The 70,097-nt window shown below is 53.3% G+C and overlaps 1 protein-coding gene and 1 non-coding gene across 3 annotated transcripts; both read left to right on the forward strand.

The window, feature by feature from the left end:
- The first annotated feature begins 17,567 nt into the window (after window positions 1–17,567).
- LOC120892641 (U6 spliceosomal RNA) lies at window positions 17,568–17,674 on the forward strand. Its single transcript, XR_005737427.1, has one exon. It is a non-coding gene; the product is annotated as a U6 spliceosomal RNA (small nuclear RNA).
- A 12,742-nt stretch (window positions 17,675–30,416) lies between these two features.
- Tnip3 (TNFAIP3 interacting protein 3) lies at window positions 30,417–52,776 on the forward strand. 2 transcript variants are annotated; one of them, XM_078022172.1, is made up of 11 exons: window positions 30,419–31,109; window positions 33,577–33,657; window positions 35,140–35,205; window positions 36,026–36,139; window positions 37,805–37,930; window positions 41,406–41,525; window positions 44,500–44,625; window positions 46,791–46,841; window positions 48,165–48,263; window positions 50,676–50,736; window positions 52,258–52,435. In XM_078022172.1, the coding sequence occupies exons 1-11, from the start codon at window positions 31,074–31,076 to the stop codon at window positions 52,287–52,289; spliced, it is 912 nt and encodes a 303-aa protein (XP_077878298.1). In that variant the 5' UTR covers window positions 30,419–31,073; the 3' UTR covers window positions 52,290–52,435. The 2 variants fall into 2 exon arrangements, with proteins under 2 accessions (XP_077878297.1, XP_077878298.1); XM_078022171.1 differs by lacking the exon at window positions 50,676–50,736 and having other exon boundaries at window positions 30,417–31,109; window positions 52,258–52,776.
- Window positions 52,777–70,097: the final 17,321 nt, after the last annotated feature.

Genomic DNA, 70,097 nt, shown 5'->3' on the forward strand with positions numbered 1-70,097 from the left:
TCGATGAGCTTTGGTACTTGGGGTGATTCCTCTTCAACTGTGTAAATTTCTCCAAGGAAACAACTCTACTCACCAATCAGATGAGGAGCAGCTGTGCCTGTCCTCCTGTTGGCCTGGTCCTTCACCAGGTAGAGGATGAAGGTTCCTAAGTGCTCATCAAGCACTGCCTTCCTCGGCCACTCTGCTTGTGCGGGCAGTAGGCAAGCTTGCCCTCAAGCCGCGCCCTGTCGCTGGCCTGGAGAGCTGTCCTCTGCACCTCACTTGGCACCTCTGAGGGCCGCAGCTGCTGCCTGTTCAAAGTCCCTAGAAGGTCCTTTTTTTTGCTCATAAATGAAAAAGAAATGTGAGGATATTCATGGGGTGACAGGCAGAGGTTCATGTGGTAAGTGACAGTGACACTGGACTCTTTATAGATATCATGAGCAATTTTACACTTCTTTGGCCCTCTTTATGGTTAATCCCCATCTTACCTGACCAGGAATTAAACTGTCCCCGAAAGGCAGAGTAAGGGGCCTTGTACATAGCTCCTGCCTACATCACAGAGAAAATTATTTTATTGGTGTTTGTTTGGTCAAAAAGAAATCTATTTTAAAGAGCTGAATAAATCTAGTTAATGACACAGAGATCAGCATGATTTTTCATGAAATTTACTGATTTATTTGCTTGCAATTAAAATTTGTCACTTTTTCAGAAAGTATTTCTTCAAATTAGTAAAGTCACATTGGGCTTCTGGAGGTCAGTCTATTAACTCCTTCTCTTTCCACACTAAGAAAGTAGCCTCTCAGCTGGGTGTCCGTGTGCAGCGAGTGAAGGGAAATGGTCTTTCTGTGGGTGACTGATGCAGAGATCCACAACAAGGGGCTTGGGGAACCCTGCTTCCAGGTGGCAGTCACTCTCAGGCAGATGGCACCAGGCACCGTCTGAGGCTCAGCCTCTACACAAGGCCCCAGCAGTTCAGGGCCCTGTGGAGATCCCTGTGTTCCCATCTTTAACAACCCGTGTGTGTCCAGCTCTGGGATGCAGAGCCACATCACTGGTAGAGCTTGTGTCTGGCCCAGGCGGCATTTGGGGGTCACTGTAGAAAAGAGCACCAATCAGAATTTCCCAGGACTTGCCACCTACCTGGAGAGACCCCTGCTGTCCCTGTGGTCACCTGCTGCACCTGCAGGCTGGCCTGTGGGCTTCCTGGGGGGCATGCAGCTGACCCCAGGGGTGGGGTCACTGTGGGTGTGGCTGGCATGAGGCTTCCCTTCTGCAGAAGGCCCTGGGGAGCGCTGATGCTCTCCCCGGCCTGGGTGAGCTTGGCCGTCACCCACCTGCAGCCTTGGGGCTAGGCTCGGCTTCTGTGGCTTGAGCTCGAGAAGGTGCAGAGCCGACTGCCGTGTGGAAGAGGCTGCCTTTGCAGAATTCCAGTCGTCAGGGCGAAATTCCCACCTCCAGGGCACCGTGGAAACACCAGGCTCAGAGCTCCCTCGGCTTCTCTGACAGGAAGTCCCCCGAATACACCAACAGAGCAAAGAGGGGGACGTTCGAGTTTGGGAATCCAATCTGCTGTCGGTGGGGATCTTTTCTCTTTCGCTCCTTCACATAAATCGGAATTCCGATATAATCTCGGTGACCTGGGCTCCTTGTGTCTGCTGGCTTCCCTGGATATGCGGTCTAGCTCGAGCGTGCCTTCAGCAGGTGTGTCTGCACAGATGTGGGCTCTCAGGGAGGAGGCGGGCATATTGGGAATCTGTTTGAAATATATTTTCATTCCTCCTTGTAAGAGTTCACATCACTTTTTAGTTTTTCCTACATGAGCATAAGACTCTACTCATTGCCCCGTATTCTGCTTTGTTAGAAAGGACTGTTATTTCTTAAACCCGCTTCGCCCCATTTTCCAAGCCAGCTGCATGACATCAGCTCTTTCCACGTCGTCACACCTGGGGAACATCTCTGCTGGAGACTCTCCCTCCTCCAGACCCGGTCATGTGCTTGTCCTTACACGAAGGTTCCTTTCTTCCCTTTCTCCACCAGATTGGTATTTTAGATTGTCACAGAGAATGCTAGCAGATTAAAACACAAAATAAAATTCATTTTAAGGTTCAGACCACTCGGTGGTTTCCTTCCTTCATGTCCTTTTCTCTGTGCTGTGTCACGATGTCATTATTTTGTGGCCCAGCAGTTGGCTGAGCCCTGATCACAGACAGGGACGTTAAATATGCACATCAGCAACAACACACCGATGGGTGTCCACCCTGGGTCCCCCCTGTCGTGACCCTGAGTGTGGCCCTCCCCGTGGTGCCCGGTTCCACAGAGCTGGGAAAGCCCTCGCACACTTAGGTCTAGATCTACAGGAGGCTGCAAGCTAAGAAAACAAACCTCAGAAGGCGGCTCGCGCTTGCTCCCATGTCTGACCTGTGGGTCAGGCGGCTGCTCTGGTAGGACCACAGGGAGTGGCAAGTTGGTCAAGATACTGGCTGGGAGGACAGGTGAGTGGCCACTCACCTGTGCTGGGCCCTGAGTTATGCAGAGTGCTGCTCCCACCATCCCAAATTACCCCGGCACCTGCCCTCTTCCTATCTTCTTGCCTTTCTCTCTTGAATGCAGTTTTTATTTTCTAATTATGGATTTAGAAGAGTCTGTTCCTTCTGTTTGTGGCAGCTTTAAGAGCTAGTGCATATATACAGGAGGCTTTGAGGTTTGCAAAGCAGACAAGAAAAAAGAAAATACAACTCCAGTTTAATCCTACCTCCCAATATTACTGAAAGAATTTTTCGGGTCTCTGTTTCTCTGTTGTCTTTAAAAATAATACAGTAGTCCCATTTTTGAACAGTTTTTAGAAGTAGGAGCATTGTGAATATTTTCTTAAGCAAATATTTGTATGGTATTCAGTTGTCTAGCAGTCTCAGTGTTTATCTGAGACCTTCAGGTTGCATTCCCTTACTATTACTATTACTATTCTGATACTAACAAACGTGCTCACATCACATCTTTGGGCCCGTGTACATTTGGTTCCTTAGGGTAAATCCTAAAGCTTCATCTTGGTGGATGTATTGAAAGCTGTCCCTGCCTTTCCCAGCAGAACGGAGCACCAGGTTCCTCCCTCTGGGAGGACTATTGCTCCAACATCGCTCACTGTTGAACGCAGAACTTCCTCTGGCCAACCTCTTCCTAGCAGTGAACGTCTCTCCCTCGGAAGGTGAGAGTCACGACTCCAGTCACTGCTTCCTGGTGCTCTGTCACCACACCAAATGCGCTCTCTGTGGAACTGTCTGGCCCGTCCCCTCTCAACAGTCACTTTTTCCCTAACAGCCTCACTTTCTGGGTCCGGCTCTGCCCTCTCTGGCCTGGCTTCTTACCCTGTGGCCTGCACTGTAGCTTTGTTTGCCTAGAACTTTCTTGACCATCTCAGAATGTCTGATCTTTGGCTCTCTTTGGCTGTTCTGCAGTTTCTGGTCCTGGAGACACAGGACTGACCGTGGGTACTCACAACAAACGGGAGGAGCACAGCTGGCCAGTGCAGCTGACTGCGTCCAGTCTGTGCGGCCCCTGCTCCCAGCCAGTCCTCCCCCGGGGCCCAGGTTTCTGCTTCCCGACAGGCTCAGCGTCTGGCCACACCTGGCTGTGGGTCTGCACCTTGGCTCCTCTTTCCTTCTGCTCCAGAGACCTCAGCTCTCGGAGACCCTCCAGCTCGGTGGGTGGTGCGTGACTGCACTTCCTCTCCCAGACATGGACAGCACTCTGTCTGCGCGGGGCAACGCGCTCCCACCTTTGATTCTGTGTTTTCCTGGGTTTTGTGAGCCGGGGCATGTTGGTGGGCAGGGCAGACCCCAGCCCAGGAGCTCAGCTCCCTCTCAGACTCTCAGGGCAAACTGTCCTTCCTGCCCCGTGGTTCTCTAAGCTCAGTTTAACTTCCTCTGCTTCACCAAGTCAATTCCACTTCTGCTTTTCTTCTTCCAAAAGCTGGTTTTAAAAATCTCCTCCACTGCTGTTTGCTCTCCAACCCTCTTTGCCCTTGTGGGTTAAGAAGGGTCTACAACATTCATTTCTTGGAGTTTTAAAAGAGCATCAAGAAAGACGAGTGAATCCATAGGCTCTGCATTCCTTCCTGATACGTTGCCTGCTGATTACGGAAACAGCGACGCAAGATGAAATCTAAGACTTATTTTGTAAGCGAAACTCAGTGTGTGTCTTCTGACTCAGTGTTTTCTGGGGCCTCGGAGCTCCTGGCCCGGGACATGGTGACTCATCAGGGTGGCGTTTCCAGTTAGCTTCGGGGTTCGCGGATCTCACTGAGTGCGCACCTGGGTTCTGCTGCATCGGCCTTGCCCTGCTTCTTCTTGGCGTTTGTTGGGAGTGCCTCAGCCCAGTCCCATGTTTAGCTTGTCTGAATAGGTTTGTCGGGGTGTCTCTTTCGTTCTTGACAGATCCGGGGTTTGCTTGGAAACCGTGATGAAATCTTGTCGGTCAAGTAGTCGAGTGACACCCGCTCACACTCTTGGCTTAAGCAGGGTTCATCCCTCGTGGCCGAGGTGTGCTCCCTGCTGTGTGGGGGCCCCATGTCCCTTGGCCACACGTCCATGGTGAGCCCGTGGTGGGCTCTATGCTGGGCTGCCGTGTGCTGTGCCAGGACAACACGGGGGCCCGGGAGTCTCTTTGGCGTGCTGATGTGTACCCTGACGTCCCTGCTGTGTAGCTGATCAGGAGACCCCTCCACTTCAGCTTCTGAGGCGGCTCTGGGCTGACTTCTGGCTGTGCTGATTCTCACCTGCTTTGGGTCTTGGGGAGCAGCCATTCTACCCACCATTAAGGAAGGGAGTTTCTCCTGGGGCTTTGATTTGCATTTCCCTGAAGGCTGGTGATGCTGAGCCCCCCTTTTTTCTTAGTTACCTGATGACCATTTATTTGTATGTCTTCTTTTAAGCCCTGTCTGTTCAGGTCTCTGTTTTAATGGGGTTAATTGTTTCCTGCTATTAGTTGTTTGAGTTCTTTATATATTTGGGGTGTTAACTCCTTTCCAGATGTAAGTTTGCAAACATTTCCTTCCTCCTCTTCTGTAGGTTGTCTCTTTCCTGTGCTGTTTGTTTCATTGCTGTACAGTCGAGTTTCAGATTCATATATTCCCACTTGTCTATTTTTTGGTTTTGTTGCTTTTGCATAATTCACCTGCAGTTTGGCTTTTTGCTTTTTGATGATTTGAGAGGCTCCTTCATGCTCAGTGCTTATCTGGAGACCGTGACTGCTCAGGAGTGAGAGTCACTGGAGCTTTCCTTGGCTTCATGACTGATGTCTTAGAGAATATTTTCATTTACTGAAATCTTGATTCTTATAGATCATGTCTTCTCATAGTTGTTTTTTATGTCATTTATATGATTTGAGGTATCACGTTTTCCTGGGTGGAGATGCTGTTTCTGTGTGGCTTTGAAGAGGGTGTCTTGTGAGTTTCTCAGTTTGAGAGCATCTTCCTCTGCAGGCAGAGGTGAATGCTGTTTCTTTAGCAGTGGTTATTTTGAGGTTGATGTTCCTCTGCGTCTGTTTCTGGAAGGCTCCATCTGCAGCTTGCTTTCTTCTGACCTTACCCACCAAAACTCCCTGGGGCTGTCGCCCTCCCATGCCCACTCCTCCATCGGTGCCATGAAGACACTTCTCCCGGTCTCTCCACTTGCTCTCTTCCGAGCACAGGTACTGGCTGTCTTTGCTCGGAACTGTCTTTAAAGGTCTTGATAAACCAACATCTTTAAAGAAGTCCCTGCTTCTGTACTTCAGGGCACAGCGGCTGACACTTGGAAGCCCGGGTCCCTGTGCCCTTGAGTAGACAGGTTCACTCCCCTGGGTGGGAGCTCCTCTCCTGTGGGCCACCCCAGCTTGTCCACACACATGGGTACTCTGAGCAGTGGAGTCCTTGGCCCCGACACAGGAGTCTCATTCACCCCTAGTGTCCCTGTCGTCACCCCCAGAGCAGGGCACGGTCCTGGGCTCTCCACAGTTCTTGGGGACACAGTAGCCTTGTGTCCCCAGACTTTGTTCTTGGAGCCAGTTCCCAGAGGTGTGCTGACCATCTCCCCCTCAGAATGGGGCTTTCCCACTCCCCCCAATATTTAGTTGATTCTTCATAAAAACTTTCGTATCATGGATATTTGCAAATGAACACAAAAGCTGAGAGATGAAGCCCTGCCCACAGCATCTGGGATCAATGCGTGGCTGACCTCAGATCAGCCTGGAGGAAGCCATGCTGTCGCGGGACCCTCCCGCTGGCCTGCCTCCAGGATGCAGAGCCCCCCCTCTGGAGTGGTCTTCCTGCTCCTCACCCGAGGCCACCGTCCGCTCCTCTTAACGACATCCTCAGCAGATGCGGCTGGAGCACACTTGAATCTGGCCCTGTTGGTTCGGGATTACAATGGGAAGTGTTGTGTCCCCTGTTTCTATGACCTGAATGGTGCCACCCTAATTCATATGTGGGACTTCTAGCCCCAGGGGGGCTGCGTGTGGAGCCAGGGAGGCCCAGGGGCCTGCTGCCCTCCCTCCAGCTCGGGGTAGGCTGGCAGATGTCTGCAGACCAAGAGGAAAGGCTTCAGAAAGCTGCCCGCCGGCACCCCACCCTGGGAATCAGCCTCCAGTACTGCAAGGAGCCACCTCCTGGCTTGGACCACCCCATCTCTGTGCTTCCCCATGTGGCCCAGACAGATGGGGACTCCCAAGGCGTCTAGTAAGGACTTCCCTTCTCTTCCTGTTGGTGTGTCAGGACCCGGGAGGTGCTGGCAGAGGCTGGTTTGGTCATCTGTTACTGTCTGAGTCCACACAGTCCGTTGGCAGGTGTCCCCAGAAGAACAAGAGTACTTCCCGTCAGGGACAGGGTCCCCACCAAGTTCCACTCAAGACCATGAAGAAGGGCTCCAGCCAGGACTGATCCCATCTCTCTGTAGCGGAGGTCTCTCCTTTCTTCGTTGTTCAGTGGTTCTTTGGAAGATGGTGAAGTCCCTGTTCTTGGGTGGCTGGCGACACTGACACCCGCCTTTCCACACCTGGCAGCTCAAGTCCTCATTTATTCCAGGGAAGTGGGCCTCCACTCTGCCCAGGACCCCCCTAAGTCATGCAGGGGCTAAGAGGGATTCCTTGAGTGAGACCACCCAGGTCAAAGCACACTTTGTAAGTCACTTAATACTTCTAAAACTTCATTTTTCATCCTTCGGTTAGGGATAAAAATAGTTGTTAGGATTAGATAAGGAGATGCATACAGACCCCCTGACGTGTGGTAAGTGCTCAGCTTCCACGTGGATGTTTAAAATGCTGTGTATGAAATGACTTCTCCTAAATGCCCAAATTTCAATAATTCTCTCTTAGAAGTCATGTAGAAGTAGGTATCACTGTACATGTTACCCCAAATGTGCTCCTGACTTCTTTTTTTTTATAAGAAATATAATATAAAAATCGCCTAGAACAGTCCTTGGTCCATAGTAAACTTCAATAGATATTTGTTGGATAGGTGAATATAAATTATGGAATAAGAGGATATCATTGATATTATCTCCCCCCAGGAGTCGGACAGGAGGCCCTGGAATCTTCTGTGGTCATTTAGGCTGCAGTGTGCGCCTCTGGTCACGGCTTTGCTGGCCTGAGTGGCGCGGCTCACCTGGAGCTCTGTCCTCATGGCTCACCTGGAGCTCTGTCCTCATGGCTCACCTGGAGCTCTGTCCTCATGGCTCACCTGGAGCTCTGTCCTCTTGGCTCACCTGGAGCTCTGACCTCGGGGCTCACCTGGAGCTCTGTCCTCGGGGCTCACCTGGAGCTCTGTCCTCTTGGCTCACCTGGAGCTCTGTCCTCATGGCTCACCTGGAGCTCTGTCCTCTTGGCTCACCTGGAGCTCTGACCTCGGGGCTCACCTGGAGCTCTGACCTCGGGGCTCACCTGGAGCTCTGTCCTTGCGGCTCATGGGCCCTCCCACATGCAGGGCTGCCTGCTGATCACCTCGGGCATCTTCCTCCTGATGACAGACGCGTGGGTTCCCTGATAGCTCTCCACTGTCAGCTGGAAGTCAAAGGTTCAGCTTAGCTCTCGCACTCTCAGGAGTGAATTTAGACCCCACAGAGCAGGCTCAGCCCCACAGGGTGCCCCACTGAGATGCCAGCTGCAGGCCAAGGGACGACCCGGCTCCTGACCAACTGCCTGTGCACCTGGGCTCCCTTGGCTCCCGCTCTGGCCTGGGAATGTGCTAGAACAACCTGCCTAATGCAGGAAACCCTGCCATGCACTGTCTCTTTGTAGAGGACCAGCTCAGACACAGCCAGAGGAAGGGGGTGCACAGGAGGGTGGGGGGACACTGGCACTCTGTGGTCCTCCACGCACTCAGTTCCATGCACCGGGGGCTCTGCTGGCACCCTCCGGGTCTACGAGAATTCCTCCCTCCTCAGAGCTCTGGTCTTTCTGGTCACCCATTACCATGAACTTAGGTGTGGTTGTACAAAGGGACAGCTCTACCCCTTGGGGATCCCAAGGCATGGGGAGCTCTGTGCTAGGAACCAGGGGCCAAGGTCCAGGGTGTCTTCACTGCTGCACACCCAGCGTGGCCTCCTGGCCTAGATTGCCCCTGCTTCCCGCGGCCACTGTGCCTACGCCTGCAGCTGGCTGCCACTGTGCCCTCACTCACAGCACCCTGACTGGGTGTCGGGACACTTACACAGACCACCTTAAATCGCCAGCCGAGGGAACAAGGGAGACTGGAAGACACAGCACCACCAAGGGCCAGGAGCCTCGTCACTGACACAGCGCTAGTGTCAGTCATGTGTTGGTGGCATTGGTGTGCCCACCTGTGACAGAACCCTGGCCGCCCCCACTCCCTGGTGAGTGGCTCTGTGTGATGCGGCCATTCTGCTTTCCCTGCCCACACTCCATGGCTCCCTGCGTCCCTGGTCATGGTTTCCACAGAGCTGGGCCGTCAGATCCCTTCATCTTCCTTCTCCCAAGGCCGGCTGTTAACAACAGCCACCAACAAGCATCCGACAGAGCAGAAGGAGCAAGCCCAGGTCCAGCCACGGCCGAGGTACGGTTGTTCCTCCAGCTGACCAGCACTCTGTCCTCGGCAGACCCGAGTTAGATTTCCCTTTTGGATGCAGAAGGCAAGAGCGACACTTGTACGTACAAAATGAGACAGAACAGACCCTGGGGACCCAGTGCAGGAGAAACCACAGGAAATGTCCAAATGTACATTTCAGCACTTTCAAAGAGAGGCGTGTTTTAGGAAGTCACAACACGACGTTTGGCACCTTGGTCACGTGTCAGACGGCTGTTGGTATACGGGTCTGCTCTGTGCCCTCTGTTCTGTTCTGCTGGTCTTCACGTCTGGTTGAACGCAATTCCACGCTGTCTTGTTACCACGGCTGTTTGACTGTTTGGGGTCTCTTATTCTCCCACATGAATTTCAGGACTGTTTTTTCAGTTCTGTGCACATCTTTGGTACCTTGATGGGTTGCACTGAACCTGTGCGTTGCTCTTGGTAGTGTGACCCTTTTGACTACAGATTGTGTGGAGGAGTAAGTTGACCTGACGTCAGGGTCAGGGTAGGTGGCTTCCTATTGTGTTAAGGTGCTAGACAACAACAATAACACACACACACACACACACACACACACACACACACACACACTGCTCCTGTGGTTGTCCCCACTCCCCCTCCCTGGGCCTCCCTAGCGCTCTCCAGCTGGGAGTCCAGAGGCCCCGGGCTGCTCTTGAGCGGCTTCTCTCTGGCTAACTTCAAAGCACACCAGAACCTGACCTTGCCTCTCACTCCCTCAGGACCACTCTGTCCCCAGCACCACCAGCACCCTGGCCTGAGTCACTTCAGTAGAGCTCCCTGAGTGCCCCTGTGCCTTCTCCCTGGCCCCCAGCAGGCTGCACAGCCCAGAGCAAGGGCCATCTTTCCTGAGTCCCGGAGCCCTCCCTGTCCCCTACCGGCCCTGCAGTGCCTGCAGCTGGCCTGGAGCTGTTCCCTCTCCCCCAGGGCCCCCTGCACTTCCTCCCCAGCTCCCCTTATGATGGGCATGAGGCTGGAGGGATGCTCAGAGAGAGGCAGTGGCCCTGTGACTGCAGGGCTGAGCTCAGGACAGCTGTAGTCACACAGAAAGGAAGACAAGGGAAACCCTGTGTGAGCCACATCCACGTCCACAGACCTGCACGTTCCCAGGAGCAGAGAAAAATATGGCCGTGTGGTGTCAGCTCATTATCACAGCAGAGTGGAACAGAAGGACGAGTAAAAATACTAGCTTTTTCTTTTTCTATCTTTTAATGTTTGCTTATTAAATTGGGTGCACCTTTACAGTGTAAAAATATCCAATAAAGAAAAACTAAAACAGCTACTATTTGAAAGGACATGGCCCCAAACTCAATAAACAAACAGTAATTGTTCAAGTGTCTATCAGAAGACGCAGATTTCTATCACAATGCTCAAAAAATAGAAAAAAAAGCGACATGGTTTCGATCCCGGGTTGATCTAGGGCGGCTGCATCGTTCACACAGGAGGAAAATGAGACCCAGCCCAGGCCCTGGCAGGACCACGGCAGAAACGTGTGTGTGACAACATGCACTCCAGGGGCCAAGCACGTGCCCGAGCACAGCTGGATGGTGGCAGAGGTACATCTCCACCCTGATCCTCTGACCCCAGGCCCAGGGCTCTTTGCAGCAGCACAGGTCGGGAGAACCCACAGGGGCATGAGGTCCTCACATGCACCCTGCTGTGTCCACTCGGGCAGCACCGTGATGGTCACGTCCAGGAGCCGGCCTGTGCTCTTGCTAATTTTGGAGTTTGGGGTCTCTGAGGCCCACACCTAACGCTTAGACACTGATTTCCCACACTTGAGACAAGAGAGCCCACCCCCAGATGTCCACTCTGGAGCCCACTGCTCTGTCTGGTGCTGGCCACGGCCCCTGCTGTCTGTGTGGGAGGGCTGCCTGGTTTCTGCGTTGAGTCCCTGTCACCTCCCAAGCTCTGAATGGAGCCTGGCGAGGCCCCTGCCGCTCCCTCCGTGGAACGTCTGGTGGGCACGTCTCTGGACGCCCCGACACCTCGGCACTTTCCCGCCCCCACTCCCGGCTGGCCACGGGGGTCCATTCATAAATGCAGCCACCAAGTTTCCCCTGACCTTCTCTCCCACACGTGGCCCGCACACAGTTCCACTTTTACTAACACTCACGTCTCTTGCCCAAAGTGACCTTTACTTCCCCCAGAGCGGGTTCCTCTGACTCCTCTGGGCTCACTCCACCCATGACGTTTCCACTCAGCTTCGCTGGCTCTCTTCTCAGAACCCGAGCGGAGGATTCACCTGGCCAGCTGGAAGTTCACGGGTGACCCCCAAGAGCTGTGAGATACTAAGACAATGACGGGTCCTGGAAAGGGGAGCCGGGGGCCTCTCGCTGGCGCCCGCCCCTGATCCATGAGAGTCGGGCAGCTCCCTGCCAGCGGGATGGTGCCATTGTAGCAGAGGGCTTCCTGGTGCCTTCCACCAGCGCCTCGCAGCCTGCTGGCTGGGGCATGGGTGCCCGGCCTGCACCAGGGGCTGCCAGCCAGCCGGCTCTGCCCACTGCAGGCGTGGGAGGAGGAAGCCCGCTAGTGCATCCCGGCAAGTTCCGTTCTGACGGCGGGGCTGCTGCAGTGGCTGAGAAATCTTGGGCTGTCGATGCTCCTCGTCTTGATTCAAGATTAAGCAAAAGGAACTGTGCTGTGTGAGGTGTCTTCCTCCTACAATCCCTCTGCCCTGCTCTGGGGAAGCCGCGGCTCAGCACCAGCGTGGTTGGCTTGGCCCGTCCATGTGGGGACAAAGGCAAACCGACCTTCCTTAGTGTCTGTCCTTTTGGGGGACTAAGGGTACAAGTGAAGTGACGGCACTTTCTTGGCCTACAAAGGGAAGGAATGCCAAAGCCACCCAGCGCTGTCCGCTGACCTCCGACCCTGGTCCTCAGAAGGCACAGTTCCGGGACACTGAGGACAAGTGGCTCTTCCTCGGGCGTGCACAGCCCATGTGAGGCCCCAGCTGGGCCAGGTGCTCTTCTGCGGCACCCCTCGGTTCCCAGGGGCTCCCGAGGGTGCCCCTGCCATTCCCTCCTTCTTAGCCAGGAGCAGAGGCCTGCTGTCCCCCGTGCGCTGTCTGCCCTCTGGGCTCTCTTCTCCAGCCATCGCAGCTGGAGCCCATCAGTCCCAGCTGAACGAGGGGGTCAGTCGGCTCCCTGCTTCATCTCAGGCCTCTGCTGGACTCAGGCTGGACTCCTCCCCCGTGGTCACCCCTGCCACTCCTGTCCCATCCCTTGACCCCTGCTCAGAGCTCTGGTGTCCTGGATCCCCAGCATCCACCCTGGCCAGCAAGTGGTAGAGAAGGGACACCTACCCACCCAAGGGGGCTTCTCTTGTGGGGACCGAAAACCGCTCTTTCTGCCACCCACGGACACGTCCGTCTAAAGGGCTCGCGGGTTAGTGGGTTGGGCACACTCTCTTACTGCCCTCCGCGGTGCGTCATGTTTAGTAGAAAACTTTGATGCCTTGGAGCACTGTGACTGTTTGATGCCAGTGTCCCAGACTCCTGCAGGCTTTGGCTGGGAGTGGCCTTTGGGAGGAGCACGGCTGGCTCTGCCTGCACCTTCCTGGGTCAGCGCTGTCCTTAACCCACTTACAGATGTCCAGCTGATGTGTACTTTATTTTTTATTTATTTATTTTTTAAGAGAGAAGAGAGAGAGAATTTTTTAATATTTATTTTATTTCTTATAGTTTTCTGTGGACACAACATCTTTATTTTTATGTGGTACTGAGGCTCAAACCCAGCGCCCCGCACATGCCAGGAGAGCGCGTTACCGCTTGAGCCACATCCCCAGCCCTGATGTGGTCTTTAAAACTGCCTTAATCAATCTTCTTGATCAGTCCATCGGCCTTCAGTGGATGTTCAAAGCCATGGTTATCAACGAACTTGACTCCAGATGCAGGGTACAGGGGCAGTTTGTGTTGTTTTTAAGAGAAACCTTGGGATGTAAGCTCCATGAGACTTGGGTGGGTTCTGTTTTTTCCTGTTTTGTTCATTAACATGTCAACCACCAAGAAAAGTGTCTGGCCCATAAACAGCACTGAATGATCATTTGCAGAATGAATGAAAAAAATCCAGTCATTTTAAAAAAAGAAAGCCAAAACCGAAGCAGAACAACTTGCTCTGTGGCGCACAAGCCTCCCTCCCCTGAGGTTCGTTCTCCGAGGTCAAGCCCACGTCTTGGTTGCTTTTCTTCCGAATGCGGGTCCTGTGCTCCCTCTACCCGGGCCCCTGTGCTCGTGCGATGCCTGTGTGGTTTATTCTCCTTGCTTTGGCCTTTTGGTTTGTATGGCTCCAACCTGTCACTGCTTCCTTTATCCCCGGGTAACTGACAGAAGCCTGCATGAAACCCTCCTAACCCGGATCCACAGAGACCCTGGACCTTGGCCCCAGAGAGACTCTTCCTTGCACAACGGGGACGACTTTCCTGCTGGTGGGTCCTAGGCACCCGAGAAGGCCCTGGGCCTCTTCCTAGGGCTCTCCTCCTCATTTCTCCCTCATGGCAGCTCACCTGTTTGGGGCAGGATTTCTGCATTTTGCCTGAATTCCTTCAGAGCCTGTGTCCGTCCACGTCTGCCTGTGTTCAGCTCTCCAGTGGCCTTCCACGGGCCTGTGCACACCTGAGCTGGCCCCGCTCTCTCCAGGAGCTCTGGGGTGGGACGCCCCCAATCTTGAGCGTCAAAGCTGAAAACCAAATCCCTCCACAGCTGTGGGTCTCAGGCTGCAGGGACAAGCAGCCAGGTGCTCCCAGGGTGCTTCAGCCCACGTCTGTGCCCTGAGCACACGGTCTTGGCCTCACGCCTCCAGCCGGGGTGGCTCCATTAGGCTAGATGCTTGACTGAGCTGTTTGCTGGTGGACAGGAACCACCTCACTTACAGAAAGACAAGCTTCAGGGACCTGCGTGTGCCAATAAGGAAAAGAAGACGGAGCCTTACATGCCCCCAGCCCGTCTTTGAAGGCACAGGTACATATGGAAAGAAAGTCGGGTGGAATCTACCGTGATTTTCAGCCTTCTACAAGGAGAGCTTATTATTAGGACAATGGTTACAAGATCATCACTATACAATCAATTAAAGTACTTGTTTTCCTATTTACTAATTTAGCTTTTGTGGAGACTTTTTCTGGATATTCATACTTAGGTTAAATATGAATATGTATTTTTTAGGACTTACTAACTTTTTCAACTTCAAAACATGTATTTTGGGTAATTAATAATTCCACTGAAAAGCGAGTGTGACGGGATCTGGGATTTCCAAACCTCACTGGAATTCCAAATGCAGTTGTCACGATCTCTGTTACACAGTTGGCCACGTGACTTCCTGTCCCAGACGCTGACTGTTCTCCCTCCAGGTCCAAATATCCAACATCTCCTTGGCCTTCCTCACTGTTTTTGATCCATGTTTGTTTTGGGAAAGGCGCTATCCATTAAACGACCTGCCTGGGCCAGTTCCACAGTGGATCTGTCCTAATTCTAGGCCTTCAGTGAACTAAAAATGTGAACTTAAAAAGGGTTTTTATCACAGCATTACTTTTAGGTACCAAATCTATCCTCATGGTGTGGGGCCATGTCCAGCTACTTCTGGGAGAGGACGTGGGCAACCATTCCCCTGGGGGGAGTGGGAGGAGCTCACCCGGGCAGGGGTCTCCGACTGCTTCACTGTAACGCAGGGACATTCCTACTGCACAGGGCTTCTGCCGATGGACGGAGGCAGGTAGACTCTCTAGGGCAGAGCCTGGCTCTGTTGTTGGCATCAAGAGTCCTCGGCCATCCAGGGGCTGACTGCCTGCATCTGGAGGAGGGCGGGCCAGGTGAGGTGCAGGCCACTCTGCAGCAGGGCCTGTGTCCCTGTCACCAATGCCTCTTCTCCATCTGCCGGTCCCTGCCTTAACCCAAGTGCTGTCCCGCCCCACAGAAGCTCTCTGAGATGCCAGGTGCCTCAGTGGTCACCCCTGGGTTGACCCAAGGGTCCCAACAGGCCCAGGTTTGGGAATTGACCTTTTCCCTGTAGCTGCATTTCTACAAATGGTAGAGTTGCTTTCATGCCAAACCTGTGAAGAAGAGATATGAAGAGCAAGAGGCAATTTCCTCCCAATGACTGTTTTACTTTGCTGGTTTCTGGTACAGTTATGACCTCGGGTAATTCCCATATGAAGTCAATGGTCGCATGTGACATAATAAAGCCAAGTCATTGTTTTTGACCTTCACTTAGGAGTAAATGATCACTGTATCCTCAGAACAAGGTGGAGAAGGCCCCTAGTTCCTTTGACAGCTTTAACACCCAAAGATAAAGCTGTGGTAAAAGTCCACTTAGGCCATGTGACGTAATCTGACAGCCAAGGCCTGCAGCATTACAGTTAAACATAAAGTGCATATTTAAGGAAAAAACATTTATGAGCATTTTATGCATATTCCCTTCATTTGGAATCTCATTTGAAATCAAGATGGTGTGGTAGTTGATTTTGAAGGCTAATGCTCCTTATTAAAAAGAGGGCTGAAAGAAATATTTGTTCAATTAAATGAGAACAGCAATGTTTCCCCTGCTGTGTGGCCATCTTCTCTAGTCGGGGGTTCTGCTGAGCCTCTGGCTTGTGATGCACAGCCCTGGGGGTGCAGTGCCCGCTGACCAGGGCAGAGGGAAAGACAGGCAGGCTCTGGGTTGTTTGTTTTGTATCTGTTACAGTCAGACTTTAAACATTGAGGAGGGAATATTTCATCTCACTTTATGGTCTGGAAAACACCACTGAAGTAATCTGGTTCACACATGTTTTAAGGGGGAAACACTGAATCATCATGGTGGCTTTGCTTGCAGTGATCCCACAATCCAAGGGAGACCATGGGCTGCATCCCAGGTCCTCTGCATGATCATAGTGCAATGCTGATTTCACTCTGTAAGATGATTCCTCCGTGGAGCACAGATGATTTGAGTACCAACTCACACCTTACTTTTAAAGTTTAGTATTCTTTAAGACAATAATGTCAATTTCACTTTTAAAATGACTTCCTACTTATCAGAAAATTTTAAGAAATCTACAAGAAGACCATTCCTTGGTCATTTGGAAGTAGGATACTACAGGGTGATTTTGTGTGTGTTTTTTTTCTACAAACAAGATCATCTTCTAGCCACAAAATAATCGTGGACATCAGAGGATGAACGTGGACATGTTTCTACCACCTAAGTCCCAAGCCCCATTCAAGTTCTGCCAGTTATCCTGTGAACAGTCTTCCCTTCCAACGGGACTGGGAAAGGGACCCTGTCCAGGGTCATCCATCCGCAGTCTGTTTGACATCCGTGGGCTGACCCTGTGGAAGGTCTCAGGCCTGACACTCTGAGATGTCCCTCAGCTCGCTCTGGGCTGGCTGGCAGTTCTGCAGTGTTAGAGTCAGGTCTTGCTTTGAGCAGAAAAACTACTGACGTGAGCTTCAGGGTTTGCTGTGTCTCACCACACGGTTACAGTCTGGATTCTTCTCATGGCAGGTGGTTTTGACCTTGGTCACTTGTTAAGGTGGTGTCTGCCCATGTAAAGTGATTCTTTAGTCCTTCTTTAGTATTTCCTTTGCTATTCATGGAGGATTTGGGGGTAATACTATAAAGTCATGTAAATATCCCAAAGCTCATTAAAATTTCAGTCACTAGATTTACCATCCATTTCTTATTTGAATTATTATAAAGATGGTTGCTGAGTATTGATTTTTCTAGTATTGTAATTTTCTCTACATTCACTGTAGGCATTCCAACATAGAGAAACACATTTCTTATCTCCCTTTATGTTTAACTTTTTATGAGTATAGCTTAAAGATTAATATGTTATTTAATGATTTACAATGCATTCTTATCACTGTTTATCTGGTTGTTGAAACTATCTCATATTTGATCAGTTTGTTGACTCTGTCCTAATTCTGGCACAAAAATACTCCAGGCTCGATTATTTCACATCCATGTGAACACAGCAAGAGAGAGGAGTGGATGCAGACTGCTCCAGCCTTTGATTTAGTCAATTGGCAACTTGGTGCCTTGTCTGGTCCCTGACTGTGTGTTCCAAGTCCACCAGAACTCACTCCTCCCATCCACTGAGAGAGCAGGAGCCACTTTTACCTGACCATGTTAATGTTGCTGCAGGGGTTACAAAACATGCTGAACTGGTCATGACCAGTTCATCTTCTGTGCAGGCTGCTCTGTATTTGCTGAGAACTGCTCTGAGCATTTCTACAGTGGCTAGGGGAGGGAAGCTATTAGTTGTAGGTCTATTATGAAAGTGTCCAACAATTGTTGCTTTTTTTTTTTTTTTTTTGTACAAGGGATTGAATCCAGGATCACATTACCACTGAGCTACATCCCCAGCCCTTTTTATTTTTAGACAGGGTCTCACTAAGTTGCATAGGTCTTTGCTAAGTTACTGAGGCTTGTCTTGAACTTGTGATCCTTCTACCTCAGCCTTCCAAGTCGCTGGGATTACAGACATGTGCCAACTATGCTCAACAACGATTGCAAAATTTTAAGAATTTATTAAAGAATAAATAATTGTGCTCTCCTTGGTAGCACATTTGTTAAAATTAGAGCAACACAGAGAAGCTTAGCATAGTCTCTGCACAAGGAGAAAATGGGAATTTGTGAAGCAGTCTATATTATTAAAGAAGAAAAAAACTATTTATTATTTAAAGTTTTTAAATAATTAAATTATCTATGATTATTCTCTCCCTGCCTTCCTCTAGCCTCCTGCACCTCTACCCTTCTGAACTCAGAACTAAAATGAAAACCTTAGGATCAGACCCTTTCCACCTGCACTGAACACAGAGCGCCCTCTAGAGGCGACACTGAGTCAGCATAGTATTTCCAACCTCACAAGGAAGGACCTGAGAGCTGGCACAGCCTGGCAGTCACCTGCAGCACCTGCAGCACCTGCAGCACCTGCAGCACTTGCAACACACTGCCTCCCTGTGCCAGCCTGGTTCCTCTGTCCCCATTGTCCTCCTGGGGCTTCGGCTTGTGCATGGGGCATCAGTACAGGGACCCGGCGTGTCACAGACACAGAGGAAATAGGCAGGAATCCGGCCAAGAAGGTGGACAGAGGGCAGCAGGGTCCATGCTTACACGGACTCTCTGTCCAGCCTCTGGGCTTCCCATCAGATGTGCAAATACAAGTCCCAGACACTTGTTTAAATCATTAAACCACATAAAACTAAAGAAATGTTCCTTGCCTGAGGACAGTGCCAGTTTAAAACTTCTCTGAGCCACCCCTCTTTCTTCTCTCCCTTCCAAGACCTCCCTGTTAATGTTTCCTGTTACTTAAGTGAGGAAATGCCAGAACTCACTCCTCTAAGACACACACACACACACACACACACCCCATCTCCTCATCGAGCAGCTTGTTTCTGAACTAGCTGGAGACATTCTTAAGAGTACAAATCATAGCAACAACAAACTAAAGACAGGAACTAGCTACTTCCCCTAGGCTTTTAGACAGCCCTTTTAGCTCTGGGTCATGAGAGTTGGTTGTGATCCCGGGTCTTTGAGCGTCTGGAAATATCTCCCTTAGAGAAGATCCTACTATCAATTGTTCTTGTTTCATATTCGACGATATGCTTTGTTCTGCCTCTTTAAAAACAAAACAAAACATGGCTTAGGACACAGGATCAAAGCATCCCTGTGGCTCTGGCAGTGGGCGGAGGAAGTGTGGCCGTGGGGGTGGAGGACGTGGGGGAGGAGCTCTGGCCACTGAAGCCCTGCCAGCTTGGCCTGTCCTTGGCCAAGAGGAGCCCTCCCTCCTCTCTGGACTCGGCTCCGACTGGGTGTCTGCAAGTAGCTCCAAGATGTGGCAACCTGTTGTGTCTGTGGAGGGTGATGATTTTCTTCAGGATGTGATCATCTTTTCTGCCAGATGGGATTCTACAGGTTAACCGCGTCTGGGTGAAATTTAAGTAAGCAGATAATCCCTGGAGGACCCGCTAAACCATGGCATTCACAGGCGTGCAGCCTTGGACAACCTCTGGAGACTTCTCTAGTGTTGACCTTTGAACTAATCGCGAAGTTCAAGGGCTACACGATAACCTGAAGACCTCTCGGCCACTTCCCGGTCCTCCCTGGCTGCCCCTTGGGTTCACCAGGCAGGTTGTCTCTTCTGATGTGAGTCAAGAGAAGCGCAGTCGGTAGTCCCGTGTGAGCTAGGGAAACCACTGGTTTTACGTTTCGTCCTGTGGTTGACGTAACCCTCTACACAGCCTGCAGTATGCTGGACGTGTGGACCCTGACTCCCCGAGTCTCTGGGAGAAGGTTGGGTGCCAGGCAGAGCCTTAGCCAGGAGCCACCGTTGCCGTCACCAGGCCTGGCACCTGGCTGGCGCTGGGGCTCCCAGCCTTCCTGACTCCTGGCTGGCGCTCGTTGGGTGACCAGGCCAGCAGGGCTCACAGAAGCCAAGGGAGCGACTCCAGGTCCCACGTCTGACTCTCAGGGAGAACTGGCCGCCTGTGGCATCTCCATGCTGTCTCAGGGGCTGTGGCACAGCTCCTCAGTGACAATGACGCTGGCCATGGCAGTGCCACAAGGCAGGAGAGCAGTGCAAGTCTGGGCAGGGTGGCCCTGGGCTGTGCCCTCCCTCTTCCCACCCTTCCGCTTGGTTTCCAGAGGGGTTTCTGAGCCCACAGACCCTGCCCCTGCCACAGGGTCCACTGTGAGACCACTCTCCAAACCCCGACTACCACCATGTGTGGGGCTCTGCCTCCTCGCTGTCCCTGTTCCTCCCTGTGGTGGCCAAGTTCAGGACATGGTGGTCACCACCCTGAGCCTTACACTGTGCCAAGTCCAGGATCCCGCCTCTCCCTTGAGGGCCCCCCTGCTGGGGGGGGGCTGAATCATGAACAGGTGCTGACCCATGCTGGAAACAGAGGGGCCAGGGCAGCTCTGAGATAGACCCTTCCCTCCTGTCCCAAAGGAGCCCGCAGGGTGACTGCTGGCCTGCCTGCTCACTGCCACAACAAAGCAATTAGGAACATCCCACAGTGGGGAGCAGGGGAAGGCTGTTCTTGCAAAAGCAGCACTCGGTGGCTCTGCTGAATACTGAGGAGCACAGGTGGTTGGGACAAGGGCGAGCCGCCACCAGGCAGCACGTGCTGAGCCCCAGTGTCCACTCCGAAGCTGTGCTCAGGCTCGGGGCCTGCTGGTCTGCGCTCCAGCTGGTCACTCCCACGCTCCAGGCTATTGGCCACCTTTCTACTGACACCACTGATGGTCAGACTGGATTTGGCATCTGGGTGTTCTGAGTTAACCTCACCTGAGGTCTCTCTGCTCAATGACAGGTGCTGTGGCAGCCCTACTGGGTGCCAGGGGACAGAGCAATGAATAAAGACCTATATGGGGTTGGGGAAGGGGACAGTAAATAGGAAGTGAGAATCATAACAACGTCTAAGAAGAAAGCAAATGGAGCCGTGGGGCAGTCGTGGTGGACTGAGGACCACACTCCAGGTGCTCGGTAGCCTTTCCAGAGAGCGACGTCGGGGCCAGGACCTGCAGGATGTGGGAGCAGTCCCACAGAAGCAGCAGCAAAGGCTGAGGTGCTGGGGGCAGTGGGGGCCTTCCCTGAGCCAGGATGGGCCACCTGGCTGGGAGCAGGAAGAGAGGAATTGGAGAGAGCAGGGGCCAGGCCGCTGTCCAGGCCACATTTCAGACCCTGGCTAAAACTGCTGGGCAACACGTTCCCCACAGAGGGGGAGGGACCAGGAGCATGGGGACCCCTCGGCAGGTGAGTCCAGGTCAGGAGCCACCAGGAGCTGCCTCGAGGCCTAACATCCACTCTAGCCCAGTTCTGCGGACTGGAGAATTCGTGAATCTGGAGGATGTGGGGAGCCTACTAAAGGGAGGTCACAATGTTCCCTGGAGGGTCCTGGGAAAGCTCCAGTGTCCACTCAAGCCCCACACTGTGCAGACACAACGTTTGGGCCACAGAAGATTGATGGCAGAACCAGAAGTCAGTAATTGATGGTGGGATTGATGCGGGACACGGGCACAGGAATCTCACAGCCTGCAGGAACAAGGAGCACAAATATGAGGTTGAGCTTCGTTATTTAGAGTCGTGGGGATTTTTTTTTTATTACAAAAAGCCAAGCAAAACTAGCTCTATGACAAAAGAGGGAAAGAGAACCCATTACAAAGATCTGAGGAGGTCCACAGAGCCCCAGGCAGGGAGCAGACCCCTAGAGGGGGTCATGAACTGGCCATTGTGGAGGCACCTTGTACCTCCCAGCTCTGCCCCTTCCCTCCTGCTTCATTCTGGTGTCTTCTGTCCACAGGAGAGGACCTTGCTGGCCAGGCTGGGGCCAGCTGTTTAGCATGCCCAGCGGCTCAAGGAAGGGAGGTGGGTAGCACTGACAGCCTGGCTGTGGAGCTCCCCTAACCAAGCGGCCGCTGCTGCACCACCAGCTTCCCTCTGCGGGGTGTTTTGAGAGATTGGGAAATACTCCAGCAGGTGCTCTCTGCCACGGGTCAGAGAAATAGCAGGCAGCAGAAGCAGAGGAGCCAAACCACACGACTGACGCGTTGCTCTGGAATTGTGCTTTTAGTGAGAAACCTCTCCTTCCCACCCACCTGGTACAAAGGGAAGGCAAATGGACCTGGGTCCAAGGGCTGGGGGTTCCCTCTGTTCTCACCAGGATGAGGCAGTGGGACGAGGTCCTCCTCCAGGTAGCTCCCAGGTGCTCCTGGGCTATGCGAAGCCTTTCCATTTGGCAGCTGGAAATTGCTTAGGAATTTGTCCTCAGGTTAGTCGCAGGTATTCAGACATGGTAAGGAGACAGGCTGTGCTTCAGATCCTCTGATCCCGGCCCTGCCAGGCTCACGCCCTTGAATGCACCTAAGTTCATGAATTTCCTAAGCCCAAGTTTGCTTCCCCTAAACTCTGGAGAGGAACCAGGCACCGGTGCCACCTCCACCACGTTCACAAACTCACAGCCCTACAGAGTTCTTCATGACCTTGTCACATGTGACCTTCCCTTGTCCCCGGGGCAGGTGCGAGAGCGTGGAGCTGGACAAGAAAATCCAGGATCTGATAGAGAGAAATGCTTCTCTTGACCCAAAAGGGGTCCCCCCAGAGGCCACGCTGAGTCACAGGAATGCATGTCCTCCAAAGGTAAGAACGCTTCCTCCACAAGTCTCCATGCCGACTGCTTGCTCCAGGAGGAGTGTGCGGGACAGTCCCACACACTCACTGCAGGCAGCCCTTCCTGGAGGGCCAGGTGCTGAGCACCACGGGGCTTCCCTTTAGTCACTTCCTGCTGCTGAGAGTCCTGGGCAGAGGCCCCTCCAGGCAGGAGCAGGACCCGAGGGGGGGTCCCCACGGGCAGGCGTTCCTGGAGGCAGGGCCGGCTCTGCAGCCCTGCCTTGGGCTTTTTTTTTGTTGTTGTTGTTGTTGTTTCCTTGTTCTTTGCTTGAAAGTCAAAGGCGTTTGAATTTCCTCTTTGAAGATGTTCATCTGTGGTACTTTGTTTAAGCAAATAAAATTCAAGATTCAGCTTGAGCTAAGAATTTTGTGGACCACATCTCGGGCCCCGTGGCTGTCACCCTCCAAGTCCCACGTGCCCCGACCTCTCTGCATGCTCTTTGCCAGCCTCGCCCTCATACATCACGCCTGCTTCTGGGGCTTCATGGAGAGGCGTCTCCCTCCCAGACCTGGCGTCTCCACACCTCATAGAGGGCGGGCTGTTCCCACCATCAGCTGGTGTTTCCCGTCCTCCTCATGAAGCAGAGGGAAGGTCCCCAAGGGTGAGCGCTGAGCTGGCTAAGGAGACTCAGAGAGCTGGAAGGGGCCTGGAGAGGCGGGGAGGGGGGTGGACCACGGGAGCCTGAGGTGGCAGGGGCCCTGGGCTGAGGTAGGACACACCCCTTACAGCCAGTCGCCAGCCACACCGGGGCCTCGGCCTTAGCTTCTCCATCACCTGCCAGTCAATGTTGTGCTTGACGGTCCACTGAGCCCCAGAGAGACCACGTCACCTCCGGGACAGTGTGGGGCTCTCCCTGCCATCACAGGGCTGTAACCCCGACCCGAGGCGCTGTGGCCTGGCACCTCCGTCTCACTCGTCTCCTCGTGTGCACGTGCCACCATCTACTGACTCAACCTGCTCCAAAACCCCGCTCACCGGCACTGGCCGTGCAGATCCCCAAACACCCTGTCCCCTCTGGCCTCTCCTGCCCACTCGCCCCTCTGGCTTCCCTCAGTCACCCGCCTGCTCCCTTGGAGGGCTCAGGCCCTGTCCACGTCATGGGACGCAGGCTGAGGCCCGACGTGTGCTGGGTGAACCTGTCTTCCCCACCAGCCCTGGGCCCTGGAGGAGGATCTGTCTGCTCCCTGAAGGCACTGAGTTCCACGGCAGATCTTTCTGGAAGACAACAATAGTAAACCACTAGCTTGACTTCGAGAGCCACGGTCAAGCTGGACATGCCATCAATTTGCCCCTAGAATTCCCCTAGAGTGCTCGGAGTCTGCCGGGGAAGTGGCAGGAACAGGGACTCAGAGACCCACCGCTCACTCTCAGCTGGAGGCCACTGTGTGGTCTTTCCTGTTGAAGCTGAAGTCACTGACTGCCAGGGGTTCGAATGCTCACTGGTCATTGCTGCCTGCAGATGAGATTTGTGCCAAGCTCCGGAGCACTGGTGGGTGCCCCGGCTGTGCCAACCCTGCCTGGGTGAGATATGTCCTCCTGAGCCCCCAGGTCACCACACACGGGTGCTCCCTGCCCTGGAATAGATACTCATTCCCTGCGTGCACCTTGGAGGCCCAGTGTCTGCTGAAGGACGCGTCACCTCCTCTTGGTCTCCCATCACAGGGGCTTTAGCTGCTGCTGTTCGGTGCCCACTCTGGGCCAGCATCCTGCAGAACATTCCTCTACGTCCAGCTGTTCAACCCTGATCCCCTGCAGATGGGAAGCTCAGGTTCCAGGAGGTTGAGATACTTCCTCATGGGCTGATAGGATGGAGATTCTGGACCTCAAATGGGACCAAGGGGAAGCATTGCCCTGCACTTCCTGCTTCCCTCACATCAGGGCCATCTGGGAGCTGGGCCAGAGCTCAAGCAGATGCAGAGGATGCTGTCATCAGAGTGGACCCCACCCAGGCCTAACACACCACACTCGATCCAGCCACCGTGGCCTGCCTGTCTTCCTGGAGTCTGCAACCTCCCTCCCACCATCCCTCCAGCACCTTCCTCAATCTTCCTCCCAGGATGTCTCCACGTGTTTGATTCCAGAGCAAACCCTGCTCTGCCTGCTGGAATCTGCTGTGCTGCCAGTTGCACAACAACCCTCTGTGCAGGGGAGTGCTGTGCTCAGGACAGAGCAAACCTTCACACTCTCAATGAGATCCTGATAGAACCGAAACAGGTGCAAGAAGATTCCTGTTAGGGTGAAACAAGAGAGAGCCGATGGCGGGTTAGGGACGGTGGAGGGCTCCTCCGCTTTCCCACTGAATGGAGTCAGAGAAGGAGTGTGAGGCAGACTCCTTTTCAGGAGCTGGGAATCGGTTTCTTCATGGCTCCACGAGATGGCAAGGGGGGAGCGGAATGGAGAAATGATTTGATGAAGGGGCCTGGAGTTCCCTTTTCACTAACCAGCGTTGCCAAGAAGGAGTGGAGAGGGATCAGAACCGAGAAGGAAGCCGGGTGACTCATGGCTTCGAGGAAATGAGCAGTGTTACTGATGATCGGGAGAAAGTCCACCGGCACCAAAGCGCATGGGGTGTGTAGCCAGCAGCCGCAGGAGGTCAGTGCACAGAGGTCACCCGCGTCTCGGTGGCTGAGGGAAAGCAGCTGCCTCAGTGCATTGGTGTCGAGATTGCCAAATGTATTAAAAATAGGCCTGGTGACAAAGAGGAAGAGGGACAAAAGAAAAGAAAAGTGGGTGGTTCTCCTTGACGGAAGGCTCTAATCCGTTCCTGAGGGTGTGGCATGAATCTGGAGGATGGTGGGTCTCTGATAGAGTTCAGAGGGACGGTCGGCTCTGCAGCCTGGGTGCAGGAGCTACTGCTCCTCAAGTCCACTACCTGCAGAGTCGTAGGTGTGACTTCATGGTGTCCTTGGCAGACGTGGACAGTGAGGATCCAGAATGCACTTCAGTGGGGGAATCACGAGAACACAGGTGGATGAAGCCCTCCTTAGAGAGCGATGGCGGTCGTGAACAGGGGTCCCGGGCGGAGAGCAGGAAGACCCCAAGTGGCGCTTGGTGGTGAGGGCTAGGATCCCTGGGCTGGAGCCTGCTCGTGGAATTCTGTCCTGACGACATTTGTTTTTTGTTTTGGGTACCAGGGATTGAACTCGGGGGCACTCAGCCCCTGAGCCGCATCTGCAACCCTATTTTGCATTTTATTTAGAGACGGGGTCTGTGAGCACCTTGCTTTTGCCAAGCCTGGCTTTGAACTGGTGATCTTCCTGAGCTGCTGGATTAGGGGTGCACCACCACATCCGGCCTGATGTTATTTTAAAGATACGATTTTATTGCCCAAATAGTATATTTTATGCATCCTATTCTCAGTCACACCCATCCCCAAGACACATCCGTTTGTATAATTAAAGAACAATCGAGAGTGACAAATGCCCCAAGTTGGGGCCACTCGTTTACAAATAAATGCCCTAAATGTGCTTTCTGACGGATCTCGGGAACAGACAGCGTGGTCTCTGTGTCGAAGCCCATCTCCACCTTCTCCTGGCCACCCTCAAGTCCACTACTCGCAGCCGTGCAGAGGCCAAATGCACGGCCAGCCACCGCCCTGGATCAGCTGCCCTCGGTGAGGTAAAAGGGGGAAAAAGGTCGCGGAGTGCACGACGGGTGGACACCACACCCAGCGAGACGCATCCTGATGCCGTGGCAAACTGACACCGACCTGCAGGTGCCCTCCGTGAGAAAGCCAGGACAGCGTCTTGAAGCCTTCTCCTGACAGCCGTTTCCGTCAGTGCCGGGAAACCGCCAACCTGGGGCGGGCGTGAGGTGCCCCGGGTTTAAGGAGGACCAACAGAGTGGAGTTGTCTGAGAATCTGGTCTGCCTTTGGACTCTTTCTCCCTTTCTTTCCTTTTCTCCTTTCTCCCTCCCTCCCCCATTCTTCCTCTCCCTCCCTCCCACATTCTTCCTCTCCCTCCCTCCCTCCCCCATTCTTCCTCTCCCTCCCTCCCTCCCTCCTCCATTCTTCCTCTCCCTCCCTCCCTCCCCCATTCTTCCTCTCCCTCCCTCCCTCCCCCATTCTTCCTCTCCCTCCCTTTCTCCCCCATTCTTCCTCTCCCTCCCTCCCTCCCCCATTCTTCCTCTCCCTCCCTCCCTCCCCCATTCTTCCTCTCCCTCCCTCCCTCCCCCATTCTTCCTCTCCCTCCCTCCCTCCCTCCCTCCCTATCTTCTTTGGGGTTTTGACTTGGAGGCAGATATCAGCTTTGAGTTCGTTTGGATTGGGCTGGGGGAATGTTGGGTGGATGCGAACCTCCGTCTGGACAGCCCCCATCTCCTGGGGCCTAGAGGAAGTGCTTCAGTAGTTCAGAGTGCCCGGCCCGGCGTGCCCAGAGGGTACCAGGGAAACTGCAAACTATGAGATGGCAACACAAGCTTTTCTGTAACCACATTGTTGGAAAAATGTACCTAGTTTCTCTTTTCTTTTCCCCTGGTTTTAAACCTAAATCAACCATTTTTCATCAAAATAAGAACTTGATAATCCATCCCATCTCCCTAATCCAAGACCAGTTTCCAGGAGCAAAGAAAGGTGATTTGTTCATCGAAAGCAGGGAGGCGTGAAGTCTCTGACCCTAGGTCTCCCGCAGTCTCCTGCTTACTCCATGGTCTGTTCCCGAGGGAGGGAGGTCTGCAGTGTCCAGCCCTGTCACCTGAGGCAGCACAAAGGCAGCAGGGGCACAGAGCTGTGGGTGGCGTCTACTCCGTAGAGGTGGGGAACATGTGCTCTGTCGTATGCAGCGCTGGGGGAACGACCAGGGGAGGTGGCTGCAGCGCTGGGCAGGGAGTGGCGTCCAACAGGACGACAGCGAGGTCCACACTGTGGCCCCCTGTGGGGGATGAGCTGTGTGGACACTGGGCAGGAGAGGGGCTCAAGGGCCTGCAGCGCAGCCGGAGGCGAAGCAGTGTGAGCAAAAAGGAGGAGGCGGGAGAGGTCAGAGAGGCTCGGCCGGCCGCAGGGCCCCTTGACCACTGGGAAGAGTCTGCCTCGGCTCTGGGTGAGATGGGCAGCCACCGGCCGGTCTCAGCAGAGGAGGGACAGGAAAGGACATTTGAAAGCCTCACCCTGTACTGATCATGGCTGGGGCAGGAGAGCCCTTGGGGTACCTGAGTGTCTGGCTAGCAGAAAAGGCTTGTTGGCCTTCCAGAGAGGCCAGCCAGGCACAACCAGACATCAGTCACCGCTGGACATGCTCCTAAGAAAGCCCCTGCTGGATAAGACCCGGAAGCCAACAGGAGAGCCCTCATGCTGAACCAGTGACAGGAGGCCTGTCATCTCACCTGCCCCGCGTGGCAGGAGGCCCGGAGTCTCTGGTTCCTGAGGCCGTGGTGGACAGGTCTGCATGGAGCCTGCAGAGTGTGCAGATAAACTGGGCACAGACTTTGATGTAAAAGGAGGCTGAAAGATAACTCCAGGCTTTGTGTTCTGGGAAGTGAGACGTGTTCCTTCCCATGGGGAAGAAGGTTGTGTGGGGAGATCAGGAAACAGGCTTCCTGCAGCTGGAGGGGCGGGCCTCTGAGGTCCCCCCAGAGAGGACGAGCCAGCAACTAAAGGGGCTCTGGGGCCGCCCTGCCCACCCGGGCCTGGTGGACGTGGCGACAGGTGTGTTCCTCACCCAGGGTACTAGTCCGTTCACTGGCTCGCTCTTGCCAGCCTTCCCATGTCACAGGCGCCATGCATCTCAGGCCGGCTGGTCCTGAAAACCCACTCGTCAGAAGTCTGCCCCAGGGTCCTCAGTGTCCCCTAAGGAGACCCGTCGTGACCTCCTTCCCGTCCTCCTCGGATGCCCCGTGAACCTGCTCCAGGTAAATGGGCGCGTGGTCACCCGGGGCCTCAGCCTTGCCCCCTCTGCTCTGGGGAGGTGGCCTGCAGTGGCGCCTCCCACGACCCCATCAGAGCCCTGTCCACCCCTCGAGGCCCAGCAGATGCCTGCTCTCGGGCTGGGAAAGCCTCCTCAAGCCCCCAGGGGCTTGGGTTTCCTCACCATTATTCTCCGCTTCTCTTTGCATCCCAGCTTTTCATAGATGCCTGTGTGTACACACACTGCACACCTGCGTGGACATATGAAACTGTGTTTAAGAGTGTGCATGTGTACGTGTGGATGTGTGTACATTTAACGAGTGTACGTGTATATGTGAACGTGTGTGTGTGTTTGTGTGTGTATGCTCACACCCCTGTACACATCACTGGAAGTGGGTCTCTGCTTGGTTTGAGGTGTGCTCCGTGCCGAGCGGTGACTGACGTGTCGGTTTGGGCAGGTCTCTTCCCTCTGTCGTGTGACTCAGGAGTGTTCCTAGGTCAGGTCAAGCTGCTGGTCCTAGTGCTGACCTGGGTGGTCAGGGAGGGCAGCCAAGGGAGGAGGGCTGGGCGGAGGCTGAGCTCCAGGCCCTCGTGTCACCGGTGGCAGAGTGCACTCAGGTGACAGCTGCAGAGGGTGGCAGTAGCTCCTTCTTGTGTCCCTCTTCATGTTTCTGCTGGTTGGGTTTGTCCCTCTAGTCACACAGGAGATGAGGGGTCATCAGAGCAGCCCTGTAAGCGGGGACCCAGTTCTCCCACTGAGACTTCTCCTGAAGCTGAGCAGGCTCCCCAGAGCAGGGCGCCTGTGTGGGCGGGGGTGAGCCGGGCAGGGTGAGCCGGGCGGGGGCCACAGGTGCCCGTCGCTCCTGGCAGGTCTGCGGGAGCCCCACTGTGCCCAGCTGAGCTGCAGCTTCTCCAGAGCATGGCGGGAACCTGCAGGGCTCTAGGGGCCGTTGGCGTTACCCCCAGCAGACGGTGACCCAGATGCAAAAGTGCTTCACAGAGGCCACCGCCTAGTGGAGGGCCATCAGGTGACCCTGAGACGCTGGTGCAAGGGATGGTGCCGCAAGAAACCGCCCTGTAAACCCCTGGCTTACTGTGACCGATAGAGAAGAGGAGGGAGGACTCTGTGCCTTCGTCCTGTGTGCTCTTGTGTGTCCATGTGTGTCTGTGTGTGTGTGTCTGTGTATGTATCTACCTCTGTGTGTTTTCCTGTGTGTGTTGGGTCTATGTGTGTGTGTTTATGTGTCTGTTTATCTGTGTCAATGCATTTGTGCCTATGTATTTATATCTGTGTTTATCTGTGTATCTCTGTGTTGGGTCTCTGTGTGTGTGTGTGTGTGTGTGTGTGTGTGTGTGTGTGTCTATGTCTGTTTATCTATGTATCTGCATGTGTCTGTGTGTTGGGTCTATGTATGTGTGTGGATGTCTGTGTTTATCTGTGTCTGTGTGTCGGGTCTGCATGTGTCTCTGTGTCTGTGTGTTGGGTCTATGTATGTGTGTGTGTGTGTCTGTTAGTGTTTTGGAGGAAACTTGCTTTACCACAGCATTTCCCCTCCTGGAGAAAGAACCTCTGTTGGCCCTGAGGTCAGTGTGTAGGTGGTCAATGGGCTTTCAGAGCTCTGAGTGGACAGTGAGTCCCACCTGCATCTGTGGACACTGCTTCAGGCCAGCCCACTCCCTCTCACTCCTGCCCATCTTCTAAACAGACCAAAGACCAGCAGTGAGTCCCTGAACGTGGAGCCAGGCACAGCTGGGTCCCGAGGCCCCTCATTCAGCACAGTGCTGAAGGTGGCCCTGTGCAGTGCTGGGACAGGTGGCCGGGGGGACAGGGAATAAACATTGCAATACTGGCGGTGCACTCCCTCGGGTGGAGGAACCCAAGCCGAGGTCCAGGTGGGAGGGTGGCCTGGCAAAGGGCTGGGGGCCGAGCCGCACGTGCCAGGGCCCAGGGAGGATGTGTGTGTGTGTGTGTCTGTGTTTATCTGTGGCTGGGCAGGAGCACAGGGGAGCGCAGGACAGTGGGAGGGAGGCCAGGCCTGCAGCCCCTCGCCTCCTGGGGAGTTCCTTGTCCTCTGTGAACCTGAAGACCTCACGGCAGCCCGTCAGGCTGGGAGCCGGCTGGTCACTCCTGGGTCCCTTCAGAGCCCCTTATTCCCTTGTTTGTACACCTGGCCTCCTGTGCCACCCACCAGCAAGCCCTGGAGCCTTGGTCCACTGGTGTGGCACCTCCCACCCCAGGTTTTCCTGCGGTACCCATCTCGAGCTCCGCTGCAAGGTGGCAGGAGTCCCCTAACTAAAGCAGAACATCAGAGCAAAAAGATGCCATTTCAGGTGCCTGGTGACAGTCCCCCCGACCTGTGGAAAGGACGGCCAGTCTGAGAACCAAGGTTGACCTTTCTGCCAAATGTAGATTCGATTTGCAAACAAGGCCCATTTTTCTTTGAAATGAAGTATTTTCTTTTAGTTCTATAAGAATCAGTGGCCCTTGGAGCGTCATGTGACGCCTGGGTTCCACAGCTACACCCCGTTGCCAGAGACCACGCCTGCAGGGAACATGGAGTGGTCCCTCCCTGCTCTGGGAGACACTCGGAGTCCATGGCGCTTGGACCACTGAGGAAGGGCTCCCGGGCCCAGGCTTTCTGCAGTGGGAACTTCCTCCTCCAGTGGGAGAAACTGCCAGTAAAGGAAGAAGGACGATTTACATACCGTGGCAAGGCTGCTCTGCGGGCTTAGTCACAGCCTGCCGCTTGAGACATCCTGGGAAATCCCTCTCTGGAAGAGGAGAGTTAAAGTCCGGGTTTCTGCACTTATAAGCCGTATTCCGAGTCATTCACAGGCAGAGTCACCTCCCTTTGTTTTTAATGGCAAACGATCATTGTGATTTTTCCATCATGAGTTAGTGGTGGGGTGTGCTTTGCCAATTCTGCATTTTGGTCTCACCCTGAACACACCATAGGAGACTCCCCCGCTCTTCTTTCTGCTTCCCAAGACTCCCAGGAAAACAGCTTCCGTGGCACATTCTGCCCAGGGTACAGCTGGAATGAGCACTGTGGACAGTTCCGCGGACCAAGCAGAGGTAAGAACACGCTTCTGGGAGTGGCTCGGCCTCGAGGATAATGGACAGTGAATGAATGGAGGTGCTTTCTTAATTTTTTAATAAAAGATAACCAAGGTATAATGAGAAACTGACCACATATTTCATTTAGATATCTAAGTGGTATTGCTGAAATTTTAATACCTAGAGGTTGGCATGGGTATTATGGTAGAGAAAGAAATGCCCAGACTCTGTGAATATAGATCGTGCTCTGTAGAAAATACCTTCAGGGAATTATTGCGTATGGGGGACATTTTTTCTGTACTAGAACTCAGTCATTAGAAATCTTTGCACTTATTGCAATATCAGATGCCTTTTTAGCAACTGAAAAGCAAAGCAAATCCAAGTGAAATTTCCCCCAAATTTTAGTATTTGGTTGATTTTGCCATATTTTAATACACACTTGAGTCATATAAGCCATGGCAAAACTTAGACTGATCTTCAGAGAAAGCCCTGGAGATACAGCTGTGGCTGACAAGCCCAGGGTCCTCTCCTCCCCCCTCCCTATTTCCCCAATTACAAAGACCACTGCTGAGTCTCAGAAATCAGCGCTCCTCCAGCTCCAGATAGACCCCTTTGAAAATCCAGTATCTGTATCTTATTTATAAAATAAGAATCAAGGTCAGAGTGTTTTATAATTTTTTCCAGAAAAAAATTATTTACGGAAACAAATCAGCCCACTGCTGAGTTGTCCACATCTGCACTCCCAGAAGGCAAGAGCCTACAGATGTTTTATGGTCACAGAGTTTTTTCCACCTCACAAGTGCAAGGAGGGCTTTTTGAGGACCCCAGATTGACATTTCCGAGTGTGAGCGGGATGGCAGGATATTGACTTCCTAGGAGCCATGATGACTGAGGACGTTGGTGAGGCACAGAGACTCCATTTCAGAAGTCTCAACCCAGTGTCCGGGGCACTCTGTGTCGGGGGGACCTGGACTTGCTCCTGTGGTCAGAGTCCCTGTTGCTGCACCACTGGGTGCTCAGCTCAGCCCACACCAAGTAGGGCTGGCTCCCAGCACATGCCAGATCCAAGATGCTTAGTGGGTCAGTCAGTTCTAATCTCGTTTCTTAAAAGTCTTCTCCCCAAGGAGAAGGTCACTCACTCCCAGGAACCAACATGCTGGTTACCTGGATTTCCACGTCCCTCTTGGCGATCAGCCAAACCAGTTTCTTGTGGTTAACAGCAAGTTTACACAGAAGCTCACTGTTAAAATGTGGCCTTAGTCACAACACAGGTCTAAATAGAAAGAAGGCGGCAAAGCAAAGAGCAGCAGCTACACAGGTGTACTCCCTCAAACCTTAAAGTACAAGTCAGAAGTAAGAAATACAGGGAAATGCAGCTTTATAAATGGTTTCTCATGAAAGAGCCCTCAAAATCCCATGATGATGGCAAAAGAACTGTTTCCTCTGATCTTTCTGGCAAAGATCAACATGTTTTGAAAATATTCTTAACTGTTCATGCAGAGCCTCGAGGAGCAATTCCGTGGTCCACAGTCCCTGATGGTAAGGGGCTGAACGCAGATCTTCATCACCCTCCGGCTTCTATGACCTAAAGGACTCTTTGGTTACAGCACAGAAACCAGTCCTTTATGCAAGTGACAATTTAGCCCAATGACAGGCAGCTGCAGGGACTTCTGTGCTTTCTTTAAATGAATATTCCCATTCTTGACAAACATAGCCACCCCCCCAAAAAAAACCCAAAATATGATTAACGTTTCCATTAAGCCATTAAGCTAATAATTTATTGTCAGTTCAAACTTATACTCTAAGACTTTTATTCCAAGAGCTGGGTAGTGTTTCACAGTGCCGGACAATCTCTGTGCCCCCGACTCTGACGTGCTGGTATCCACAGTCCTGGGGTTGAGTCCTGGGGTCTGGGCTTCAGCCGCTGTGCTCCAAGGACCACTGTGGTCTTCATTCTTGGTGGTCCTATGCCCCCTCTGACTTTTGACAGAGACACTCTTTAGAATTTGCTGGTGATATGCTCATGGGCAGGACTGAAAATGACTCTCAAGAAATGTTTACTATGTAAATGTCTAAAACGTATCCTGAAACTGACCCAATTTCTGTAAGTCGTTCTACTCTTATTTTTTTGGAAAGGGATTCAAATTCGAATTTAAGAAGTTCTAACTTCCGGTTTGCCATTATATGGATACATTTATGATTTGTTGGGATATTTTGGTTACCAATTCCTGTGACGGGATCTTGTTCATAATGGGAAGCTGTGCCGCGCCCGACAAGTCCTTATGAAGGAACCATGGGAGAGGGTTTCTGTTTTTGTCTGTGGTGCTGAAGCATTCTGCCACTGAGCTGCCTCTCAGCTCCAGAATCCAGTGTTTTTATAAGTCACAGTATAAGAGTTGGTTAAACGCAGGTGTTTGTGAAGGACAGTATTTCTCCTATTTACTTTGCAAATGGTTTTACCTCAATCCTTTTTTTTTCCCCCAAGAGTGCTCAATCATCAAGAAGAAAGAATTTGACAGATCCTCTTGAACAAAAGATAAGGTGCTTAGAGAAACAGAGGAAAGAGGTAACTTGTATTAGTTAAAGACGTCGGGATGGGTCAGTGCTGAGAACAAGCATCGTGTCTTTTATCTTTGCTAAGTGAAGGTTTTCATCTCTCTGATATTGCATTGCATTATACTGAAAGAAAACAGTTTTATCAATATTTACGTAATGCCTAATAAAAAATGACAGGGTCATAAACTCATTTGGCATTTAGAATCCTAATTTTCCCCTACTTCAGCTGCTTCCCCCATGTGCCCCGTGTGAACTCATCACCTGTGTCACACAAGAGGCACACCTTGAAACTCCAAATGTGAAGGATTTCAGTGCAGTTGATTGAGAAGGTGTGACTTTGTGAATTGGGCATCTCGATGCTAGAGGTCTGGGAGCACTGACATTAGAAAATTCATTCCTTAAATGTTAATCATCTGAATTTTATTTCCTGAGTTCAGTGAGCATTGAACCTCTTTACTCTTCTTGACGGAGGAGGAGGTGAACGGTGTCACAATCGCAGTGCTCCCTCTGTGGCTGACCTGGCGGTGCCTCTGCTAATCCACTGTCTCCTCTATGGCACCATCTACTCCTCTTTGACACCACATAGAAAATTCCTGACCTATTAATGCAGTTACAGCACAGGAACGCCGATCCATAAAAAGTTAACAAAGCAGGCATCTTTAGTCAACATGACATAGAACTGAACTAAATAGCATATCTATCTCCACCAAAAGAGTTATCTAAGAACTGCCGTTCTGGGTTCGGTATTTTGTTTTGTCCTAGGTGACAGATTTGCTATTTCCGTTTGTCATTTGTGACTATCTTCTTATATTGATAAGTGCTGCAGATTGCAAATTTCCCTACAAGGAAACTAAAACACACGTCACACTGTTGTCTTCTAATTAGCACAGAGGTTTAAAACCTTTAAAGAGTTTTCTAAAATTGTCTTACAGCAAAACTTATTCCTTGAAAAATCTATACTTTTGAAAATGTGATAGTATCCATTCAATGATTATGTATCACAAATGATGTTATTCTTTTAAAGAATACTATTGCAAACAAATGATTATTATTTAATGGTACAGACTTCAACATAAACTTTTTTAAAGCAAGAAAAATAATTCACTGTAATAATCAGTGTATATACATAAAAAGACCCTTCACACATTAGTAGATCTTATAGAAAACCACCAACATCACATTTTTTATTAGATTCTGATAGAATTAAACAAAGAAGATGAAAGTTCATATGAGACAGTTAAAGCTGGCTGGTGTGCTGTTTAGCGGGCTGGATGGGATACACCCAGACTTAATGGTCTCCCTGTGTGAACCAGTTAGGAACAGGTGAGAGTGAGCAGCAGGGCCTCCAACCCACAGAGAACTCGCTGGAAGGAGTTATTCTGTTCACTTTTGCTTTCCACTCTCTGTAACCTCAAAAAGTGATTCTACGGTTGCCCAAATTTGCAAAGGGGTAGAAATCCTTTGTTGACTCACTAGGTTTTAATAATTTCAGCTCCTGCAAGTCAATCAGCAGTGGGACCAGCAGTTTAGAAACATGAAGGAGTTGTATGAAAGAAAGGTAAGCACCCTGTCTGGCTCTCTGCATCTCCTTAACCTGGTCGGGGTCAGCCATGTGGAGGCTGAGGATTGCGGCTGTGAAGGCTTCTGTGGAAGGCAGTAGTGGAAGCTGGAGGGGAGAGGGTGCTGGGTGCACCTCTGGCCTCTTGGTACTGAAGAGGAATGAGCACTGCGGTGGAGCGCCTTGGGCAGCGGGGAAAAATGGGCTACAAACCACCTCTAGTGCTGTCCCCAGAGTGTGCTTATGTGTCCTGCTTCCCAGCAGGGTCACTAGCAGCCATCAGTGCCTCTGCAGGCCGTGGTGTCTGTTAGGGACGTCTAAAATCCATGCTGTGCTCTGCAAGACCAGCCTCTAATTCTTTCCCCTTCCCTGTAAGCCACTGTGCTGTTGAGAAGCTTTGGCTTTGGTGAGAAAGCAACTTTCTGGAGAAAATCTCCTTTAAATCAATTTGTAATTTGAAAGCCACTCAATCTTCAGAAAGAGAAAGTAAATCCCCTAAATAATTCGGAATTAAGAAACTGGACCACAACCACCTTGCTACTCTCTCCCTCCTTTTATACCCAGAGCTGTTAAATTCATAAGGTGCAAGGTCATGCTCCCACCGCGTCCGCAGCGGTGGGACTGGAGGAAGGAGGGAACAGCTGGAGGCCGCGGGGCCAGGCCTGTGCTGGCTTTCGGTTGGACGAGCCCTTTCTAAAATGCAGACACCCTGCTGCCCGGGAGGGACGCGCTGAGGAGGGCGCTCGCGTCTCGGAGCGCACAGTCGGGTGCCGGGCTTGGGCGCTGGAGACGGGTCTGAAACTGCCGGTTCCTTCCGCAGGTGGCGGAGCTGAGGACCCGGCTGCGCGCGGCCGAGGGCGCCCTGGGCGAGCTGGAGTGCCAGCGGCGGAGCCAGAGCGCGGGTGGCGCCCCCCGGGGCCCGCGCCGGGAAGAGGTGGGCGCCCGCGGGGTCTGCGTCGGGTGGACCCTGGGCTCCCGCACCGCGGCGCGGGGCCGGTTGCGCGTCTCCAAGGCCGTGGACAGGAACGTCGTGCCCTGGTCCCTGGGCTCTGCTTGTTATGGCCGGAGGGGAGCGCCAAGGCCACACGCTGCGCTTGCCGAGTCGCTTCTCGGTGTCGCAAGTGGGCATCCTCTTGTCGCCAAGCAGAGTGCAGGGCGTTTCCAGCGCGCTTCGCCCTCCTATCGCCAGCACCCAGCCTGCGGCGGCAGGTTCCCTTCCCAGGAGCCGCCTCAGGGCTGAGGCCGGGCCTGCAGAAATGGCCCCAGGCTGGGATCTGGCTCCCTGGGTCCCTGGGTCCTGCTGAGGGTGCGAGGCCTCAGGCCAGAGGCGGTGCCTCCTAAAGCGGACTCTGTTTCTTCCTGCTTTTTCTTCAGTTACTGGACTTGGTGGGTACTAAGAGGATGAGAGGAGGATCTTAAATTCTGAGCTTCTCCTTTTAGGTCTACTAAGAAAAAAACCAGCAGGGCAGATATTGCAGGGAAGTCACCGTCACAGCCCGGCCCTGGCCTCTTTCCTGGCCTTGCCCACCTGGCTGAGACCCCTGCCGCATGCCCCGGGCAGTGGGCGCGCAGCTCCTCTCCGGCCTGAGGGTGGCTTCCTTTGCCAATGACACCTCACCAGGAATCTTAGCAGTTTTTGCCTCTGGAGTGTCGACCATTTTCTAGTTAAAATAATTTTCTCTTGATTGGTTCATTTTCCAAGTGTATTGGCTCTTTCTATTTAAATAAAATCAAGTAGAAATACTTTCACTTTTAAAGAAAATGAACTTCCTAAAGTATATTTCTTAAATTTAAGAATTGCATTGGGAAACACCGATGACTAAAATCACACATTTTGGCACATATATTTCCTATTTTCTCTTCCTGAGATACCTATATTGTGCAATATTTATTTATTCTCAGCCAGTTTCCTTCACACCAGGCTTACTATAGAGTTAAGAAGTAGGTGACATTGTTTAATTCCAGAGCCCATTAATGCCTTGAAAGTGAATCTTCAGTTATTTCTAACAATATGCTTCCAGGTGATGGTCTAAAACGTGGTTTGTGACCACACTCGGATGCTATGATCTCTGCCTTTTAAACCAACAATGGCACAGGTGCTCTGAGCAAAGGGTCCTATTTGCCTGAATCCCTGGCTTTTCCTGCTCTCTGCTGCAGCCTGGTTCAGGACTGGGCTTTGAGATACTTGATATTGTTTTGTTGCATGATTTTTTTTTTTTTTTTTTTTAGAATTGTGAATGTTTTTACTGAGTCCCTTATCCATCACTTAGTAATGGGAACTAGATGATTTTTCAGACTCATTTATCTGACCAAGAAGAGTGAAGATTGGGGATTTTGATGTCTTTTTCTGGGGTCACCAAACTTCTAAGAAGTAGCACTAAGTTTTGATAAAGAAAAATTATCTTCAGTCCTAATGCTGCCGTCCTCAATCCAAGAGCACTGCTTGAAGGAGATGCTGAAAGGCAATATCACAGTCTCTCTGCACTTCTCCAGGAGGGAAGCCCTCTGTCTGCCACGGGCAGCTGAGGCACAGGGCCCTGCACTATCCTCCCTGCTGACTTTGACTGTGTTCTGAAGTCCTTGTTCTTTCTTTTCTAAGGAAAGGGAAACTCTAAACGAAGAATTACAGGAACTGAAGAAAGAGAATAAGCTTTTGAAGGAAAAAAATGCTCTTGCGATGAAGAAGAAAGAGCATTATGAATGTGAAATACAACGCCTTAACAAGGTACCGAGCAGGTCCCAAGGTGGAGGCCAGAGCTCCCTGGGGGGCGGGCACAGTCCTGCTACTGACACTGACAGTATCCAGTACTGGTCGTATCCAAGACAGCTGCCACATGGCCTCCGCCTCGGTTGGGTACAGGGCACACCGTAGCTTTACCAGCACAACTGTGGCTCAGCCCCATCTGGTCAGGAGGCTTTGGGATTCTGTGTCTCTGCAGAGGGCATGGCAAGAGAATGAGAAACTGCAGAGGCAGTGAGAACACACACACATCTTTCTTTCCTCCTCCTCCTCCTCCTCCTCCTCCTCCAGTCTGCAGAGCCATGTAAAGCAGGTGCATGCTTGTGAACACTCACCTCTCAGCAACCACAGGAGCTTCCTGAGGAAGTGGGAGGGTCTTTAAGACAGATGCTGTGGCGTTCAGCGTGGTGCATGCGTGGAAGTAAGCTGAATGCCAAGCCCAAGGTCAATAGCAAGGTTAAGGCCCAGCTCACCTCTCACAGAGGAAGGGCAGAAGTCAGAGCTGCCTGGAAAATGCCAGGGATCCAGTACCCGAGCTCCATCTTAGTCTTCAAAGGAGCAGTTGTGCATTGCTCAAAGGATGAGGAGGAGAGAGTGAGTGTGTGTGTGTGTGTGTGTGTGTGTGTGTTCCATGCACCAATTCTTAATTTCCTGGGGGAAGAGAAATATATAAATTTCAGGGAAATTTTCATTTGAAGGTGAACATAAACTGGCACAGGGGAATAAACACCTTAGATCCTGAACCACTGAGAACCCTGCTCTCTTGCTCATGTGCATGTGTTGCACTTCATTTTTTAATCTGTATTTATAGCTAGCAGAACTTTTTTTAAAAATTAGAAAATTAGTGGTTTGGTAATTTTGGTGGTTATAATCATAGGTTCTCAACAAGAAAATTTAATCTGAGTAAGACTCATGTCTTTGTACAAGTGTCGCCTCCACGGGGACCTTTCGGCTGTGCTAGGAGTTTCCCTGGGGGGCACATGGACTTGTCCTGGAGCCTGCTGCTGCCTGGCACAGCTCGAGCTGCCTCTGTGTCCCCGCGTCTGCTCCGCCTGGCGCTCTGGAGCATGAGCTCAGCGGGGGTAGAATTCCTGCAGGCTGGACATCCATCCGTTGGCACAGCAGGCACAGGCAGAGCCACACACTCCTAGAGGCCCACGTGTACATCTCATTTCACCTAAAATCACAAGAAAAAGTCAACTTTCAGGTGAAAACTTGCCTCAGACAGTAATACACCCATCTCTCCCACAGTGCAGTTGTGAGTACTGTCTCAGAGTGCATTTCTGAGGAGGGGGCTCGCCAAGGCAGCAGTGAGGCGGGACCCTTTGGTCTCTGCCACGACCCGAGTGCCAAGGACAGGCCTTGCCCCCAGAAACTTCTTAGAGTACGTGCCGAGTGGCGAATGCGTGAATGGATGGATCAACAAATTTAACTCACTAGAACATGACGTATTCAGTAGCCAGTTTTGGACCTGAGATTTACCATTTCGTAAGCATAATACAGCAATGTGATGTACAATACCTTACTCGTGGGCAGTGAGGAAAAGTGAAGGGTCCTTAAAGCCAGAAAAGATGTCCTTGCGCACATCTGTGCCTGGAGCACCACTTGCACAAAGCGATGGTCTTGGGGAGATTTCTGCTCACTTAGCACGAGTGTTGGGGGAAATGAAATGTCGGACTTTGTTATTCCATTTTACAATGGGTCTTTTTTTTTTTTCCCACTACGGGAAGTAGGGGAAGTAGAAGCCACTGGACATGTTGATTGGGGGGACCAAGGACCGTCTCAGTGGAGCCGGGGTCTCCCTGTTTCATGTCACTCGGCAGATGCTGGTGACAGGTCACCTGAGCCACTCACAGGGCTGTCAGAAGTTCTGTCACTGTGGGTACTCAATTCAGGTGACTCGCTTTGAATACCCCAGGGCTTTGTCCTCACCAAGTTCCTACGGGGGGTCAGGGACAACCAGAGGGAGTGAGAAGCCCTGCTGAAGCTGGTCGTCCAGGGCCACCCGCGGGCTCATTGACCCATCCCTGGTCTCGCCATTGGGGTGGGCAGGTTCCCGACACCTCAGTACTGAGAGTAAGCACCTGTCCCAGAATAGGTGGTGGGGTTTATTCGAGGAAGCCGGAAAACCCAAGATGGCATATATGTCTCCTGGACTCACCTTTCATTTATGACTCATTTCAAAATTTCTAAAATCCCAAGTAGCATGAAAGGTAGGAAAACCTGGGAATTCAAACAACGAGGTCTGCCAGGCACCCTGTCGGGTGGACGGTGAGTGGTCCTGTTGGCTGCCGCTGTCACAGGGCATCCAGCACTCCAGAGTTTGTGTGCTACCTTCCATGTCACTTAGCAGGTCTACTTATTCTGGAATCCCCCAGAACTTCATGTTTTATACAGACCCTGACGGGGCTGGGGGTGAGGCTTGGGATAGAGTCTGATGCCCAGCACACACACAAAAATCTGACAAAACATAAATTACTGGAGAACTTGTTGTTTCTGCCATTTCTTCCCTGAGAAGAAGAGCAGTTCTTGTTTCTCTTAGAACTTCCTGAAAAGCCAGGTTCGCGTCAGGCTGGATGGCGTCTCGGCTTCGGAGACATTCTGTTAGGGAACTCGGGCTGGACAGGGGACGCGAGGCCACAGGCTTGCCCTTCCTTTGCTGGTGTTGCGACCCTGTGGGTAGGAGCGCCCTTGCGTGGAGGACAGTGACCAGTGGTGTGTCCTGAGGGCCTCGAGGCGAGGCCTGTTCTGTCCTGGGAACTCATCTCCATGTGAACCTCGGGCCTTCAAGCTTGGAGGGGACACCTCCCTGTGACCCGAGAGAGGCGCACCACCCGGGTGGGACACAGCGTGGCCACCTCAGCCGTTCTCACCCCCTCCCCAGGGCGCCTCAGCAGTTCTGACAGTGAACCCGCCTGTGGCCAGGCTGGGCCGGGGGCTGCAGGGGCTGCAAGTCCACAGGGGCTGCCTTCCCTGGGGGTTCCTTCTCTTGTTGGGGACATGAGACGGTTACACAGAAGAATGTCCCCCCAAATGTCACCTGGGATGAGCCACACCAGCTTTTGAGAAGTGCAGATTCTGGGCTCTGGGCTCCCGATTCAGAACCTCTAGGCAGGGCTCGGGGCTGGGCCTGTCGGGCCGCCTCTGGCTCCCGAGCTTCGAGCACCAGGGACGGGTACACGGTGACTGAGGCCGAGAGTTGGCAGAAAGGCTGTAGACAAGTCTTCTATTCGTGGTTGGCCAGGGCGAGGGGCCCATCACTGAGGACCCCCAAGCAGCAAGGGGCGGACGGCCAGCAGCGGCTTTCCTGGGGAGCAGGCAGGCTCTGACCACGGACCCGTGGGCAGAAGTCAGAAGGGGAAGCCGCAGGGGGAGGAGGGCTGCTGGGGGCGTGGAGGGACGCGGACCTCGGGATACCCAGGCTGCCAGGCTCGCCAGCTGTGTGCTTGCCTCGCCACAGGCTCTTCAGGACGCCTTGAAAATCGAGGGCGCGTCGTCTCCTGGGGACCGGCGGGGGATGTGCCCTGTGGAGTGCAGCCACGTGGCCACGAGAACGGAAGTGGAAGTTCTCAAGCAGCAGGTGAGAGGTCGGAGCGGACAGTCCTGGGGCCAGGCAGGGCCTGTGGCCAGTGCACTCCTGCTGTTCACAGTGGCCACCCGTACTCACACTCGCTTTAATTAGAATTACTGGTTTCAAAGTTTCCAGGCAGAATGGAGTTCAGCTGGGTCACACCGTGGTTCATAAAGTGGGAACCAAGTCTCTGTGGGTTACGGGTCACCCAAGGTCACACCGTGAAGAGACGATGGAGATTCTGTGAGCCCCGGGTCCACGGAGTTCCCCGCAGGCGTGGTTGATTCTGGAAACACTGCTCACCCAAGATCTCACCTTTTCAGAAAATGGGAGCCACCAGGCTGTGATCCTGCAGCTCCTGGCCTCCTGCCCTTGAACATCACGGGCAGTTTTCAAAGAATCTGTGGTTCTGGTTGTAGTCACAGAAGAGTCAGGTCTGCTTCCCTACACAGGGCTGGTGCCCCAGCCACTCCTCTCCCTCACTGCGGCCACGTGGACGGCGAGAGCAAGGATGCCCTCGAGGGCGGTGGCAGCCCAGCCTGGGGGAGGCAGCACTGCCCAAGCTGCGTGTGTCTGAGCTCAGTCCAGCAGGCTAGTGTCCGCCTGGCTGAAGGGCCAGCCATGCCTGTCAAGTTTCTCCTCCTGTGAGAGGCTAAGTAGCAGTGAGTAAGGGGACTCGCCGGAATCCCAGCTCGTGCCCTCAAGAACCTATTAGCAGGGGGAGACCGAGCATGGGGTGAAGGGCTGGAAATCAGTTCTATCTTTTCGAGGCCCCTGGACATGTTCATTGACCAGTTTGCTCTGAGTATGTGCCAATTACAAGGATCTCAGTGTGCCCACGTGGGAAAGCTGAGCCATGGGGTTACTGATATTCACTTACCGTCATTACCTGAAAGGAGTAGCTGGGTGTAAAATCCAGAGCTCTTGGTGGAAAGATGGGTCTTCTCTTTCCATTTTATCTCATAGGATAATCTGCCTGTTACACTCGGGATCATGCATATGGCTTAAAAATCGATCCATAGAAAGCGAGGGTGACCTTCAGTTTGTTGAAGTCCTGTCCAGGTGGCAGCCCAGGCAGGATTCCGGGGCAGGTATTGCCTGTGTTTAGGCCTGGACCATCCTGGAGCTCACCCACTAAGCACACTGCAGGCCAGAGGGCACCTGGCACGTGGGTTGCAGTGGGGTCAGCCAGTGTGGGATGCAGGCCTGACAGGCGTTCTTTTCATGTGCGCTGAACAGTGGAGCGACGCCCATCCCTTCCTTGGCACTAGGGAGAGTGTGTGATGTTCTGCACATACATTTTGACCAAACCCACTTCCCAGCCAGCACCTATGACTGCAATCCCACCAAGCGCCACACGGGGCAGTGGAGGTTTCAGATCCACAGAGGATCTGAGTTAGGACTGAAGTGACGGCACGGCTAGCTAGAATGTTCAGTTCTCTGTACACGGGCTTCTCCCGTTCAAAACACCCCAGTAACTGCTCTGTCTGCCTGGAACTGAGCCTCAGCTCTTGACCAAAAAAATAAATAAAAATGTCGCTTGGCTGGATGTAGTTTCCTTGCAATGGGGCTGATGAATAAGGATTTGAAAATGAAATCTATGTGTAAATATTTGTGTGTGCATGTATGTACACATGTGCATGTGTGTGTGCATGCTCTATATGTGTGTGTGCATATATGTATGTGTACATGTGTGTGCAGTTTTTTCTGTGCATACATGCTTGTGCCTGTGTGTATATGCTTGCATGTGTGTACATGCATATTGTTTGTGTCTGCATTTTGCATGTGTGCACGTGTACATGTAAGCACATGTGTGTTATGTGTGTTGTGTGCACTTACGTACACATATATGTGTTTGCCTGTATATATGTACATGCATGTACACACATGTAATCTTTGTGCATGTTTGTGTGTATGCATGGCATATGTGAGTGCATGTATACATGTGTGTGTGTTATATATTTGCATGTGTATGCATACATGTATGTGTGTGTGCATGCTGTATGTGCATGTATATATTGTGTGCTGTGTATATTTGCATGTATACATATGTGCGTGTGTGTGCATATGTACACACGTGTATGTGCATGTGTGTGCACGTGTGTGTGTGTCTGCATATGCATATGCATCTCCTCCAGAATCTACGTGCAGTGCTGGATCTCCCCTCCTGCCTGCTGGCTTTCATCTGACTGCTTTAGATGGCTGCACCTCTGGTTGGAATCTGAAGGTGCCGTGTCCAGCTCAGAGGTTTCCATGTAGAAGTGATTTAAACCTCAGTCTTAGAAGACTTCTTTTGCTTCATTCTCTGCCTTTCATTTATTTTTATAGCCTCACATGTTTGTCTCCAAACTACCAGACAACATCCTTTTTAAAAAAAAGGATTAATTCATTTGCTTGATTACTTTTCTGGAATATTTGGAATATGAAGTGTTGCGATAAAACCTTACATATTTCTTTTTTATCATCTACCTCTAAAACTGCTTACCAGGACGAACCGAGAGGCTGCCTCTCAACAGTCACACTCTCCACATTTGTCCGCCTTTGCTTCTGTGCTCACTGTTGGCACGTCAGTCCTTAGTGGCTTCACTCAACAGCCCTTGTCAGCAAACTGACTTTGAGAACCTCAGGCTGAGCCCTGTGCGGGCGTTGGCTTGCTCCAGTGGTGACACTTAGGGCCAGCCAGGCCTCCAGCACAGCAGGGCACCCGGCAGAAGTGTGGGCACAGGAGTTTTAAGGAATTTACACTTTGTCCCTCTGAATTCTTGATGCACACCCAAGAAGGAAAAATCCGAGGACTTCCACTCTAGGTGGAGGATGAATTGCGGCCCTGTGCCTTTCCCCACCCCACCCTGAAGAGGGCTCAGGAGCAGAGGGTGGGCGGGCCCCACTGCAGAAGCCCAGGAGGCACCTGGGAGGAGATGGCTTGAATGTCCCAAGAGCACAGAAGAAAGACCGTCACAGCACCCACGTGTCTGTCTTTCAGGTACAAATCTATGAAGAAGACTTCAGAAGGGAGCGATCCGATCGGGAAAGGCTCAGTCGAGAGAAAGAAGAGCTGCAGCGCGCTCATCAGGCTTCCCGCGCCCAGCTGGCCCGGCTGGGTTCCCAGGTACACACCCAGCGGGCCGTGCCAAGCACACGTGCTCCATTTTTGTTTTCTCATTTAAAAAGTATCCAGGCCTTTTGAATTCTGCCGGTTGACATGGGGCTCTTGAGAGGCCACACCTGGGGTGAAGGCACTCTTCCCGACCTTGCAGGCAGATGAAAATGCCTGAGATTTCTTTTAACTTGAGTGTGTTGAGGAATGACCCCAGGAACGGGATTCCAGAGTCTTTTGTAAAGTACAGTTCTTGTGATCTTTTCCCCGTAACATTTACCTCGGGAGAATGGGAGTTGAACTACCTTCTACTCAAATAGAGTGAAGTGGTTTCTGAATTCCTGTCGCTTTCTTGGAAGGGCGTGTTGGAATGCCCCTGCCCTCTGAAACCGTGCCGTGCACATGTCTGCTGAGGCCCAGGGCCCTGGTCACTGGGGCCAGAGGGAGTGTGACTAGAGCCCTTTCCGGGAAGCCGTTTATGGACTAGACTGTATTGACTGTAAGTGCACTAAAATCACACGTAACAGGAGAAAAAGTGGACTCAGACATTGCCGTGAGGGTGAGCATGATGTGAAGGAGGGAGAGTGTAGCCTACGCGATTTTGAAATGACCACATGCTTTGGTTTGCAAAACCCTGCCGGGGTTTCAGGAAAGGGGAAACGGGGCAGGCCTGCTAGCTGCCGGACTGCCCGACTCTGAAGGACTCCCAGCCCTCAGTGGTCCTCTTCTGCCCAATGCCACGTGGACAGTGAACGACATCTGATTTCTTCTCTCATATTTTTTCAAGGATTAACTTGAAATTCTTAATTTCATGTGGTAAATTATTTGGTAGAACCATTTCCTAAAAAAATTAAAAGGAATAAAATAAAAGAATTATAAAGGAAATTAGTAGGATTAAAAGTATAATTCTTTAATTTTCTGAAAGTAATCCATGAAACCTAACAAATAATTTATACAACAGTGGGTGAAGAAGTCCTGATTATACTGCGTGAAGAATTCCTCTTTCAATCTTTATTTCTTACAAAGCCCCCTTGATTTCTTTGTTAGTGCACAAATTGCTTTATTCCTGGTAAATTTCGATTTTATTTATTCTACTTTATTAAGTTCAGAGTGATTCCTCTGCACCAGACCCAAAAAAGTTCAGACTGGCAATAAATTGGTGCCTAAGATGGGCAATGTGCTTTCCATTTTAGAACTTTCAGTTCAACCAGGAACATAGTCCACCTACTTAACATTTTAGAACATAGTCCACACGCAGTTCTGGTGCCTGTGCATCTATAAAAAGCGATTTTGACCAGCATCAGCAAAATAAATGTATCGTCCAAGTAGTATGGTATAATTGTGTTTATAAGCTAAGGAACAATCTTGAAACTGATACATGAAAACTATCAAATTTTTCTTTTAAAATAATGATAGCCCAATCTTTTTTTTTTTTAAGTCTCATTCATCCAGGTGTGGTGGTGAGGCTGAGGCAGGAGGATTCCAAGTTTGCAGCCAGTCTCAGCAATTTAGTGAGACCCTGTCTCAAATAAAAAATAAAAAGGGTTGGGGATGTAGCTCAGTGGTAACCTCACTCCTGGGTCACATCCCCGGTACAAGAAATAAAAAGTCTCGTTCACTGTGGTTCAACAATGATAGAACTCAGTAAGGCACAGGGAAGGATTTGAGGACGATGTTAAGTGGCTCGGCTGCAGGTTAAATGCCGCAGTGCAATGAAGGGAAACCTTGGCTGAGTAGGATGTGATCTGAGGAGGACTTTAACAGAGACCTCAGATCAAATCCTTCAGGCCCTGGCCACATACCAGAGTGCCCCCCGGCTGCCACCGAGGGGTCTGGAGCCAGCCACCGTGGTGCAGAGGCTGTGTGGGGCAGGAGTCAGGCCCTGAATGCCGCTGAACAGTGCCAGTTTCATTCAGAGAGACAGACGCTGCTACATCTAGGTCTGCACAGGTCGGCCGAGACTGGGAACAAGGTGGCCTCAACCAACTTGAAAACACTTAAGAACTCCCCGCTTCCCCGCTTTCCCGGGGGACTTCAGGACAGAAGAGACGCACGCCCGAAACCCAAGCACAGCTCTCTGCTGCTCAGCCGCTCCCTGGGCCCTGCACTGGCCGGTCCCAGGTTCCCCCAAGGCCCGAGCTCCTGCTGATAATCAACTGCCTGTGTTTTCTCTGTAGATCAAAGTTTGTCAGATGGAGAAAGAAAAACTAGAAAAACAACTGAAACAGGTATGTGGCTGCTGCCCTGCCCTGGGAGCAGGGAAATGGCAACTTTAAGTTCCACTCAGTTACTCCTGGGTACAGCCGGGCTTGCCCATGGGTGGACAGTGCGCAGGGACCACCAGCCTTTCAGCCCAGCATTCCTGAAAAAGATGCTTCTCAGAGCACATCACCAGTAGGGCCAGCCTCGGTCACCCGTAGTGCCAGTCTCCATTACCAATAGTGCCAGCCTCTGTCACCAGTAGGGCTAGCCTCTGTCACCAGTAGGGCCAGCCTCTGTCACCCGTAGTGCCAGTCTCCATTACCAATAATGCCAGCCTCTGTCACCAGTAGGGCTAGCCTCTGTCACCAGCAGTGCCAGCTCCATCACCAGTAGACCCAGCCTCCATCACCAGTAGACCCAGCCTCCATCACTAGTAGACCCAGCCTCCATCACCAGTAGACCCAGCCTCCATCACCAGCAGTGCCAGCTCCATCACCAGCAGTGCCAGCCTCCATCACCAGCAGTGCCAGCCTCCATCACCAGTAGTGCCAGCCTCCGTCACCAGCAGGGCCAGCCTCCATTACCCATAGTGCCAGCCTCCGTCACCAGTAGTGCCAGCCTCCGTCACCAGCAGTGCCAGCCTCCATCACCAGTAGTGCCAGCCTCCATCACCAGTAGTGCCAGCCTCCGTCACCAGCAGGGCCAGCCTCCATTACCCATAGTGCCAGCCTCCGTCACCAGTAGTGCCAGCCTCCGTCACCAGCAGGGCCAGCCTCCATCACCAGCAGTGCCAGCCTCCTTGTGTTTCTGTTAGAATGAGGATTCCTCCCCAGACCCACCGCACTGGGAAACCGTGCTGGGGGCCTCTCCTGCAGTTGCTCACGGCTCTTGTGGTGGGAAACCTGAAATACAGAGGCTTTTGTTCTCTCTAGACAGGGAAGGTGTCCTGGGCCTGAGTCCTTCTGTGCCCACGCTCTAGGGGCCTTCCACACGGACGCTTTTCCGCTCAGTTCCTGACGCTGCCTGCAGTTGAGGGACCTCCCCCGGGTCAGGGCAGGCTGGGCTTCACCGAGGTCTCTGTGAAGACCACCCAGAAGCAGCGTCCCCTGTGTGCGCTTCCCCAGGGCTTCTGATTTCTCCGAGATGGGGGAGTAATTGTAGTGTCACCTCGGGGAAGACTTAGCCAGCGAGGAGCCTCGTCCTGTGAGCCCCAAGTCCTACCTACCTCCTGCTCTGGGTCTTAATGATGCCAGACGGGCTGCACCTTAAGACTGACCACCCTGTTGTAGAGAGCACGTGTCCACATCCCGTTCCACCCTCCCAGTGGGCCAACGGCTTTGTCTCCCCAGATGCAGTTCCCGGCCTGCACCTGTGGCTTGGCTGTCCACCTGCGGGACCCGGGGGTGCCAGCAGGCCCAGGCGCCACGCAGGACCAGTGGGAGCACCCAGTAAGTAAGAGGTCCCACGTCAACAGATCGCGACGGCGTCCTCTGCTGGTAGAGACCAGGTGTCTCTGGAATTGGGGCACAGCGTGTCTCCTGCACCTCAGCCTCCACTGGCCAAGGTCCAGAGGGGCATGGACACAGGAGTGACTCTTTGGGCTCTGAATCCTCAGGACACATAGATATGAAAAAGTAATCACGAGATTCCCAACTGAGCCACAATTCCTTGAGCAAACAGCCTGTTATAGGGGCCACTTTCAACCACCTACCCAAGGCCGCAGGGGACTTCTACGTATAAAGAATCGCAAAGTGAAAACTGGAGCAAAAACTGAAGAAAGAAAACAGAGGGGCAGCTTCCAACTCGTGTTGAGCTACGGTGGCTGTCGCCACCTACGTGCAGAATGGTTTGGACGTTTTCCTGTGGGGGGGATTTTCTTGAAGATCCAGGAAGAGATGACCCACGTCAGTTGTCCCCCGTGGCCCTGTGTGCCCAGCAAGATGAAGTGGACCTGGGTGGAGTTGACTGGCACGGTCCACCTGAGGGAGCCAGACTGCAGTGGCCCCTGGTTCTTGGAGCGGTGCCCACTGCCCTGAAGGGAGGCCAGCCTCTGCTCTCCTCACAGAGCCTCCTTCCAGGAAGGCGGCCTCCTGCTCTGCTCTCTGTGTGCCCAGACGCTCTCCCACCCCTTGGCTCCGATCAACTCTGTCTCTGATTATGCCAAAGTCTGAGGCTTCTTATTGACATTTTCTAAGCACAGCCCTTACCAAAAGCATGCTCCCCGCCTTCCTGAAAGAGTCCTGCCTGTCCTCTCCCAGGGGGTGAGACTGTGACCCCTGGGGGCGGGCAGACGTCGGGGCTCAGAGCACCTCTCCCTCAGTGGCCTGGCGTGGTGCAGCCTGAGGGGAACCTGGTGCTTTGCCCATGGAGGCCGCGGCTGCTTCTGTCCACTGCCTGTCCCCGTCCTGTTCTCTCCATTACTCGGGTTCTTGGTCTTCAGCGCTCGTTCCTGATCACGTCCTGTCAGGGATGTAGAAGTGAACCGCGGCTGTGGGACCAGAGGGAGACGGAACCTGTAGGGGTCGGGGAATGTCCTCGTGACAGACGGACTAACTGTAGCACCCAGGGTCCTGACGTTGACCTGGGGGCAGAGACGGGCTTCTGTCCCACCCTCCTTAATGGAAAGAAAGTTGAGGCTCCCAGGCAGAGCAGCAGGCCGAGCTCTTGTGGGGACAGGGTCCTGTGTGACGCCTTCCCGTCAAGCAGTGTTCCACGGAACAGCTCTCCGCACGAGGGAACCTGTTGATTGTAAAGGAGCACCCCTGTCCGCTCACTGTGAGCTGCGCTGAGCACGTGCCTGGCTGTGGTGGGGTTGTGCGCTACCTTCTTGGGGCACCTTGCCGGGCGTGTAAAACGGGGAACACGTCACTAACCCTGACCCTGTTCTGAGACTCTAAGAGTAAGCGAGGGATCAAAGACAGAGGTGATCTCCTTCCTGGGCCAGAGGACCGGGGCCAGGTGGGGAGCAGGAGAAGTAGGCCAGGCCCGGCAGTGGGGTCCCTTAGCTGAAGTCTCAGGCCACCTTCAGTGGACTGGCAGCCTGTGAATGGCCCCCACTGGGGACCGTTAAAAAGTTCCCATTTAGTTATTTTTAGCAGATAACTAAACAACTGGAGCTCAGCCGTGGTCTCTTGTGCCACGGGTGTCGGAGGTGGGAGAGTGTTGGCAGCAGGAACACAGGCTGGGCAGGTGAAGTCCAGCCTTCCGTTCCCAGGGCTGGGAACGAGTTGGTGGCCTTGGAACTACCACGGTCCACCAGGTCCACGGCTTTTTGTTCCTTCAGTTGATTTGTTTGATGCGTCCCTGATACTCGATATCTAGCCGCTCTCCCTGGTGAGAACCTAGGCGAGAATTCCAAGAGAAACATCTTTGGTCTAAACCCTGAGGACGTAGAGAACGATCCTGGGGGCACCGGTGCAGAGGGAGAGGCCTGCGCACTCCACCGCCCTGGGCTCTTGGGCTCTGCCCTCCATAGCACCTGGGAGCTCTGCCTTGAGCCACTGACAACTTTAAACTTGTGTTTTTATTCCTGGCCCTCTCATTGCTCCCAGTGTGCGGGTTTTAAAAAGAGCATTTGTTGATGGTGAATCACGTTGTTTGTGTATGGGCTCCGGTGAGTTCTACCAAAGTGTTCACTTCTGCAGAGATCCAAGACTCAGCTGTTCCCCAGCAAAGGAGGAAAACCCCAGAGTCAGAGAAATTCTGGCCAAATGCAGAGCGGAATCAGGAGGGGCAGAGCCAGTGGGCAGGGGAGGGGGGGCCGGGTGCGGCACGAGGGCCACGGGTCTGGGGGGACCCCGCGGGTGGGCCTGCTGGACAGGCACAGCATCGCTGTAACGATGTTCTGTCGCTCCTCGCAGCCGGGCCCTCCAAGGTGCGCTCTGGACCTGCTTCCGCCAGACGGGCAGCACAAGGACAACGGTGAGCCGGCCCCGGGCGGGCACCTGCAGTTCACACCCCAGGCCTCTGGCTGTCCCGCAGCCCGCAGCGCTCCTTCTTAACGAGTGTGCTGTGCTTAAAGGACGCCTGCTTCTGTTTCCTTTCACTATCTGACCACTGGCGAGTTTACTTTCTCATCTCTAGGAAATGCTTCCCGTTATATTTTTATCCTAGTGTCTTCCATTATTATTTCTCTTATGACCACCTAAAACAGTGGCTGTTTTCTTTACGTGGAATGGGACCGAGGAAGCTCTGTGCGTTTTTAAAGGGACAGTGGGTGTCCATGCTGGTTTCTGCAGTACCACTGGGACCTCTCCTAGCCTTCCTGGGCCTGGTGCGGGGACAGATGGAGAGGCCTGATCATGAATGAAGCTCAGAAACTGTGGCGCACAGTCCTTCCTCCTGCCTTGAGAGTGCCTGGAGTGGCCCAGAGACCGTTCACAGTGCTTGGTTTCAGCTCTGCCGGAACCTGGTGGCCCAGGACACCTGAGCTTGGCCTCCTGCCTGGGCCCGCTGCTCTGTCCCTCCTTCCCACCACGCGGGCTCTTGAGCGTGGACTTGAGGACAGCCCAGCTGCACAGCCCAGCCTCCTCTCTGTGCCCCTCACCAGCTACAAGGAGCTCCCCTGGCACCTAGGGCCCCTTGGGCAGGTGCTTCAGGGTCCGCAGGGATGCCAGAGCTCCTTCTAGAGACAGGACGCAGGCATGTGCAGACCCTGTGGCTGGAAGAGGGCAGGGCAGGGTCCTTGAGGGGGCAGAGTCCACTGAGGGTCCCTGGCCAGGCTGAGGGAGGAGTGTGGAGTACCACGTGGCATGGTCCTCTGGCCACAGTTCCCAGCTGAGCTCCGTTACTGCGTGTGGGTTTTACAACACTGTAGAGACACGTCCACAGTCAACTCTGTTTCTGCTCCTGGTGGCCCAGGTGTCCCACGGTTGTGGCAGCAGAGCTCCAACCTCTGCCCTTGTCCTCACATGTCCACTGGCCCTGGGTATCTGTCGGGTCCTCTGCAGGGTCCCGACTGTCTTCCTGACCCTGACCAGGTCTCCGTGTCTCTTCCTGAAGCCCAGTGCCTCTTCAGCACCGCCTGCGTCTCCGGGGCTTTCCCGGGGAGCCAGGGCCCCACTCTCCCAGGCCACTTCACCCACCCACATACCTTCCCTGTCGAGAGTGATCTTTCTCTGGGGCATGACCTGACTCGAGCAGCAATAGAAATGACTCGCTTTCCTAGGGAAGTGCCCAAGCCACCGCCGGAGGACGTCAGAACATTCCTCCGTAGGCATGAGCTGGGCCACCCAATGTCACAACCTGGTGAACATGTGCCAGTGCCAACGAAGGCAGCTGGCACCTGCCTGGAATCCCAGTGTGCACAGGAGCTCAGGAATGGAATCTCCGTCCCTCTCGCTCTCTCTCTGGCCATCCTGGAAATGCATGCTGGCCCGAAGCCAGAGGGGTCCATGTGATTTTAATGTTTAACCTGAAACGTTTGCCTGCTGTTTTTTGTAGGTCTCTTCTCAGAAAAGAAGCCCCCCCAGTAGGAGCAGTCCCCTGCAGAACACTGGAGCAGGGGGACCTGGCCAGGGTGCTGGTGTGTCTTCTCCACTCCTGCACCCCATCAGCTCCACTGCTCAGCTGGGCCCTGATCCCACGGGCTCAGACAGAGGAAAAGTTTCTGGCCACCGAGATCCTGATGTGCCGGAGGGGCCAGTTTCTCAACAGCCCGATCCAGTTCCTCCACAGGACAGCTGGAGCCGCTGAGTGCTGCTCCTGGAAGTGTCCGTCTGCACATGGCTGGGGCTGACAAAGACGACCGGTGTGTGGATACCTTCGCTCCAGGGAGGGGCTGGTGGCTGTGCCTTGACACTGTCCGTGTTTACCCAGGACCTTAGTTCTTCAGCCACGTGGTCAGATACTGTGCTCTCCAGGGCTGGCCTGAGAGACCTGGCAATTGGGTGGAGGAGGTGCACATACTTCTTTCAGTTGGGCCAGCGTTTCAGGCTGAATAAAATGGCAATCTTAAAACTATGTTTAAACTCATTTTTTATGATTAAAAGTTGTTGGGCTACATCATTGTTAGTTGAAAGAGATCATGAAACACAAAGTCCTGAAGAGGAGGCGTTGACTTCACTGTGTTCATACACAGTTACGCAGGAAGTCAGAAATACGCATTTGGGCTGTCTGTTTTTCCTTCCCATGGATTTGAGAGTTATTAATGAAAAATAGAACTCTGGTTTTGTGAACCAATTAAAATGAAAATGGAATGTCTCTAAATTTTATTCGATTAAATTATAGAGTGAGAAGACATATCTACAGAGGAAGCAGATTTAAAACTATTAAATCTGTCCATTTAGTCGGGATTCTGCTGGGACCAGCCCGAGTTGCCCTCTGAGAGGACCAATGTGTACAGGAGTGTGAGAGCCACGGATTGCCACGCTTCTGGAAGCGCCGGAATCATACGGGGCCCCTGATGTGTTCACGGAGCCACTGGCTCTGCCGCTCCCCGTGAGTGTCCTCAGTCTCTGTGTGTGCTGGGAGCTGTGCAAACGGAGAAGCACAAGAACCCAGAAGACCAGCGTTTTCTGCTCTAGTCGTGTCTGGAGCGTCCCTCAGTTGATTTCCAGACCTGTGCTTCCAGGGTGTTTACCATCATTCCAGACCTTTCTTCCTGCAAGTGAAGAGCAAGAGGCAGAAGAGCAAGAGGCAGCAGGTCTGCTGTGGGAGACTTCCAGCGAAGGGTTAAAGGGTTATGTGCTCAGATTAGTGTGAAAGTCACTATAATGACAGCTTCTAGTGGTGGACCAAAGCTGGCCCCTGGGGTAGCCCCAGAATTCAAACTGAACGGACTAGAAGATTGGGGGTGGGCTACCTGCCGCAAATAGCAGTCAGCCAGCCAGCCCTGAGCCGTGCTGCTGGCTCCCCTCGCCAGGTGTGCACTGAGTGCAGGACACCTGGCTTCATGTGGCCGCTGACCACAGGCTGTGGATGTGAGGAGCAGAGCCTGTATTCAGGGCTCAGCCTGCAGCTGGGTCACCAGTGCTGTCTGCACCCCTTTGTACAGAGATTTCAGGGCCTCTCTGCCTCCGGTCACCTCCTGCACCCTCCTGGGGGATGTCCAGGGCCTCTCTGCCTCAGGTCACCTCCTGCACCCTCCCGGAGGATGTCCAGGGCCTCTCTGCCTCAGGTCACCTCCTGCACCCTCCCGGAGGATGTCCAGGCCTCTCTGCCTCAGGTCACCTCCTGCACCCTCCCGGAGGATGTCCAGGGCCTCTCTGCCTCCAGTCACCTCCTGCACCCTCCCGGAGGATGTCCAGGGCGTCTCTGCCTCAGGTCACCTCCTGAACCTCCCACAGTGTGTCCAGGCCTCTCTGCCTCAGGTCACCTCCTGTACCTCCCACAGTGTGTCCGGGCCTCTCTGCCTCAGGTCACCTCCTGAACCTCCCACAGTGTGTCCGGGCCTCTCTGCCTCAGGTCACCTCCTGTACCTCCCACAGTGTGTCCGGGCCTCTCTGCCTCAGGTCACCTCCTGAACCTCCCACAGTGTGTCCGGGCCTCTCTGCCTCAGGTCACCTCCTGTACCTCCCACAGTGTGTCCGGGCCTCTCTGCCTCAGGTCACCTCCTGTACCTCCCACAGTGTGTCCGGGCCTCTCTGCCTCAGGTCACCTCCTGAACCTCCCACAGTGTGTCCGGGCCTCTCTGCCTCAGGTCACCTCCTGTACCTCCCACAGTGTGTCCGGGCCTCTCTGCCTCAGGTCACCTCCTGTACCTCCCACAGTGTGTCCGGGCCTCTCTGCCTCAGGTCACCTCCTGAACCTCCCACAGTGTGTCCGGGCCTCTCTGCCTCAGGTCACCTCCTGAACCTCCCACAGTGTGTCCGGGCCTCTCTGCCTCAGGTCACCTCCTGTACCTCCCACAGAGTATCCGGGCCTCTCTGCCTCCAGTCACCTCCTGAACCTCCCACAGTGTGTCCAGGCCTCTCTGCCTCAGGTCACCTCCTGTACCTCCCACAGTGTGTCCAGGCCTCTCTGCCTCAGGTCACCTCCTGCCCCCTCACAGTGTGTCCAGGCTCTCTGCCTCCGGTCACCTCCTGTACCTCCCACAGTGTGTCCATGCCTCTCTGCCTCAGGTCACCTCCTGAACCTCCCACAGAGTGTCCAGGCCTCTCTGCCTCAGGTCACCTCCTGTACCTCCCACAGTGTGTCCGGGCCTCTCTGCCTCAGGTCACCTCCTGAACCTCCCACAGTGTGTCCAGGCCTCTCTGCCTCAGGTCACCTCCTGTACCTCCCACAGTGTGTCCAGGCCTCTCTGCCTCAGGTCACCTCCTGTACTTCCCAGGGGATGTCCAGGGCCTCTCTGCCTCCGGTCACCCACCTCCTGCACCCTCCGGGAGGATGTCCAGGCCTCTCTGCCTCCGGTCACCTCCTGCACCCTCCGGGAGGATGTCCAGGGCCTCTCTGCCTCCGGTCACCTCCTGCACCCTCACAGTGTGTCCAGGCCTCTCTGCCTCAGGTCACCTCCTGTACCTCCCACAGTGTGTCCAGGCCTCTCTGTCTCCGGTCACCTCCTATACCTCCCACAGTGTGTCCAGGCCTCTCTGCCTCCGGTCACCTCCTGCCCCCTCACAGTGTGTCCAGGCTCTCTGCCTCCGGTCACCTCCTGTACCTCCCACAGTGTGTCCAGGCCTCTCTGCCTCAGGTCACCTCCTGTACCTCCCACAGTGTGTCCAGGCCTCTCTGCCTCAGGTCACCTCCTGAACCTCCCACAGTGTGTCCAGGCCTCTCTGCCTCAGGTCACCTCCTGAACCTCCCACAGTGTGTCCAGGCCTCTCTGCCTCAGGTCACCTCCTGTACCTCCCACAGAGTATCTGGGCCTCTCTGCCTCCAGTCACCTCCTGAACCTCCCACAGTGTGTCCAGGCCTCTCTGCCTCAGGTCACCTCCTGTACCTCCAACAGTGTGTCCAGGCCTCTCTGCCTCAGGTCACCTCCTGCCCCCTCACAGTGTGTCCAGGCTCTCTGCCTCCGGTCACCTCCTGTACCTCCCACAGTGTGTCCATGCCTCTCTGCCTCAGGTCACCTCCTGAACCTCCCACAGAGTGTCCGGGCCTCTCTGCCTCAGGTCACCTCCTGTACCTCCCACAGAGTGTCCAGGCCTCTCTGCCTCAGGTCACCTCCTGTACTTCCCAGGGGATGTCCAGGGCCTCTCTGCCTCCGGTCACCCACCTCCTGCACCCTCCGGGAGGATGTCCAGGCCTCTCTGCCTCCGGTCACCTCCTGCACCCTCCGGGAGGATGTCCAGGGCCTCTCTGCCTCCGGTCACCTCCTGCACCCTCACAGTGTGTCCAGGCCTCTCTGCCTCAGGTCACCTCCTGTACCTCCCACAGTGTGTCCAGGCCTCTCTGTCTCCGGTCACCTCCTGAACCTCCCACAGTGTGTCCAGGCCTCTCTGCCTCCGGTCACCTCCTGCCCCCTCACAGTGTGTCCAGGCTCTCTGCCTCCGGTCACCTCCTGTACCTCCCACAGTGTGTCCATGCCTCTCTGCCTCAGGTCACCTCCTGAACCTCCCACAGAGTGTCCAGGCCTCTCTGCCTCAGGTCACCTCCTGAACCTCCCACAGTGTGTCCAGGCCTCTCTGCCTCAGGTCACCTCCTGTACCTCCCACAGTGTGTCCAGGCCTCTCTGCCTCAGGTCACCTCCTGTACCTCCCACAGTGTGTCCAGGCCTCTCTGCCTCAGGTCACCTCCTGTACCTCCCACAGTGTGTCCAGGCCTCTCTGCCTCAGGTCACCTCCTGAACCTCCCACAGAGTGTCCAGGCCTCTCTGCCTCAGGTCACCTCCTGTACCTCCCACAGTGTGTCCAGGCCTCTCTGCCTCAGGTCACCTCCTGAACCTCCCACAGTGTGTCCAGGCCTCTCTGCCTCAGGTCACCTCCTGTACCTCCCACAGAGTGTCCAGGCCTCTCTGCCTCAGGTCACCTCCTGAACCTCCCACAGTGTGTCCAGGCCTCTCTGCCTCAGGTCACCTCCTGTACTTCCCACAGAGTGTCCAGGCCTCTTTGCCTCAGGTCACCTCCTGAACCTCCCACAGTGTGTCCAGGCCTCTCTGCTTCAGGTCACCTCCTGTACCTCCCACAGTGTGTCCAGGCCTCTCTGCTTCAGGTCACCTCCTGTACCTCCCACAGTGTTCCAGGCCTCTCTGCCTCAGGTCACCTCCTGTACCTCCCACAGAGTGTCAGGGCCTCTCTGCCTCAGGTCACCTCCTGTACTTCCCAGGGGATGTCCAGGGCCTCTCTGCCTCCGGTCACCCACCTCCTGCACCCTCCGGGAGGAAGTCCAGGCCTCTCTGCCTCCGGTCACCTCCTGCACCCTCACAGTGTGTCCAGGCCTCTCTGCCTCTGGTCACCCTCAGGGCCGCAGCTTGAGCTCTGACCTCCTCCTCCTGCAGTGTGGGAACCAGGTTGCAGGGCAGCTGTGTCCCTTTGAGCCAAGGCCGGGGTAGGGGAGTGAGTCTGAACTTGTGTTCCTCGTGGTGGTCATGAGAACCTGACCTTTGACTGCAGAGGGCCCGTCATGGGAAGCGTGAGTGACTTTTTCTGGGTGTGCCTTCCTTGGGGCGCTCTTGGGGGGAGACACAGATGGCTCTCTCCTAGTCCAGGTGGCCTCATTTGTTTTGGTTGGGGTCCCACTTTCCTTTCTGACAAGAGCGATGACCTTGGACCCGTGGCTGGGGTGATGAGCCTCCAGTGGCTTCTGGGTGGTCTCTGGTGGGTTCACTGAGGTCCCCATCAGTGGGAGTTCCGCCCCCGTCATGGATGACTCGTGTGGCGCACAGAGAGGCCAGTGACGTCCACCGGGGCTCACAGCAGGTAAACGGCAGAGCCAGGAATCAGAGCTGTCTGCACGGGCCGCAGGTTTGGGCACCACAGGGCTCCTTGCTCCCATGGGTCTGGGGCTTTTCCTTAAATTGTATTACAGGAGAATATCCTTAGGAAAAAAGTTTTGGTCAGAGAAAATCCTCAATATCATGTGGAACTTAAGTTCCCTCCTGAGCAGGAGAGAGATCATCTGGTTTGGGAGAAGAGAAAGGTGGACGCTGCTGTCATGGTGCCAGGGCCAGGCCGGCCTGAGCAGCTGCGGTCCGCTCTGGACACTATCGTGGCTCTGTCTCCCAGAGATCGCATCTGAGAGGCCGGGACCATCCCTCCCACAGTTCTTACCTAACTCCCTCTTATTCTGGAAAACACGCAGGCAGCTCCCAGCATCCCAAGCCACCTCCGCCGCCACTATCCTTAGTGCTGTCCTTGGAGGTGCCACACTCAGGGTTGGAGCAAGCTCTGGCTGGGTCCCCACGGGGACCCTGCTGCTTCTGCAGTTCTCTCCCACCTCCTTGGAGACCCAGCGACACTAAAACCCAGAGAGGTGGTCTGCGGCCCAGTCCTGCAGCCACAGCAGGATGCTCTCCCAGCTCAGAATGCTGAAGGCCCACCCCACAGCTCAGCAGAAAGGAGGAGCCTGTCCTCTGAGCTCTCCACAGCCTGAGCGGCTCCAGCCCTTGCTGGCGTCCTCTCCTGCATCCTGTATGCCTGCTTTCATCTGTGCCCTGGGACTCCTGGGGGGGGGGGAAGGAGGGCTGGGGGCTACCCAGAATGCAATGGAAAGAGGATGGGAGACCAGGAGGCCTTCTGTCATGAGCAAGCTGCCACTATCAGGGAGCCACCACGCAGTGTCTTCCACTGTGAGAGGCTTACTGAGGGACACTGAACCCACAGGCTATACCATCTCCACTAGTGGAGGCTCACTGAGTACCTGGTGTCACCCAATGTCATGAGACAGGCTACCACAGGTCTGTAATTCCAATCCTAACCTCTCCGTCGGGAACATTCCAGCAACACACACTTCACACAGTGATACATGACTAGGTCACAGACTAAGAAAGTGTTAAAAGGGGACACAGGGCTGCGGTGCAGAGCCGAGAGCGTGAGCAGAGAGGGGAAGGCAGAGCCTAAAGCCACTAAAGGTGATCAGACACACCCTGAGGACTGCAGTCCTACACATCATAAAGTCACCAGGGCAGGCACAGCCTGAGGACTGCTGTTCTACACACCATGGAGTCACTAGGGCAGGCACAGCCTGAGGACTGCTGTCCTGCACACCATGGAGTCACTAGGGCAGGCACAGCCTGAGGACTGCTGTCCTGCACACCATGGAGTCACTAGGGCAGGCACAGCCTGAGGACTGCTGTCCTACACACCATGGAGTCACCAGGGCAGGCACAGCCTGAGGACTTCTGTTCTACACAACATGGAGTCACTCAGGACAGGTGCAGCCTGAGGACTGCTGTTCTACACACCATGGAGTCACTAGGGCAGGCACAGCCTGAGGACTGCTGTTCTACACACCATGGAGTCACTAGGGCAGGCATAGCCTGAGGACTGCTGTTCTACACACCATGGAGTCACTAGGGCAGGCACAGCCTGAGGACTGCTGTTCTACACACCATGGAGTCACCAGGGAAGGCACAGCCTGAGGACTGCTGTTCTACACACCATGGAGTCACCAGGGCAGGCACAGCCTGAGGACTGCTGTTCTACACACCATGGAGTCACTAGGGCAGGCACAGCCTGAGGACTGCTGTCCTACACACCATGGAGTCACTAGGGCAGGTGCAGCCTGAGAACTGCTGTTCTACACACCATGGAGTCACTAGGGCAGGCACAGCCTGAGGACTGCTGTTCCACACACCATGGAGTCACCAGGGCAAGCACAGCTTGAGGACTGCTGTTCTGCACACCATGGAGTCACCAGGGCAGGCACAGCCTGAGGATTGCTGTCCACACACCATGGAGTCACTAGGGCAGGCACAGCCTGAGGACTGCTGTTCTACACACCATGGAGTCACTAGGGCAGGCACAGCCTGAGGACTGCTGTTCTACACACCATGGAGTCACCAGGGCAGGCACAGCCTGAGGACTGCTGTTCTACACTCCATGGAGTCACCAGGGCAGGCACAGCCTGAGGACTGCTGTTCTACACACCATGGAGTCACCAGGGCAGGCACAGCCTGAGGACTGCTGTTCTACACACCATGGAGTCACTAGGGCAGGCACAGCCTGAGGACTGCTGTTCTACACACCATGGGGTCACTAGGGCAGGCGCAGCCTGAGGACTGCTGTTCTACACACCATGGAGTCACTAGGGCAGGCACAGCCTGAGGACTGCTGTTCTAAACACCATGGAGACACTAGGGCAGGCACAGCCTGAGGACTGCTGTCCTACACACCATGGAGTCACTAGGGCAGGCACAGCCTGAGGACTGCTGTTCTACACACCATGGAGTCACCAGGGCAGGCACAGCCTGAGGACTGCTGTTCTACACACCATGGAGTCACTAGGGCAGGCACAGCCTGAGGACTGCTGTTCTACACACCATGGGGTCACTAGGGCAGGCGCAGCCTGAGGACTGCTGTTCTACACACCATGGAGTCGCTAGGGCAGGCACAGCCTGAGGACTGCTGTCCTACACACCATGGAGTCACCAGGGCAGACACAGCCTGAGGACTGCTGTTCTACACACCATGGAGTCACTAGGGCAGGCACAGCCTGAGGACTGCTGTTCTACACACCATGGAGTCACTAGGGCAGGCACAGCCTGAGGACTGCTGTTCTACACACCATGGGGTCACTAGGGCAGGCGCAGCCTGAGGACTGCTGTTCTACACACCATGGAGTCGCTAGGGCAGGCACAGCCTGAGGACTGCTGTTCTACACACCATGGAGTCACTAGGGCAGGCACAGCCTGAGGACTGCTGTTCTAAACACCATGGAGACACTAGGGCAGGTGCAGCCTGAGGACTGCTGTTCTGCACACCATGGAGTCACTAGGGCAGGCACAGCCTGAGGACTGCTGTTCTACACACCATGGAGTCACCAGGGCAGGCACAGCCTGAGGACTGCTGTCCTACACACCATGGAGTCACTAGGGCAGGCACAGCCTGAGGACTGCTGTTCTACACACCATGGAGTCACCAGGGCAGGCACAGCCTGAGGACTGCTGTTCTACACACCATGGAGTCACTAGGGCAGGCACAGCCTGAGGACTGCTGTTCTACACACCATGGAGTCACTAGGGCAGGCACAGCCTGAGGACTGCTGTTCTACACACCATGGGGTCACTAGGGCAGGCACAGCCTGAGGACTGCTGTCCTACACACCATGGAGCCACTCAGGGCAGGCACAGCCTGAGGACTGCTGTTCTACACACTATGGAGTCACCAGGGCAGGCAGATCCGAGGACTTCTGTTCTACACACCATGGAGTCACCAGGGCAGGCAGATCCGAGGACTTCTGTTCTACACACCATGGAGTCACTAGGGCAGGCACAGCCTGAGGACTGCTGTTCTACACACCAAGGAGTCACTAGGCCAGGCACAGCCTGAGGACTGCAGTTCCAACACCATGGAGTCACTCAGAACAGGTGCAGCCTGAGGACTGCTGTTCTGTACTTCATATAGTCACTCAGGGCAGGCACACATTAGAACTGCTGTTCCACACACCATGGAGTCACTCAGAGCAGGTGCAGCCTGAGGACTGCTGTTCTGTACATCATATAGTCACTTAGGGCAGGCACACATTAGAACTGCTGTTCTACACACCGTGGAATCACTCAGGACAGGCATGGCCTGCTCTCCACACCTTCCTCTTGACCTTCCCCTGACGTCCAGTGTGCCGGGTAGATGCAGAGCTGGACAGGAGGCCTGCAAGGCAGCACCTCACAGGAGCAGACTTAGGAGGAGGAACAGGGGGGCATGGCCTATTACTGAACAGAACCCACCCTGACTGTTCATACTTTGGGACTTCTTAAGAGCCATCAGTGCTGGTCACATATTTGTCACCTATAGGGTAGTGCTATTTTTCGGGAGGGCACTCAGGAATGAGCTGTGAGTCCAGGGGCCCAGCTGGGGTATCTGCACTTCCTGCAAGGTGTGGCAAAGCTGGGTGAGAACTGGCCTGGGGGAGTGGGTGTGAACTCTTCCCTCCTCCTAGGGCCTGGTAAATTGTTCAGGTTCCTGGGGCTCCTGGGAGGCAGGAGCTGGTGTCTCCAGGTTCCTGAAGTCTCTGGAATTCTTCAGAACTAAACCCATGTTTTCCCTTTGCTTTGTGTGTGGGTTTGTGAGTTAGGGTCTTACGGAAGCCTTCTGTCATGAGCAAGCTATCACTAAGGTGGACCCCCATGCGGGCTGTGACTCAGGGTCTCAGGGTCATGTTTGTGGCTCATTTGTTTTAACTGGTTCCACTTCCAGGGTGCTTGCTTGGGCCTGTCGCCAAACTGCATGGTCTACACCACGTGAGCAAGAGGTGTTTCCTGTCTGTGCCTCCAAATGGGGGACAGCCCTGTGCCCGACACCCCAGCGGGCCCTCCTTGGCTGGGTGAACTTGAAGCCTGAGAGCCCTGGGGAGGGAGTGGGTGCTCCTGAGGCCCTGGAGGGTGCCTTGTTCTACCCCCTGCCATCGCTCCTGTCCCCAGAACTTCTCAGTCGATCCTGTGTTCAGCCAGGGTTAGCTTTTCCAGTGTGAACATAAAGCATCTTGATCCATCACTAACGTGGGAGTTGGGATTTGAGTTCATATCCAGGGCATTAATTATATAGCCACGTGTACACACACCTGCTTTCATACATACATGTATTTTATACATACTCATTCTTTATATATATTTAATTATATGATATATTTCATATACACACATACATATGAAGTAGGTATCTTTTTTCTTTATAATATCTCTGCATTCGGAAGTGGGGTTGTCATAGCTTATAGCAACGTCACCAGACCGACCTGGAATGAGGGACGCATCATGCAGGCCAAGTGCAAGTGGTCTCACCAAGAGTTACCTTGAGTCATGGTAAGATACATTTTAATATATTTTAAGGTAGAAAAAAACTGTAATAAAAGAGAAAATAGGAGCTGGAGCTCAGTGGCAGAGCCTTGCCTAGCATGCATGAAGCACTGGGTTCAATCCTCAGCACCACATAAAAATAAAAAAGCAAATAAAATAAAGGTATTCTGTCCATCTACAACGACAAAAAATAAAATAAAATAAAAAATAAGAAGACGAGAAAGTAGAATGCCTCATTTAAATTTTGCCCTAAATTGACAGAGGCCCCATGGAGGAAAGCCACCGTGAAGTGAGACGGCCCGAGCCCCTCTCATGTCCGCGTGCTTTTGTTCTGAAGAGCTTCTTGGCACATACCTGAGGACTTGCCGTATCCAGTAGGCCACCAGGGCACAGCTTAGACCTCGGTAGGCTCTTAATAAACCAGGGCGGAAAGCAGAATCCTGCCTGAGTATTAGACCCCGTGACTCTGCTGTCAGAGGCAGCGGGACAGGGGTGTTTCTTTCTGTCAAAATCGCACTCTGGGTCCTCAGAGGAAAGCTGGTGTAGCTCCTGGTGGCTCAGACGTCCTGTCCCTCGGTGCACCTTGGACAGGCAGTCAGTTCTGCACATGCGCAGCTGTCCTCTGTCAGCCACCTGCTTTGGACAGCACTGTGGTCCGGGTCATTTCTCCGATGAGTCCCTCATGTGCAGCGAGCCACACTGTGAGTGGGGCGATGGGTGTCTAGGGACAAGCAGAGACACCTTGGGTGACTCCTGCTGCTGCCACACCTATTCCCGGTGGGAGACCCGCTGAAGCCAGGGGACACCCATGCTCCTTTGCGTCAGCTTACCCGAGAGCCCCTCGGCTCTAGCAGAATCCCAAACCAGACGAAGCTATCAGCCGAAACCTGACAACTCAGATTACAGACAGACGTTACCACATCAAGTGTGTTAGTGTTGTATGAACATTTTGTAACTTTTTAACAAAGTCGTATTACTTAAATAATCAGGAAAATAGAAATCTATTTTCCCTAAGAGAACAACTAGCCCTTAAAATATTTTCTTGGAAGTCCTAGTTCTATAAACTTATCACAGGGTGGCAGAATCTACTTTTCCCATAAAGCGTTAAAGGTTAATCCCCAAACACAGATGAATTATTAAGAAAATTTACCAAGATCAAATGCTGTCTTAAGATATAAGGAAGTAGAAGGTCAATGTTCCTGACACAAATTCATTAAATATCTTTCCAGTTTTATCCTGGCTTAAAAAAGAATCACCTTTAACAATACTTGACAAACTTCTGATTTGTCTTCACCAAATAACTTACCATCTATTTACTTCCCTTTGTCTACCAATTAGGGGAAAAGGGAATGAGCTAAATTGCTTTCCAGGAACATGAGGTAATGCTCAGGTGAAAACCAGTTTTTTAGTAGGAGTTATTGAGGCAGCTCAGACCCTGATCCCGAAGCCTTGAAAAACATCTGCTCACACCCAGTGAAAAGGCAGGGGATGGGTGGCGCAGAATCCTGTGGGAAGAGCCAGGACTCGGAGGTGGGTGGGGTTTGGGCCCACGGCTGAGGTGGGAGGGGAACAAACAAGCTGGGGAGGTGGACCTCAGTGTCCACAACTGAGGGTCAAGAGCGCCATCCCGCCAAGCACCACACAGACGTCCGCCATGTCAAGTGTGCTCGGGGTCACCTCCCTGCTGCTGGCCGCGGTGGCCAAAGGGCTTTCTGTAGGACGGGGGCTTGGTGGGAGGGAGAGAGGGAGGAGCCGTGCAGGAAGGGGGTCCTTAGCAAAGGGTCCTGCAAACCCAGCTCGCACGCCCCTCCTGGAACTGCAGATTGAAAACTCCCTCCGCCGTCTTCGCGGTGTGTACACACTCCAAGTCCTGCTGCTCGGGACCAGAAACAGGAGGGCTCCGAGTGTGGTGTCATCTGAACACCCATCTCTGCCTGGCAGAAAGAGTCAGTGCAGGCTGGATCTGCCTCACCCAAGTGAAGCCACGCAGAAGGAAGGCCATCCCATCTCCTATCACCCAAGGACTCGGATCTGTGTCCAGAGCATGGACAGGCCAGAGGCAAAGGAAAGGAATGCCTCCCTGGTAGGATGGCCCCGAGGGGGCAGACGAACCCCAGCAGCAAGGACGGGAGCCTGCTGGGGAACCCGAGGGAGACACCAAGCCTGCCTGACAGGAGGCAAGGCTGCCCAGCCAGAGGCTGGCCCAGGAAGGCGGAGCCAGAGTGACGGGGCGTGAACAGAAGCTACCAAGAAAGGGTCAAAGTGTGCAGATGGGAGGCACGTCCTGCAGGCAGAGGGCACCGAGCTGGGGACTCCTAACATGCATTAAATTCCCGAGCTAGTTTCCAGGCTAAAAACACAGTTGATCCACAAAGAAACAGGAGAGGTGACAACACGTGCCGGACAGTGGGCAGCTCTGTGAATCATGCTCCCATGATCCCTCTATTCTCCATTGGTCTTCCGTGTATCAACCTATAAGTGACATGTTGGAAGTATATCATATATAAATGGCTTCAAATGCCTTTACAATCTACCTTTTTTCTGAGTCATACGTTTGCACGTTTCACAACACACCGAGGGCGACATGCCTCGGCCTCGTCACCCTGTGGCTGGGGTGGGGTTCCAGCAGCCTGCCCCTACCCAGCACTGGCCCTCCAGGGTTTTCAACCTGCAGCTTTGTGAGTTCATATCATACAGGTCAGAGCTCAAAACCAAGGGCTCTTTCAGTCCGAAGGTTTGCTTTTGAAGACTAAGAGCATTTTACCTTTTGGCCGTGATACAAACCCTTTTGGTGATGCCCAGGTCATTCACACACACATCTGTTCACACACACGTAAGTACACGTGTGACCTATATTCACACACACACAACACGGGCCTTCTCCAGGAGGTCCTCCCTCGCACCTCAGTTTGAGGGTGACAGGCCCCACGCCCTAGGTCTCCTGCCCTGCGCCTCCCGCCCTGCGTTCACCACCCTCCGTCACAGCAGGCTCCTTGCTGCGGTGTGTCCATCTATCATGGTCTGTCTTCCCCGTTAGGGTACTAGCTCACAGGGCGTGGATCTTGTTTTGTGCATGAATGTAGCCCAAGCTCCCAGAACATGCCTGGTGCATACTGGGCAGAAATAACTGTGTTGGATTAGTGAGCGCACGCAATGTGGAAGTGCTGAATGGCCACGCACAGGGGACGGTGGGGATTCTGAGGGAGTGGAAATCAGCTCTGCACGGAGCCACAGCCTCTCTGTAGGACTGAACACGGCTTAGTTGTCATGGCTCTGGGAATCAGTTTCTATTAGAAAGGATACCCAAGTGCCGTACTGCTTCTAAACCGTGAAACACTTATGATCCGTTTTCTAGTTGAAAATCTTGAGGCTCACCTTCTTAAGTGTTTTTCATGGTTCCAAAGAGAAGATTAAGATTCTTCTCCCAGTTATTTTGTAGGATGTTTTCAGATCTGATTTTTGCCACCCTGTCTGTGATTCCTTTCTGAGAGATCAGCTGGAACTGCTGTGGTAGCTTGCCCGTGACTAGGCTGTACCTAAGAAAGCAAAGTTCACCCCCAAGGGCATGCAGGAGGAGTCTGGAGACCTAACGAACTAGGACTCAATCAGGAAGTGGGCTCCTCTGCCGTCTAACTGAAAAGTGGTTTGAACTTATAAAACTGCGCCAGAGGGCTGGGTTGTAGCTCAGTGGCAGAGTGCTTGCCTGGCATGTGTGAGGTACTGGGTTTGAGCCTCAGCACCACATACAAATAAAAAAATAAAATAAAGGTATTGAGGTATTGTGTCCATCTACAACTAAAAATATTTTTTTAAAGAAATTGGGTCAGAATTTTAGCAGCCTTCACCATGTGGAAAGGATGCATTAAGAGCATTGACAGCGTTAGAAAATCAGGGTCAGCGGTCTATCTGTTGCCTCACAAGACAAAATTAAAGGCATATTGCCCACCAGAAGCTCCTCCCAACAGAACTGGATTTTAAAATTTCCAGCCAGGAGCTATGGGCTCACAGTGTGCTCCTGGGCTCCCAGAGGCTGTTCTTGGTGCCTGGAGGACTTGGGGAGATTTTCATTCCAGCATGGCCACCAGTCTTCAGGCTCATGGGACTTCTCACGGTCTTTGGCCTTCCTTGGCTTATAGAAACACCACCTTTGTGATTCTTCTCCCTTTAAATGACTGCATACTATACCAATGACATCCAGTGCTGCATCCGAGGAAGGGAAGTAGGGTGAGTCTGCACTCTGTCTTCTCCGAGGCACACCTGGAGCTGGGCATCACTTCCTTTCCTCTTGCACAGGGATGTAAGCTGGGCCTGGTGCTTCTGGACCCTCTAGTGGCAGGACAGCAGTGGACCAGCCTGTATCACAGCGCTTTTGGAAGACCTGCCTCGCAGATGGAAACTCAGGTCTATTTTGCGGTATCATAAATGTTCGCTTTTATGCACAAGGATTGAACAAAATTGATATTTCAGTGAGGTTCCAGGCACATCCTTTGACTCCTTAGACTCCAGGAATCCTGCATTCCTCCAGGAACACACTCTCCCTGGTTCTAACACCTGACAGAACAGTTTCTTCCTGATGTTTGGTTCCAGTGACGTCAGGCTGCAATACCACACATCATCAGTAGAGGCCGCCACTTACTATAATGTACCAAAATTCAAATTCCTTAGTTCACTATCCAGAAACTAACAATACATTTTAAACGTAGCTTCATAAATATAGAAAATGCACACAGTGGTATACTTAAAACAAGGCTAGCTTCCATTATGAATCTAGAAAAAAATATGTTCTATAGATGAAAGCTGAAAAAACAAAGCCAATGTGAAATTTAGCAAAATCAATGAGGGGTGTGTGTGTGTATACACATCCTTTGGAAAGACAACCATTGTTTTCCTGGACTTTGGAATACCAAATATCCTATTATAATAGGTTAGGCCCTAGCCTGCCTTGCAAAATTTTAAAATAAGAAGGTACCTTTGTTCCCAAATACATTAAAATAATTATATTTTCTTCTTAAAACAACCAAAACACTTGCAACGAGTTATAGTGGGTGCATCTGGGATTTGGAATTGGATAGAACCACATTCTATCCCAGATCTTCTACTTGGACAAAACTACCTAAGCAATTTTACTCATTTTTTTTTTTATGCTACTGAATCCCTATACCAGAGTTTTCCAAAGGTCAGTAATGTATGTAAACCATGGGCATTCTGCAGGCATTAAGACAATAGTATCAGTTGCCACATTTCAGCAAAGGCCTGGGGACTACCTTAACACATGGCATAAATACGGCATGTTTCACAACATTAATAACAGTAGTGACAGAGACTGAATGTGACTTTGTTACTATGAATTTAACATTAAGGCCTAAGTGAATTTCTTTGTCAAATAAAGTTCTACTTCACTTTTCTGTTGTCTGATTGGAAACTGAAAGTACCAAGAGGGCACAAAAGAGACTATCTCGTTCCAAAGCCTAAAGAAGGTGCTCAGAGCGAGAGGCCTCCACAGCTCAGCCTGCGCCCGCCCCAAGACCCCACCCGAGGCTGATCCGCAGCAGCCAGGGCAGGGTCCAGGGAGCTGGGATGAAGACCCACAGCGCCCCTGCTCCTCCCTGCAGCAGCGACGGCCAGGGAGCCGCACAGTAGGTCCTCAGCCTGGAGAAGCCCGGCACAAGGCAGCCTGAAGAGGGGACCCCGCCTGTGGCCACCCAGGAGCCTCTTAGTGGGCTTAGCCCTGAACCGGTGTAGAGACAGGCCTGCTGTTACTAGAGGTCACCTCAGAGGCTGCAGGTGACCCCAGCCGTGTCCTGGGACAGCTGATCGTCACAGTGAGGGTCAGTGTCAGCAGACCTCCAGGAGGCCCTGGTGCCACCTCTGCTCCAGTCCTTCGGCACACCGGAACCAGAGGCCACCGGGCCCACATGGACATTTGTTGTCTCACGATTCTGGATGCTGGGAGGCCAAGATCAAGCGTCCATCGGCTTAGACGCTTCTGAGGGCTTTGAAACATCTGTTCCATGTCTCCCCACCGGCTTCTGACCCTCTTTGTCCTTCCTTGGCTGATAAACACCACCCCAATGTCTACCACGTCTGAATTTCTCCTTTTTATGAAGACACCAGTCACGTTAGACGAGGTGCCTACCAACTCCTGTACGTCAGCTGCCTCTGCAACCGTATTGGGAAGTGCCGAGGGTGTGTCAGCCAGCTTGGCACACTGTGACAACATACCTGAGGTAAGCCTCACAGCTCCCAGGCTTCCGTGCAGCTGCGTGGCTGCTCGGTCCCGTGGCTCTGGGCCTGTGGTGAGGCGGACATCAGGGGCAGCGCATGGGAGAGCAAAGGCGCTCACCTCGTGGTGCTCAAGAGGCAAAGAAAGAAGAAGGCCAGGGTCCCAACAGCCCTCCCAAGGCTCACCCCAAGTGACCTCACCTCCTGCCAGGCCCTGCCCCCAAGGCTCTGCCCCCAAGGCAGTGCCCCAAGCTGGGGACCCAGCCTTCAACACGTGGCTGTTGAGTCAGGACTTCACTGCGTGACTTTGGGACAGACCATCCATAAGAGTGGCCCTTGCTGATTGAAAAACGCCCAGCGACAGTCACGGCCTGGCCTCCAGCTGGGACCCCCTCTGCTCCCAACAGAAGCCCCGGTGGGAAGGGCCTTGGGAGAGTGGCAGAGGAGGGAGGGGCAGAGCACAATCCCAGGCAATGGCAGGATGGCCAGGCCAGTCCCTGTGAGCAGCTGGCCAAAGTCACCGTGGGAACCTGCCACAGGCCCTGGGGAACCACGGATCCTGACACCCGCCTCTGAACACTCCATCCCGAGAGTGACGAGGGCCTGTGCGTGAGTGAGATGGGCGGCGTGGACACAAAGCCGCACGCAGGCCTCTTTGGGACTCTTGGTGGCAGTTGGTTTTGTTAAAAAAAAGAGTGTGTGTTTAAAACATTTTGGTTTTATTCTTTCCAGAATCTTCTTAGGCAAGATCTTGTTTGCCTTTAGCTCAGAGCTTGGCAGCTCCTCCTGCGCTGGCCAGGGTTCTGCTGGTGAGTAGGGGAGAGGTCTTCCTTCACAGAAGCTCACTTTTGCCCAGAGCAGGGTTCACAGCGATGCATGGTCTCAGGCAGCCGCCCACCGGCCGTGAGCAGTGTCCTGGCTGCTGCGATTCAGTGTCTTTCACAAAACAGAACCAGGCATCAGACTCCCAAGACTGAGCACAAACAAAAAGCTGAGAGCCCTTCAGAAGTTCACATAGTGTTCATTGGCACGCAGCTGGAATGAAAGCACACGCCACCCTGCAGACCAGGAGCAGGGCCACTGGTCCCCGTGAATGGAGTGGCATCAGGTCACTGACCCTCTGGCGCCCGCCAAGGACGGGGAGCCACATTACCCACGCCAAACACACGGCAAGAGTTCTTGTGGGGAAAATGGAAGAGTCAGCAGAGAGCCGGGCTGAGAAGCCAGAGTCTTC

Source organism: Ictidomys tridecemlineatus, chromosome 9 (genome assembly GCF_052094955.1).
Source record: "Ictidomys tridecemlineatus isolate mIctTri1 chromosome 9, mIctTri1.hap1, whole genome shotgun sequence".
NCBI lineage: Eukaryota > Metazoa > Chordata > Mammalia > Rodentia > Sciuridae > Ictidomys > Ictidomys tridecemlineatus.

What these genes read in the sequence shown, in the direction of transcription:
- Tnip3 (XM_078022171.1), top strand. Translation starts at nt 31,074, where the DNA reads ATGAGCACTGTGGACAGTTCCGCGGACCAAGCAGAG. An exon ending in TAGAGAAACAGAGGAAAGAG is followed by an intron (nt 33,658 to 35,139) that starts GTAACTTGTATT and finishes TAATAATTTCAG; the next exon opens with CTCCTGCAAGTCAATCAGCA. An exon ending in AGGACCAGTGGGAGCACCCA is followed by an intron (nt 48,264 to 52,257) that starts GTAAGTAAGAGG and finishes TGTTTTTTGTAG; the next exon opens with GTCTCTTCTCAGAAAAGAAG.